Raw genomic sequence first — 72,089 nt, 5'->3', positions numbered from 1 at the left:
GGTCGGTGGAATCTATCACCCGGGATCTCCTACTTAGCCTGGACGTGTTTTCATAGCGACATTTAGAAGACAAACGCAGTACAAAAGGCCACGTTATGATATGTATGTGGGATCAAATAGAATGAATGACGCGACGACACGCAGTTTGTCCAATCAGCCTGTGGGTCTGATGGCTAGCCCGGGGTAGGCCTTAAGTATTCGCGTGGCCCGTGTCTTAACTGTCTTTCGGGATTTGAACAGGCGAGCATTTTCTGCGGGCGATCGCGACCCATCTCCAATTTATCATGACTCCTTTCCATAATGACTTCCGCCGATCGTGAACTTCGCTTGAACCCGGTTGCAGCCCGGCCGTAGAGAGATGGGATGCACGGGTCGCTGATTAAATTGCGTTTTGTGCCAATCGCAGCACGACGTTTATTTTAGAGTCTTTGCGAAAGAAAGGCGGCGCGCGATCCAAGCCTGGAGTAAAGGTTAGAGACACAGTGCCACGGAAGGGAAGAGAAGTTGAGCCGCCAGCAGCACCCTACAACCCGGAGCCAGCTTTTCAACCGAGTCAGGTGCGTTTTTTGTTTGGTGTCAATCTCAACGGGACTCAGACTACTACCTTGCAGTTCCACTTACACGATCTATGTGGCGTTGTGCCCTTTCTCGTAGGAGCAAATATCAAGGGGGGACCTGCCTTATCCCATCTCGTGTTATCACTCCTGTCAAATTTGAACAAATTAACTTGGTGGGATCAGACTAGTCTTGGGAGCGTTTTTCTTTCCTTTGCCCTCGCCCCGGGGTAACATTTACCGAACAGAAGTGTGTGTGTCTCCTCGCGGGGTTTCGATAATAGGTATTTCAAATTTATTTTCTATAGAATAACACTGGAGGCAAGACTTAATAGCGCTGTAGTCTAGGCTCCATGGAGATGCTTTTGTAGCGTACAACAGAAGGTGAGAATGCCCATCCTCGGGGTTAAAACGACCAATCGTCGCCATGTATCATACCGACTCATCCCCACCATTTGGAGCGTGTGACAGGGTCGCGACAAATCCCCCATTGGTTTAAACAAATGAGGATACCCTCGCTGTTCCATAAACATGACGCTACGCCGTCAGTCGACTATTTAAAAACCGCCTCCGTCGCCTTTTCGTCGCAGGTGGTATAGACCTCCGTGTTCAACTTGCTTGGACCAGACCGAAGCAGGACTCCGACCCTAGGAGACCCTTGTCACCACCCGCCGACCTCTCCTGCTCCACCCCGGCGGCACCCAGACCACCCTGTCCCCCACCCGTACTATAGGTATGCTACTTTTCTTTTTTTTCTACTACTAGAAAGCTTTTTACGGTGTGTTTCTCTGCTCTTTTGGCCTTTCGCCTTACTGCCGATTTTACGCCAGGTTGCGGTTTTGGTGACTTTGCGTTTATAGTTACTTAACGGCCTGGCCTACATCGCAAACCTGTTACACTAGACTATACAGGGACGTAAAAGATTCTCCAGCTGGGTTTTATATTGATGTGCCGTTGTGCTTGTTCAAGTCTAGTAAGTACAATGTTCAACGCTTTATGGCATAATTACCCATAAAATGCCACTTTATTCCGGGTCTTTGTTTTAAACAGCGTTCGGGGAGGTACCCGGGTAAACGGTAGATTTCACTATAAAATATCATAATGCCATCACTTTCGGTAATTATGAGGCTCCGTGACCCACAAAGGTTGATAAAACACAAATAAATTTCTGTCGCTTTTTTCCTAGATCGGAGCGGGTCTGCGGTTGGTGGGAGAGGCGAGTCACGTGGGGGATTTGAATGCCATAATTGGAAGTGTGGATCACCCCAAGTTGCTGTAACTATTCATCACTACCTCTGGGGACAAGACGACCACAAATCACCCGATGAGTTCGTACTTTGTAAATTCTCTGCTTACTAAATACCAGCCCGGAGAAAGCCTCTCGAGTTCGAACGGGTTTGCGGGAGTGCCGTCCTGTAGCTACGGGGAGCTGGCGTCCACGGCGCGAGGGGGGTACCATGCCGGGGCGTACGGCCCGTACCCTGCTACTAACTCCGGTCCTAGGGACTTCTACAACGGCGGGGCGGCTGGAGGCTACGGGAGTCCCAACGCACACTACCAGGAGAGTCCCCCCGTGTCCAGCTACTGCCGAGGCTCGGCGGAATCGGCGTCGCCTCCCCAGTCTATGAGCGCCATGCACGGGGCAGCCTGCTCCTACCAGCAGGCAGAAGTTCGGAAAGATATGGCTGGAGTCGGCGGACACCCGGGCCACCCCGTACAGCAAGCCAACCCCGCTCTCAACACCGCTCAGATGACGACCCCTATCTATCCATGGATGAGAAGCACAGGTACACACCACTTTCCTATCCGCGCACTGCAAACTCACGCCACACCAACACGTACTCCCCCACAACTTCCCACCGTGGTAGCCTTGCCCCCAAGTTTACACGCACCCCCGTTAGTCCAGACCCTAATGACGGGTTTCCCCGACCGATCCAACTGTTCGTTTTATGTGTTCTTTTATGCCAGTTGTCGTGATATATATGAGGTCACCGGGAGTCAGTGTGCCGGCAGGTTTACCACCTCCCTTAGGCGTGCTGCCCCAACAAAAACGACTATAAAAAACCAACCCAACACCGATAACGTCTCTCACTCATAGCCTTTTCATACAAAACGTTTACGTTAAATCATATATTTTACACGGCGGTTGAAACAAAACTAACATTTTAGAACCGCGATCGTCAAATTATATCGTCTGGATCAAACTTATTCGTTCTGCCGTTTTCACGTCGTAAAAACCTACCATAGAAAACCTCGGAAAGTCTGCTATCGCTTCCCCTGCAGCATTTCAATGGAATCTTGCGATGTTGGTGATAGTAAAGTGTTGTTCGTGACGGTCTCAGTGTTATAACGTCTCCTGTCCACGTTGTTCAACCCACCACGGCTACGACATGTTCTACCGACGTGACACTAGGTTTATCCAGCTTACAGCACATCAGCTACTGTTCTTATACCGTTTTTTCATTATTATTTGATTATTTGTTCTAACAGTTTGTGATGTCTGTTGTTACTGAATAGGTTCTATAAAAGGTGCTAGTCGTCAATGTCGGGTACCAGACAGCCATTTTGTGTACGTCTTTTCAAAAGAAAACAAAAGCCACGCCCCAAGTTTGTACCCTTTTTCGTGACGTCTCTCACACACCCCAGTCTGTACTCTGTCTCGCTTTGTGTCCACAGGAGTCAATATCACTAACCGTCAGTTAGGGAGAACCGTTTGAAAAATAACGTTTTTTAAAGGCAACGTCGTCAAACAACTTAAAAGAACATCTTGCCTTTAGTTTGTTACGATGGTTTCTTACCCGTTTCTTTTATTTCTATCGCTGCATGTACAATGTTAACATTGTATGTTTTTAAAAAAGTATGCATAATTAGTTTTTAATGGGTTAATAACGTTTTGGAATGTAGCGTCGTCAAGCAACTTGTCTTTTGCATGTTCGTTTAAATCTACGATGGTTGCTTATCTGTTTCTTTTATTTCTATCGCTGTATCTTCAATGTTACATTGTATGTATGTTTTAGAAAGTATGCATAATCTGTTTTTAATGATTAACGTTTTAAAGGGGCAACGTCGTCAAACAACTTAAAAGAACATCTTGTCTTAAGTTTATTCGTTTAAATCCACCATGGTTCTTTAACCGTTTCTTTTATTTCTATCGCTGTATCTTCAATATTACATTGTATGCATGTTTTAGAAAGATTCTATGGATTAATAATGCTTGCGAAGGGCAACTTAAAGAACAATTTGTCTTTTGTTTGTTTGTTTGTTTGTTTGTTTGTTTGTTTGTTTGTTGTTCAAATTTTCGATGGTTCCTTACCCATTTCTTTAGCTTCTGTCGCTGTGTTTTTAATGTTATGTGGTATGTGTGTTTTAGAAAGTACTTACCACAGTTTTAATGGCTTGAAGTGTTATATTTAATGTGATTATCTTCATTTTTTACGTCTATAGCACCAGAACGGAAGCGTGGACGACAGACGTATACCCGCTACCAGACCCTGGAGTTGGAGAAGGAATTCCACTTTAACAAGTACCTGACACGGAGACGACGCATCGAGATCGCGCATGCGCTGTGCTTGACGGAGCGACAGATCAAGATCTGGTTCCAGAACCGCCGGATGAAGTGGAAGAAAGAAAATAAACTGGAGAGTCTCAAACAACAACCGGCAGAGAGCGAAACATCGTCGACAACGTCATAAAAAAAATCCACTGCTCAAATACGGACGTTATTATTCTGTATGTAAATGTCTATGTGCCGTGAGAGAAAAAAACAGGAAAATATTGTACTTCACGGACTAATATACCTCAGTGTTTACGTTCGTTTTGTTTTTCTTCGGGAAGTATTATTATTTCCCTCTAGGTGGAAATATTATCGATGTACAAATGTAGGGATATTATATGTTGCTTGTATTGCCTGTCCTAGGTTTTGGGGGCGTTTGTGACAGAAAGAGGCTGAGTACGTTACGTGCAGTGACATAATCTGTCGACTCCCTGTAGAGGTATAAATAATATACTGGCAGACAGGGGGGCTTTTTTTGTAATGCTAGCGGCCCGTACGTACCGTCAGGCTAGATAACCTGATTCTGATTGTGATAAATGCTTCAACCATTAATCGTGCTTGGCGGTTGTCAATCAGAAATTTGCGGTGGCGCTACTGCTACTACTACTACCGTACGTGAAGATTCGCCCTGCGTTTGACCCCTCCGCTGCTTATTGCCCTGGTCTTATTTCTGTCACGTCTAACGGCAGGGATTTTGTGTTGACTGTGTAGTAGCTTGTCTAGTTAGGCAATCTTCGCTTCCACCGCTTTCCTTTTTGTGCCCAGCGCATTGATTTCTTTCTTCGGACGAAGAGAGCCGGTCGCCCCCATATCCCAGAAAAAGTGACGTGCCAAAACCTTAGTCTATATATCGACGCGCCTGAGAAAAATAAGTCCCTCCTATTTTTTACTTGCCTAGGGTATTACGGAAACGATATTACATGTAGATATGTTGTAAAAGCTAGACCTACACCTACATAACAACAGATTGAATCTTTACGGCAAAACGGTTGGTTTATGGTTGTTTAGTGACCCCTGGGTCTTGCCCTAGTCTCTCCCACAATATCGAGTGAATTATGTCGGAGTAACGTAGCCATGTGTGTGACATTGCGCTAGGTATTAAGTTCTTGACTTCTCTGACCCAAACGGCCAACCTGTGTTTTAACTAGTTTGGCTAGCCGCAATGAGAAGCCTCGCCTAAATGAGACCAAGCCTCTGATTGGTAGTGGATAACCGATAGCGTCTTTAACATCCAATCTATATTCCTCTAACTTCAATTAACGCTGCACGTACATTGCCAATGTCCGCAGTATTCACAAAGGAACAGGACTCTTTCTCATGTTGGCGTAAACACTCTGTTGTAATATTTTTTTTTCAATGGTTACAGCACTACAACACTGTAACCACCTGTTTTACACCATCCGTATCTGTTGTACGGTTAAGCTGTAAACAAAGGAGAGAGGTGTACATGCCAGGCGTCTTTACATCCTTCAAGGCAAATTAACATGGAAAGAACAAGCCCAAAGGCAAGACGCTAATGTCAGCTCTGCTGTATTGGAATGTCACCAAGGCTTTTCGCCGCAAAGATCCTCATCAAGATTGTACTTAAGAGATTTGTATCTCATAGCTTCTCCTTAATTTCGCCTGGAGAAACAGCTTCGAATGACTGGAATGTCTCACGGACTTAAACTTTCCTGCCACACATTTTGCACACTAAACTACATACCCCTAGGATGTAGAGAAAATAAATAATATAGACTTTTTTAATCTTCGTGTTGCCAAATAGAAGTAAAATCTACTATGTGCTTTAATACATTTTCGTTACTATGATAGGAAAGCAATGACTGATGTAAATTTTTTTATCATTGTAAACATATCTGTTCCCATATTGTGGTCTTACATATCTGACTAGACTTCATCGAAAACACTGTTACCCAGTATTGTAGTCTTGTTTCATCTTGCTGGAATTTCCGAAGTGTAAAGTAAGATGTGAAAATTGAAGCATATAGTATGGAGGGACTCTGAATAATGTCATGAATTCCCAGATCCAGTGTCAAAAGTGTATGAAATAAATGAAGTGCGAATGTGCGTCAAATTTGTATTCGTTTGTGGGTTAATTTGACTGTGTTGATTGGTAGATGGAATTGGAAAGAAGTCTCCTAGTAGATTACATTCTAGGGTTTCTGATTCATACCTCAATGTGCAGGAAAAGTCCCTATGGAGCTATAAAGACTTGGTGGATGTAAAATATCTCACCGACATGGAGTGTGGATAGCTACATGTCCAATTCCCATGGTGCCATGCGAGAATAAACATGGCGGTCACACCAAACAAAAACATCTCCGAGCGGCCAAGAATTCCTGTACAATCCACCGTATCGTCTGTTACCACAACACCGTTAACGGTTTCTCATTCAAAACAGTTTGAATTCACTGGTGTGACAAACACCCGTCGCCAGCCATCAAGCTACACTTCATCAACTTTATACTCTTTTACTGCTTTAATTTGACTCTCTCGATTGGTTAAGAATGGGAGCGGAGACCGCATACAAATTGCGGGTATGCCAGAGAGATAATTTATGGTCCAATGTACATCTATGGTCCCGCTACAGCAATAAACAGCTTTGCGAACAAGTAGATCTCCGACATAGGTGCCATTGTAGGGCAAGGTAGCACTATCTTCATCTCCCAGGATGCCATTCGGCAGAAAATATGGCCGCCTGCCCTAAACACCAAATTGTAGGGAAAGAGAATTTTCGTCTGAGGGACTTGTTGTTTTAATTAATAGGTGTCACACACAGTTCACCTGGTGGCTTATAAGTCAAGCTACCGTAGGCTTTTGCAGAGGGCGTCTTTCTATTCTTTATTTTTGGGCATGGACATTTTATACAGGGAAAAAACAGGTGGTCAAAACACACTATTGCAAAACCCTACTTTCATATTAAATTGGCATAGTATAGCCCCAATGAGAGCTTAAACCAGACTGTTTAGAAGTATTTATAAACAATCATAAAGTCAAGTTTAACATGGATAAACAACCCTTATTCTTTGTGAAATGTTTGAAAAGAAATTGAGTTTCATACATAAAGAATAGCAGAGAGTAACTATGAATAAAATAAAAACAGCAACATGTTGATATAAGTTCTTATGTAACTGAGGCGGTTTTGGCACTGTGAGCTCTGTCATATATTCTCCTGTAGTAGAGAAAAAGTCGACATTCTGACCCGAGGAATAGTTTTGGAAGAGAGCCATGAAATGAGTGGAGCTCTGGTTAAACAAATCAACGTTCTACAACAGACGTTCCAAAACAGCCCACCACAGGTGACTGAAAAACAACTCTAGGTACCCATATTGTAGTGTTCACATCTTATTTAACTCTGTGAGTGTAGAACGTACAACTACTACCCTAAAAGACTAATAAAATAGTTTAAGCATACACACAAGGTATAATAACAAGGCTATAAGCAATGAGTCCTTGCTATGAGCTTAGATTAAAGGCACCCAAAGCGATCTCATGGCAAAGTGAATTTTCTGGTCATTCTTTTTTTATTATTCGTTTTCACTATAAACAAACATTCACACAGAGCCTCCCTAATTAGAAATTGAGCATAAGCATTAAATAACTAATAAATGAAGGAATATCTATAAAGTATCTTACTTCAAAATGAAACAAAGACGTTACATAAAGTACAGCATTCTTTTAATGTAGTCCTATCCCATACTGGGCCATAGCATACTGGTATATGTGAGGCCGTAAAAAAGAAATGTCACTGACGGAAAACGGTTGCTTGTTTCGAATCATAAGCCTGTTCCAGCTATTTATTGGTGGTACCAAAAAATAAAGATATTCCTTCACGTCCCGTATGAAAAAATGTGCTGAGAAATGGTAGTAAATGTCAATATCAGACAGATTTCCTCATGTAAAATATTTCTGTATTGCCATTCTGAAGTTGCATCGGATGCCTTTGACAAAAAGCTGTCTCTCTTCTTAGATGCTCCCCAAGCTCTGCATGCATCTCAGGAGCCCGGTAAAAGTTGAAACTCGGAGCGATTGTAGAGTTAGTTCATGTTGCGGTTGTGACCTCAACTTCACCTTTGGGGCTCACGTTGCAAGAATCGTTCAGCGCTCCGTCTGTTATTGAATGCGGGCTCATTTGCTTGCTATCCGACTATTAGGATCTAGTTGCAAATGGCGTGTTCGCCAGACCAATATCTGTTCACCTAACGTTTTAAGATTGCGGTGCGTGCAATGGGGGGGGGGGCGTCATGCCAAGGGATGGTTTAGGATAAGGAGAAATGGCACTTATTTTCACCGATGCTATTTAGCATTTGACCTATAGGTTGGGACCAGGTGTGTTGACCAATTTCTTCACGGAAAAAGATTTCCAAACTGTGCTTACCTCAAAAAAGTTCTAATTTGTTCCAACACTAATACACCTTCACAGAAATGAGCAGAAATCTTGCAGATTATCAGTGTACCAGTTTTAAATCCTACTTGACTACGTTTCTGTAATAAGTCGCATATTTTAGTTTAGATATATTGTTCGGTGCGTGTGCATAGTTAACATTAACACAAGAAGTTTGCCAAATGGGTCGTTATATGTGGAACCTAGACGTTTTGAATTACACCTGTTACCGTAATGCTTCGTGGTCCGTTGACCATTGTTTCGACGCTTGTTCTATGTCGTTCTTTATTGTTCTTAGGGAAAAGCACTATTAGATCTCCAAATCTCTCATCTCGGTGTCCCAGAGAGTGACTCACAACCTTGAAGAGATTGTCTATCATCCGTCTTTTGCCTTACGGTCGTTGGACCCGCTTGAGCGGACACTATATGTTTACATATGGCCTGTGGGGCACGGTAGATGTGCAACTGGCCTTCCTGAATACAAGTCCTGCCCTTGCTCTCAACCCTTGCTATGCACTGTGTCCCCTTAATAACCTCATCATCTCTAATGACCTGACATCAAATCTCCAGACCTTAACCAAGGGTGACAACGTTACGACCCTCTTACCCCAAAACCCACGCATCTTTCCCAAACGTTGTCTACGGTGTCCATTAGTAGGGTAACGTAGCGTGGCCTCCTGGCCGGCACGTTTCTGGCATATCTACGTCCCTTCTATACACCTTTCCCTCTAGATGAACCCGGTTGGACACAGATGGAATTTTCGCTGCGGGGTTATATGTAGTGTGTGTTGAAGAGCAGCGCCAACAAGTGATGTGTGCTCTAACCACATGTGACATGAGAGATACGCTCCCCAACCTTTTACGCATGCGTACTGGCGCACGCCTTGACGGCGGCCATTTTTATTCTGCCGGGGTGAAAAGTACAGTGTTGGACGAAACTATTCCTCAGCGGGGGGGATTTATACCTATAGTAAAGCCTAATTTAGAATTTAAAAACGTGCATTCATGCATAACCTTTTTAAAACTAACGTCCAGACAAATATAAACAAAAATATCTCTAAATATTCATCGGCAAATTAAAAACAAATATATAGAAATGTATAATCCCTATCAAAACGTAATATATGACTGGTATAAAAATAATGTGGACTACATGGTATCCTTGTTAAAATTGATAGATAGTATATCGTTTTCAGTCTCCTAATTAAAGAAGGAATTTTAACAGATGCACACTTAACGTGGGTACACTTTCTAATGATTTACATCTAAAGGCTTTTTAAAATACCAATTGCATCCGTAAAATAGCTATACTAGGTCTAAATGTCTTTGATACTATATTTTTTCCTAAATGCGTGGTAGTTTGTTATATTGTTTCAATAAAACAAAAATCACAAAGATGTACACTATTTCATGGTGAATTTTTTTTTCATCGTCACAAAAATGCGTCTGTTTCATGTCACGCAACAGGTTCACACATAGCGGGTGCCTGGTACAAGCGACATAGGCAGTTACACTTTTAACGAAATCTCTAAAATCTGTACTTATTATACCACTTATTTTTCATTTTTGTGTTCTAAAACATGTCCACGTTAAACCCTTGTGAAGTATGATTATAAAAACGCGACGTATTTTACGAAATCGGCGTGTGTGTGTGCCTGTGTGTGTGCCACATTGTGTAAGACAACTGACAGGTTTTCAACCACTCAGACACTCGTAAATTAAAGCGATTATTACGTGCTTACTGCGAAGTTCAAATCTCCGTTCCACCAATGAGAGCTCTCACATCCGTTGTAAAATCTGTTCCGTTGACATTCATTTCCTAAAAAATATAGCTGAACGGTTGAGAGGCCGCCATTTCTGTCGTCTCTTATCCTGTCGATTTCACGTGAAACCAACATGCTAGGACGGTTCGGAACGTGTCTGTTTCTCCACCAGACATTACGGAAGCCTGCGTGCTTCAAAAAAACTCCTCACCGCCTTACAAATTTGTGAGTATAACGATGCATTTGTAAGGTAGAAGCTACCATAGTTTCAGGTAGTCCTCTCATAAAATAACAATACAGTCGGTCGGGATGTTGTCTAGCGATATTCGTTGAACCAGTCTAGTGAAGCATTTACTTTAGTACCTTCTGACATAGTGTCATCAAATGATTCTTGGGTATACGTCTGGAAATGTGTTTTTATAGAAGGAAATAATATACAGTTACAAAGGAATCCTTGCGCAATGGTGTGTTGACGATTTGAATTACTGTGGGAAGATGGTGGGATATTTGTCACCAAAAAACAGCGCAAATTATACACAAACTTTCAACTTTTTCGGTTTTAGCAACACCATTTCTGATGCTACTGAAATGTCTGTCAGTTGGTGTATATATTGTAGATATATTTCCCAAACCTGTCTCTAGTTTGTCTGCTATATGATATGTACATTACCATATGCGCCAAATCAAAAGTTTCCATACCCGAACTTATTCACATGTGATTTTGACCAAAACTGGGTAGCTATGTGTGTGACGCATGATAAAATAATATTCTACGCGCAATTATTACCAAGATTATGCCACTTTTAAGTGGTTGGTCTAAACTTCATTTATTAATGAATAACATAAAGAGAAAGTCGCAAGAAGCAAGCAAGAATGAAATATAAACTGTTGTTTGTTTACACTATCTATTTATAAGGAATGTGTGATATTTGAAATGCCCATGGCTTTCCTGAAAACATTCTTAATATATCATGCTACGATTTTACCATTCCTGATAAAAAACAATGTGTATTTTAAAGTTATAACGGTTGCGAAGTTTGAACATGGTGAATATCAGATGCGAACATGTAAGAAAAAATCTGCGAACTTTCCATAAATTTACTCACAAGAACTAGTCAATATTCATAGGTATGATATCATATAACATAAATTGCGTTTACTCAAAATATTGTGGCAGTCGTAGTAGATTTGAGGAGAAATATTTAAGCTCGTTTTACTGACTTCACGAAAAAAGCGATACGTTTATACCTCGAAAAATTAGTATACTGCTCAATTTCTGGCGTTTTGTAGGTGTGAGTTGCCACGCATTTGGCGTATAAATCATATTTACTGATCATACGAATTACGGAAAATCCCTGCACTTATAAAGAGCCAGTCTGTAACTATATCGACACTGTTAAATGTCATGAACCACTGAGTAAATTGCAAACGACGGAAAATTACTTTGCCGCAACTGCGAACACGCGCCGAAATAGAATGAAAATCGACCTGAGTCTCAGACGTATGGATTTTGCTGTCGAATATTTGCTGTCGATTACAAGTTTTTACCGTATCAGCCAAAATGTGTATTATGAAGAGTGAGTGAAGAATGTGCCTTACTTAGTCAATTGGAACAAGAAAGTGCCACGTGTTAAGTGTACATTGCATTTTGATACATGTGTTTTTTCAGAAAGGTAAACTAAAGGTGAACACTGAAAAAGCCTATTTTTCTTTCTCCTAAATATTGTCCGGAAATAAACCGTTGTATTCAGCAGTATACAGTATACAGACAGCAAAAAATGAATTTGACTTTTTTCCTCGTGTTTTTGTGATAAATTACACGTACAACACAACTCTTGCTTTTTCACTCCTTTTTAAGTAACATGTATATCGGAAGGAATTCAAAATTCACCATATATGCAATATCAATCTTTGTGTTGTCATACAAAACTCAACAAAACAAATACTATGTAAAAGTAGCAACTTCGTGCAATGACTTCTTTTCACGATTCTGGTTCCCAGTCACCTTCCCAGAAACTTCACAAACAGGTCCTTTGCTTGTACAGGTCAGTCGTCGGTCGTCACTTGACAGTTTCTTAGTCACAACTTGAAAGTTCGCATCCATGTAGTGGCCTTGAAGGGGATAGAAAGTTACTTTGAAGCGAGCTGATCGCTAATGGCTTCCCAGCTTGAGGAAAAAGTCGACTCCATAGACGAATCGCTTCCCTTCAGGTGTTTCCAACACAACTAGCTAGGATTACGGCTTTCTTATCGACAACCGCAACGACGGCCATCAGAATGAACAATGTTACAAGTCTTCTTAGGGGTTTTTATGTTAACGAGTATTTGGTCATTTGTACAACTCTATCGCCGGCCCTAGTGGTCATCTTGAAGATAAAGATCTCACGGAGCAGTGGAGGGTCGCAGAGATAAGACGGACTCGCTTTGTGTTCGAATCCTCCCATTTATTTGTACTCATCTTTCATTCATACCTACCACCCCAGCTTCGGACTTCAAACGAGCTGATTTAGATATAACCCGTGAGGAGAGAGAATTTAGCTGACCAGTCGCTTTACTGATATGGCTACTTTGATTACACTGTGCTAGCATCGATATCGACAACACGGAAAGATCTCGGGAAAAAAAGTTGTGAAATAATAGTTTATTTGCCGCCACACGTTTGAGTTTACGTTTTAGTAGTGTAGATATTTTGTAGATATTGGTTTATATGAGAGATTTTAGGCTTTCGTAACACGCTTGTGGTTTTTGAAGTTGTGAGAGACCATCATTACTCCAGTCGCTGGAAACATAATTGAGAATTCTGTGGTAGGATTTTCGACTCGTTCTACATGACAGGCCTTCTTATTTCTCAGCTTTTAGTACTGTGTCGTAAATTTGTCGTCTCGCACTTTCAAAAAATGACGGCTGATCACGTTCTTTGGATGCATGGCTGAGCGAAATTTGTCAAAATCAGGCCTTATAATGGGTTCCTCTTGCAGGCAAATTGATTCGGAGGGATTGTCGTAATGTAGGTATTGAGCGAGGAGCCTAGGTTCATGGCTAGGTCAGCGGGTCAAATGGAATCGGTCAAACTGTTGCGAATTTGTACAAAAACTCTTCCAAACTTTCATATTTACCCATCCCAAGTCCTACAGTGATCAAACTACTACTTTTCTAAAATCCAGATTTTTTTCTATGTTTTTTTTTTGTTTGTGAAGAAGCTAACACAAGTCAAGAAGAAGCTATGACAAGCGAACGTGCTGTAGAGATTTCGTCTTAGCTCAAAGAAAACATGAACTACCCCTCTTCTTTAGAATTGCAGTGGCGATTCATATTTTTCAAGATTTTGTACTTTCTGCCTATTCTAAAGAACGAAAGCTCGAATTTTACATAATATAAACCGTGACATATGTTGTTCCTTGACACAGAAATCTGGGAACATATCACAAAGATTTTGATTCAGAAGCTTACATCAATTTGAAAGCTGCGAAGTAACCGTAGTTTATTACCCGGATTTTTTTTACTTCTATATATTTTTCTGTCATTTCAAACAAAGGATGAGTATTTCTATACATTTTTTGTGTCCTAAAGCTTTGTATTATTACATACACATGTATGATATCATTTACGTTACTATGAAATATATTGTTGTCTTAGATTTCGAGCCGGGTAACACCACAACACTTTTGTTCATTTATACCAAGCAAGCTGATCAACTAAATCAGTTTCTCAAGCGATGACTGTATACAAAGATGCGCAAACAAAATTTATTTACTTGTGACTAACTAAAGCTTTAAAAGATTACTATTAAGTAGTTATATTTGAGTATTGTGTCTTTTTATGTACAGGTGCTAGACAGGTAGACGCCATCTTGGATTTCTACCATGACGCCACCACATCAGAAATACATGCCACAATTCAAAGTAAGTTACAAACTTATACTTTCTTTGACTAATATGTATAAGTAGTGCTTAATAATGAATATGTCTACTTCTATATTCTAAAACATTTTGGAATAAATCTCCACTTTATTCCGAACACATATTTAGTCAACCTTTACAAGGTAAGACTATTTACTTTATATCATAAAATATAATTCACGTAGTACAGGTAAGAAAGATATGATAACTTGAATCAGAAAGAAAGTATGTTATTGACTAATATCAATACGTGTGTAATAGACTAATATCAATAAATATTTGTGGGAATTTTTCAGGATCGCAAAAGTATCTTCTGTTTGTACTTGTGTACTTGTTTGTGTCTTGAAACACAAAAACACATTCTACACAAATGCATGCATCTTTTTTTCACCAAGGATTCTTGCACTAGAGTATAGGTGTCAAACTTTTAACTTCATCTATAACTGTGTAAGATACATTTATTGTTTTTTTTATTCTTGGGTGTACTTGTATATGTTTGTTACATGTTATATGCTTCGGACACATCGTTTAAAACACAACAACACATTGTACACCAATACATACATGTATGTCTTTTTTTCACCAAAGATTCTTGTACTGGAGTATAGATCTCAAACTTTTAGTTTCATATATAACTGAGTAAAATACATTTACTATTGTCTAAGTACAAAATTCAGAGGGTTTGCTTGGTATAAAAATTTTGTATATAATGTATATGAGAGATGTATTGTCTTGTCCGTTGTAATTTGTAATTTATGTACGCAAACATTCTGCAATTCAAGGAGTTTTTGGTGTAGTAAGGTTTGCTTTTTGCTGTTTTAATACGGAGAAAATAAAGTATAAAGTGAAGCGCATACACTGGACCTATATCATGTCAGTGTCACCCCTGTTGGCTCCGACCTTCACCTCTTGTGGCATCCTGGTTGGTTGTTGTAGTGATTGCATTAAATCGTCCATCCGACATGTTAACCCAGGGTGTTGTCAGTTGAAGGATCTGTGGGCCCTGCATCTCAGCGAGGTCCCCGTGATCAAGTTATAAACAGCCATGTCAACGGCTCGACATGTTCTCCCCTTGTTAACACACGGAATTAGGGGATGCGGGGTCGAAGTACATCCATAATTTTCCCGCCAATCTGACAAACAAAGAAGTTTTATGGTGTTTGGGGATGTCACCTTGAACCCTGACCGTGCTTGGTGTGAGTTGTGAGGTTTAACTACATACAACACAGACGTGCCTGCTGGTCTTGTGGTCTGACTCTCGAGCTCTCGGCTACAGGAAGATTTATATAAACGGTACTTTTCTAAACAATTTCTGTGTTTCTAATCTATAATATCTTTGCCGTCATTCTATTTGCTTATAAACATGTATGTAACTCTAGGCTTTATCCTTATATTGAAGGTCTTTCGTGATTATTTGTCTTTGCCATTGGCTGACCAAACTTCATTGTGTTAGCAAAAGTTGTGTAAGAGCTTTTTACTGCCCAACTGTGTAAAACCAAAAGTATTCATATCTGTTCAGTTAACATGTATTTCATTTTTGTCAGAAAAGGGGATACTGGTTTAAACAGGATTGCTATCAGAAAGCTTGAGTGTGACTTTTTTTACAATACAAACAGTTGTTATCAAAACATAAGTGAATACTGTAATTCTTAATTCTCTGTATATATGGTCTAAAGTATTTCCTTGGCAAGATTTTTTTCAGTCAGAAAATTTTAAGATCAACACAAGCGACGCCTTATAAGATCAAGTATTTGTAGCAAAAGAAGCCAAATAAGAACTGTTATGCTACAGTTGTGTAATAAAATGGATTGGCATGGCGGAAAAGTTACTTAATTATTGTTGATAACCTTTTGCAGTTTTTATTTTTTCCTTGGATTTAGAAATGTCACTTTCATAGGCTTCACATATTCAGTAATCTGTATTCTTAGTTATATTTTCAAATAATACAAAACAGAGGTATACCAGCCAACAAACTTGGACAGACTCTATTCTACTCTACTCTTGCCTATCTGAAATTTTCGAAATACTTTCTGTCGATGCAGATCTATTTTCAAGTATATTATGTTCAAAATCTAAAACTAAACATATAAAAATCTGTTCACCCTATTCTCTACGTATTTTGAATGTGGGCCTGTGAACACGGAAGATATCATGAAAATTGTTAGTGTTCTTTTTTTTACATTCGTGGTAGAGTTAGGGAAAGTGTGTTCACCATATCACAGAGACAGGTTCAACGTCATGTTTGAAGTAAGTGTACTTGTTTCAATTTGTCATTTCTTTCAAAGTATTGGCATCTAAGCTTGTTAGAGCTAAGTAGTAAGAGTTTTCCCTTCTTATGTACCATGTAGAAGTAAAATTTAAGGAACTGATCATAAAATTTCCAGTGATTAGGCGATTGGGATAGAGAATACATGTAGCGCTACATTTGCAGTGCCATCTAAATCTATAAAACGTTCTATTTAGTGTGTAGAGCTAAAATTAAGTGTATGGATCAGTATTACAAAAATTTTACAGTCACGCATTTGCCATTGTGGAGAACTAGGCAATGTTGTAGCGAAAGAAAAAAGAGACCTAATTCTTTGTACTACTGTTGGGCCACACGATAGAATAAACTCAATGTCGACTTTATGTTTGGACCGATTTTTTGCAAAAATAATATACGATTATATTTCAACAGAAGTGCGGGTTATAGGCTCAACATTATATCAGTATGACAGATATTCAAGTTACGAATAACGTTAAAGAAACACCATGATATTACGTGGCAAGGAACCTGTTTTAAACATCACATTGTTGGGTCTGAATTCGATGTTGTAGGCAGGATAGAAGTATCCATGTGTTATATGTTTTTTCAGTGGTAATATTTAGTACACTGTGCCATGCGGTGTAATACATTAGTTTTCATATAAAAATCAAGCCTAGCTATACACTATAATTAACCCTTTTTAAGTTTTGAATGATGCCTAGGTAGAAAAATACATTTGTACTACAACCAAGCCTTGTAGACTACTATATACCAACAGCCTGCTCGCTACATTTGTAGCCCCCATAGCACGCCAAAAACTGGGGGTTTGAGGGGTCTTTAGGGTCTTTGGGAGCTTTTATGTGCTATTTTCTGATTGCATATAGACAACATAGCCGGCCTGATAGAATTACCCCCGTTTTTAGAACTGAGCTGATCAGAAAACAGCCGAAGACCACCAAACCCCCAGTTCTATAAGCCTGCTACGGAGGCTACTAAATTTGACCCTTTCGCCCAAAACATACACAGGAAGGACCGTACGTGTTTTTTAGCTTTCTGTTGGCATACAGATACTGTGTGCTTTTACGTGTTAAACAGATACTGTTGGTGCTTAAACCTAACTTTGGCTTAAAGATGTCTCGGCCGGTGTTTTCAAAACATACGCCTTTCCTCAAACCTAGATGTCATGGGTTGATGTGACTGTGGACCTACGGTTTGCCAACACTAGAAGTTTATCATTCATCGGAAGTGCATTTCAGGCATTATCAGCACTGAAATGTTATCATAACATAGAATTAGGTTCAAGGTTGTTTTGTCCATGTACTCTTGGTCTACAAATGTTAGAAATGAGTCACCAATAGCTTAAGAAGTATCTATCGGTTGTAGTTCTTGTAATGATGCAAATCCAAGAAGCTCTGCGAATTCCTCTTCTTCTTCGGTGCTAAGAAAACAATCTGACAAAATCTGAACCGAGCTACGAATCGCCGTAGACAAATGGTAAATCTTTCGTCGATGCAGCTTTGCTGTCTTACGTCCTATTGCGAGGAACAGTAAAATCTAATACAGCATCTTTTTCATCATCCTAATATTCCACAAATCCGGATATCTTTGATTCAAATAGGGACCAATTTTCTCAGAAAAACAATTCAAACCCGCTGATACTTCTGCTCGGATTTATACGTACATAGTAGACCATTAGAAGTTGAATCCGTACTTCTGCAAATAAGGATAGCTTTTCGTGCTGTAAAAGTTTTTACAATGTTTCTATTAGTTTGTAAAAGTTTGTAGTAAAATTGGGTCTTACGGAGGCGATTTCGGCGAATCAGAAAAGGTATCCTTTTTCCGAAATGGATTTCCGAACATGTTCCAAGTGCGTCAAACAATTCCGGTAACTACATGGTTTCTCCCAGTTGTGCTATCAGCTGGTAAAAGATCTCTCCAATTTGTCTGAAAAATAAAATAATTGCCAAGCTTGTTCAGACATGTAGGGATGTGAGCCTTTAGCGTAAGACGCGAACGCTAGGAATTCGTCTAACTATACTCTGTGTATGCACCATGTTGTTTTATATATCGGTATCACAGATCGTTTTCAAGTCGGAACATTTTCAGTTTATAAGCCTCAATGTTTCGACATATACTTTTTTCCTGTCAACCTATAAGTTGTGGTTTTAATTTTGATCATACACAAAATTTACTCAGACATATTTGCTAAAAAAAATAAAACGTTACCCAAAGCGAATCCAGCAAAAAAAACTGGACAGATGTCCTACCAAACCGAATGACTCTACTCTACTCTTCATAGTTTCACCGCACAAAAACTACATTTTATATTCTATAAGCAGAATTTTATAATATAGACTTCCGTGCAGATATCTTTCTTTGATGAAATGTTTGAGGTTTTTTTTAGAGCCACCAAGCACAAGTCCCTAGCTGTACGTATTCGGCGGTATAATATGATATGTTGCTATTTTGATTCTATCAGTAGATTTCCGCAACTGATCCATGTTGGGGTTTGGTGGTGTTTCTGACCTCCGATGTGTACAGCGTACCTTACTTAGGACTGTACCTGAGCAAACTATACCTTATGCCATCTAACCCATACATATCTCTCACCTATGGAAACGTGTCGCGGAAAATACATCTGTCTTTCTTACCACATGAAGAGGGAATGTCTGAAAAACGAAGGGCAAAAGTAGAAGGTAGAGCAAATGCTATACATAACAGTCGGTGGGCGTAAATGTAGGGTGACATATACACAGTTCTACGAACGCTGTATTTATTTATTAAATTTCTAGCAAAAAAAAACACCGAACAAAATCATAAAAGAGAACATTATGTTTGTATAATTCTCAGAAAGATCCTAGCACTGTACAAAAAATTAAATAAAACTGAAAATATCATTCGTGATCTGTAAAATGAGTGCACATCTCCATGATCGTAGTATTTTTTTTCAAAAGATTAAATCTTATATTTCTATCAAACAAACGAACACGCCCGAAAATTAAACTGCACTAATTCAAAAGGAAATATGAAATTCACAAGGACATTTACGTACTATTCGGCTGGGACCAAAAACATATCGTTTGTAGCGACTAAAAGTTTCATTTTCCGATCTGCCAGATAGTTGTACTACAAACTACAATTGCGAAGACGCGTTCTGCAAATTAGTCACATTTTTTTAAAATCTAAACGTCCTCGTTAGAAACCTTTTTAAGCTCAATTTCTTTTAGTTGAACTTTTCTGGTGGTTTTTGTTTCAACCAAGAGCGGAACAACAATTTGTATCTATTTATTTCTTCTATGTGTGTATCTGTGTAGCATTTTTAAATTCTTTCTTTATCAAGTTGGTCATGGAGGAGTTTTCAAAATATTTTTAGAATGGACATTATTTTCGAAGAAACAGTTAAAAATATTAACTTGAACCGTAAATGTCGAGAAAGTTTTAGTAGTTCGTACTCAAACTCTTTGAGATCGGCTCCAAAATACACGCAAAATTTCACAAAACAAAAGACTTCCTTAAACCATACAATTATACCAAACAAACGAAACGAAACTTCGTTCTAAATCGTTACTGAGAAAACTTTTGCTCCTCACCATTTGCAGATGAACATATTTAGCAGAAAAGCCAATTGGGGTTCCCGACAACCATTCAGTGTTCGGTTTTGTTATATATATCCCCCGTATCGAACCAAATTGCCACCTTACGTTTAAAAACATGACGTTAATTGGTCTGCACTGTTGAGAAATTGTAAAATATCTTCATAGTCCCGTGTATCTAGATCAACGAGATACCGTAACAAAGATTTGTCTGTCTTTCTGGTTTTCTACGGCCATAAACTCATTGTACAAGAGAGCATTCTGCTTTTTTTTTGGTCAGGGCTTGGGATATGTGTCAAGTCGTGTGGATTTTTACACCGAATTCGGAAGGTGGCAAAAACATGCATTTTTATGTGTCACGTTGCCAACAGTATTTCTTTGTTAACGGGTTGTTTTCATCTCACCAACATGCTTGCAAAAGATCAAACTTCGAACTTTTTTTCATAATCATAGTGGAAACTGTAGTTGTTTTAGCTACAAGTTTATTGGTTTCTTCCTAAAAGGAACCAAATTTAACTACAGAACGAAAAACAAGATCGCTTTCGATTACAAATTTTATACAGCATATACAAATCTTCTTTCTTGAGTAAAAAATTCTATTCTCCTATTCATCATTTTCCTCCTTTGTAATTAGATTTCGATCCGACCTGAACTTTCTGACATCTTTACAACCTTTGTTTACAAATCTATCACGGATTTTATCGATTTTGTGCCATAGATGACTAGGTCAGAACGCGATACGTATTATCTGACCATATTGCTATGACCGGAAAGTTGAAAAGAAACTGACAGAAAATTTAGAGTTGATTGGATTTGGGGAAAAATCGACGCGGGGGATTTTCCCAAGTTGCCGGTAGTAATTATCAAAAGTCGTGACCCCTCCGGCCAAAACGTCTGCTGTAGCGAAACTAAAGACCCTGTAAAATTGAGGTCAGACCCCAAAACACCTGAAAGTGTTACTTTCCTCAACCTCTACTATCTAGTGCGACCTTTTCACACCTTTTTCTTACAGCCTAGATTCCATATTACCAACTTAAAAAACTTTCTATACCGACTTTTTTCAATCCAACAGCAAAACAATGTCTAAAAACGCTTCCTTGTAACTTTTCAGTACTTGTTGTTGTGTTTTTGCTGTGTAATGCTTTAGATGACCAAATAACAATGTATTTTTGATATGGTCGGTGTATTATGAAGATTGCTATGACATGATATATTTTAATTCATCCTTTGAGAATACATTGTTGCATTATGAACCATATTACATCTATTTGTGTACTCAATAACCTGTGCACGATCTAAAAAAAACGTTTTCCAACTTTAGTCGAACAAACTTTTCTAAACTTTTACCTACCTTGAAATGGAAGTTAGTTTCACCAACGAGCTTTCTTGGTTTCACAACATCAGAACAACATGACGTAAACAAACTTTCACGGTAGAAAACTGGTTTGTGTCAATTTCACACTTTTCTTGTCAAGTACAAAAGCTGAAGTCAACTTTGCCAACTGTCAACTCTAGTATCTGTAACCCATTGTTGGCATCGCGGATAGAATTTACGATTCTATCACCCCATACACTTAAATTCTGCCTCGTGGGTGTTCTCAACTAGAACTAAGTCCTAGCCATCATTTACTTCAAGTAGAATCTCCTTGGAACATTTAGGCTTTGAAATCCGTGTGGTATATTAGAGACACCCAAACTTTCAGTCTTTTGTAAAGTGCGTATATCTAAAGCCAAGTGTATTTGTGTATGAGACTTGAAATTTATTACGGAATTTTGTAAAGCTGTTTCCATTCTAAATCCCTGATATTCAAGTCGAAACTTTTTCAGTGTGATCTTGAAAAATTGCTTTCGTAATTTGAAAAATATCACCTTATTATAGAGGGTGAGGTAGTCATGACCTCTGTAGGGTTCCTCTTCCGGGTCATGTCCGTGTGACGCTAAATTATAGCTGAACTTCATAGCGTGTATTTCCTCTTATATCCCATGCAAAAACCTCCGGGGGACAAAAAAACACCGGGAGTTGCACAACGGATTGGAAAAGAGCATCGGTTCATCCGGATAGTGACACCAAGATCACTTCCCCGAAGGGAATACCAAGTCAGTTTTCATACACACGGGCAACGGTTTTTGGAAAAACGCCAGCAAAAAAGTGTGTTATCGATCGTAGACTCGTCGACGTCGCTACGGGTAGAAAACACGTTCATTGGTACTCGGTCCTTTACGACTTTGTCCTTCTGTTTGTCAACTTCTCTCCCCTTTTTGTCTGCCGGTACTCTGCGTCACTTGTAGGTAGGATGAAAGATGCTATAATTTGGTAGCTCGGACATATCGTCCCTTCCAGTGGTAAAATTGGCACGTTTGCCCTTGTCTCGGGATGACATGTTCCTTCAAAGACGCCTCTGGACACATAATTTTCTTGAAATATAGGCAATTTCACTTGAGAAGGCTTCTTGAACCCAAGAGACTTAAATGTTAAATTGTTTCTAGCCTGGACTAGGCTGTTTTTAACTTTAAGGGCATGATCAAGTACATATTACCAACCTAACTGCTGTCCTGTGTGTTGATATATGCATAGGGAGGGGTTGTTTTCTATATTTTTTGCACTTCTCCCACAGTTGTGTAATACTTTGTACCAAATCTAACACCTAGGTTAAGGCCTATCCTTTGTTTTGAGTGGTTTTACGTGTATGTGGAACTTGTGAAAGTATTATTATGGTCGAAAATGGCCAAGCGTTAATACATGACACAATTTTCAACATACGCCATTTTTTTTTCAGTTTATTTATGCCATAGTGTGTAAGTATGATTTTAGTTTTATAGAAATGAACACGGTTATTTTGCCTGGTATTTGTCTTTTGATTATATTGTTGCATGTACTTCTCTGAAATTTAATTCTAACAGCATTTTGGAAATGTATCCACAACGCCATATTTTGTTTTTACCTGTCAAAACATTTTCACCACCATCCAGAAATTGAAGCAAATCTGCTCTTTTCCAAACACAGTGAAATTTAGAAATTAGAACCAATAAATTATTTGCTTTCTTCTGTAAAACGTAAACGTTTTATACACCTACTTTATTGTGCTTATAGGTGCTTTTTCGTTACATTCGCAAAAACAACCCACGTCGCCATTTTGAATTCTAGCCAAAATTAGCATACCGAAAAACCCTATCTGAAAAAAAACATCCATATGATCCATAAACCGAACCAAACTTCGATTTTCATTTGATTTTGTCCTCTGTGAATTATACAGTGTATCTTATATAGATCTCTAGGTCGAATAAAAAACTGTCACGCTAAATAAAGTATCCAGTAGTCGTATAAAAAACCACGCCACAAAAAAAGCTGCACAAAGCAGTTCATGTGATGATGCATTTTACATTTGTACTAATGTCGGTAGAAATTCTAATTGATTTGGTTATTGTACTCCCCTAGGAGTACGGAGGTAGGCAGTCTTTTGTGACGCAATTTTAGTACCGTTTCTTTTGCTATAAATTTGATAGTTGATACTTGTGTGCTTCCCATTTCTTCTGAGTAGCTGGCGAGGTCTGTTCATGGTAGGACTATTATTATACTCCATTTTTCCTTTATAATATAGTCAGAATCACGATATTCTATACGCCATCATAGTAATGCGCTTATGTTGTCAACATTGTTCGGGACGATAAGTACTTAAGCTATGTTAAAATGGAGAGCAGTTCAAAGGTTGACAATGTTTTGACACACTCTTGCATCTAGGGATTTCATCCCTTTGTTGGTAGGACACCCCCATCCCTTTCCGAGTGAATGTTGGAACCAACCCGTGACTAGATGTTCATGTCTCGAATTCTCTCTCTTGTACAAAGAAAAGACGGAATGTGGAAGTTTTCGGCGAAGGCCATGTGGGTGGGGAATTCAATGCGAACATTTTTTTGTCGCTTAGTCGCTTTTACAAACTATGGCACGCACATGTTCGTGTGTGTTACGCCGAAAGGCGGTTATACCGGCTATACAGATACAGATACAGATTAAGAGTTGTTTATTTTTAGCTTCTTGGCTTTATATAGTGTGAAACAACTTAAATTTTCAACTAGAAGAGTGAACCAAATACTATTACAGTGGTTGCAATATTTGTGTTGGTATATATCCACTCTTTATGATCCGTATTTTAGAGTCGTATTCTTTTTTTCATTTTACCGAGTTTAGCTTGCAATGCAACATTTAAAATGTTTGTTATGGACTTGAGAGGACAAATTTATTATGTTGTTTTCGTCCTGAAACTATGGAAAACATAAACAACGAAGCCTCGCATATTTTAACACCTGAATTTGTTGTTGTAACCTTTACAGTTCGTGACTAAGGTTACAGTGTATACATGTCTGGATTTCACCCCTTCTATGTATATATTTCGCATGTTTGTTTTCAAAAAGTGTACCCCTAAATTTCCGTAAGATTCCAACCTTTTACCAGATTACAAATCTAATTCAAAATCAGGAAAGTGAAAAAAAGACACACCGTTTATAGCATAATGTTACATCATTATTCTACGCTGTTTGTTGAAACCACACTTTTCCTAATGTCTTTTAAGTTTAAAGAAAACTCTAATTATTATGTCAGTTTGGTACGATACTATCATAGCTGTCAAACAGTATTGTAAGTGGACAAGGTAAGTGTAGTGGTTGTCTACAATTTTGTGTAATCAAAGGTGTTAGGGTCAGGACCCTATAATGCGCTCTGTTGGACATTAGAACAGTCTACTGATAGTCAGACAAGTAAGAGATCTACCTGCACAGACTCACATCTTCATTTCTGATCATACTAGAACCTTTTTTTTCTACAACGTTGGCTACAGGAGTTTCGAATAAACCGGCATTCGCTTATAGCGAAAAAAAAACAGTGGTTACTATGTAAAATCAAACCTTACCAAAATGACAGTGTGTCAAAATGTGCGTGTTTTGTAATGAAACATTTTGAAACATGGAGTTTGATTTTCATAGTTTCTTTTAATATTATTAAGGATGGAGGTGTATTGTCATCATAAAGTATAATTCTGAAAATGGTGTCACAGAAAAAATACGCCTTTTAAGATAAGTCGGACGTTTCTTTCAATCTTTTTGAGAAAATAACGTCAATTTTTGTTGTCTCAGCCCCATATGTTCTTAAAAAATAGTGTGTTGTTTAATATTTTAGCTACAACAAAACATTTCTGTCTAGTTTGTACTGATGAGAAGCCACTATGGTGTTATGTAGGATAAACTAAAAACAACGCAAGGTGCTTACACGGAATCAGATGGCAGAAAAGCGCCGTCTAGTCCGTGGATTTAACACTGCACCCGGGAAAGCCCTTTACAATGCCGGATTATAAATTTTGCCGCAATCTGATAAAGGAAAAGACTGCTTGAAAATTTACTGATTACAGTCGGTGGTAACGCAGTTACAGGAAGTTATTCCTTCCATCATAAGACTGTTATGATGGACGATTTTGGCGCAGGGATTTTATAGACTTCCACATGTGCGAACCGTGTGTGAAAAACACGTGGCGCAGAGGGTACAACTTTCTCCACATTTTACCTTCTATTTTTTCACTTTTGGAATATCCTTACACACTAAAATGTTAGTGAAAGTGCTTTAGATGCATAACCTCTAAGCTAGCGTCAAAAAATGTAACACATATTTCATGATTTTATAAATCAGCGGCAAAACTAACTGGCAAAGATAAGCTTTACTTTTGACCAAAGTGAAACAAGTCCGTGCGTTTTCTATATCCCATTTTGTTGTCTTTTGTACAATCTTCATACTACAGTATGTTTATAAAATATCTGATTTTATATTTTGAGCTCGTGATTGAAATTAAGTCCCCTTTTCGGCATCATTGTTATATTTCTACTGGTACCTTTTTTCCAATTTTGCGGCTTTCTTATACATGTTCAGATCACTTTTTTTGGTAAAATTGAACGATATGGGTTTCATAAAATATACAAACATTGTAGTACGATTTTTTATGTGGGACTTGGCCTTTTTTATAGGTATAATATTGTCATAATAAAAAAAAGCTGCACGAGTTTTCATCTAGGTGTTATATTGAACAGTATACATGTCTTTTGCCCACCGGCAACATACAATTTTCAAAAGAATCATTTGGTCAAATTCTCGAAGAAATACCCTTATTATATTGTCTTTAGTAGTTGCCCAAGTTTATCTTGTACAATTTTATCCAAAAATTCTGAAATCTATATGTTTATATATTACAGAATCCATGTATTAAAAGTGCGTATCTAGTGCTGTAGCGTATACATTGAATCTATGTTCATATTGTAACATAGATTTAAGTTTATACGCTGTACGTTACCTCTATAACATCGTATAGATTTGTAGTATACCTAAAACCTTGTTAATATAGCATAAATGTAAACTTTTTCTTACTTTCAATGTGTAGAAATGAAAACCGAGGGTTGCATTGGCAAAGTTTAGTGTTACCGAATCCAAGCATGTGGGAAGATTGTAGTTTTTTTTATTCCAAACTATGAATTCTTAACATATAGTCATGAATTCCTCTAAAGAATTTCAAAATATTCCCAATTTATGAAATACCTTTGTTTTAATTACAAGCTTCTGGATTGTTTCGTTCGCTCTGTGAGCTTGGGTTCCAAGCTTGGCCGCCATCTTGATTCTACCAGCGATGGTCTTTTGCATTATACGTCGTCAGATTTTTAAAACACGTTATCTTTTTATCCTGCTTAGTGTACGTACTTCTATTCGTCAAATTTTCACAAATACGTGTTTCCCAATACACAGGAATAGTTATCAAGATACTACGGGCTTCAATGGTGGGTAAAAATCGAGAGAAACCGCCTTGACATCTGGTAGACCAAGATTATATTGTGGTGGCGCCATGAAGGCAGAATGGCGAACTCCCAGCGATACCCAGATATCCAGAGGCGCCAAAAACACAGCGATTTTCCCTCCAAATATATTTCTCGGTGTATCCCGCTAATTTTCCACTTAAGCCCGTGAAAAATGAGCGAGGTTGTGCGTTGAAAACCGTGCGATGTAACGCGTCGTTCGTACTCAGCGAGGGGGAGAAAACTGTGTTACACAGGGAAAATTTTAGCGTGTGGTGTTTTGATACAGACCAGGCCGACATTTTACGGCTTCTTTCATTCCGAATTTCACACCAACTGTACTTTATCTTTTTCAAGGTTTTCTGCAAAGTCAGTATGACCCTTAATGTTTACAAACCTTTATATCCGACCTTGCGTTTGACAAGTCTTCTTAGTTGACTTGTGTTGCCTAACATTGCATATAACTCAATCGTCATTCAAATATATACACATTTACAGCACTTGCTTGCTACACATTAGCGTGTTCTATACTTCTATTTTCGTTTCATTCAATGATGAATATGTTAAAAAAAAACGAAATTCCGCAAGTTTTAAAAAATTACAAGCAAACTGTGTTCCGTTTTCGTACTCATGGTTACCTATGGTTACATCTTTCCAATAGCATAATCATGATTTTTACAAAATGTAAACTAAACTGCATACTTTTATAAATGTAACAAACATACTTCTTTGTGCCTGTGCGCACAGAATGTGGTTCTCTACGTGTTTATATAATAACATCGAGAAAGAAGCTTGTTTCAATTCCGCGCACATGTTTTCTCTACAATGTGTCTGAGAGATAAAACAAAATTCTTATCCTTTCCGTGCATTGATATACATCACAGGTGAGGGTAATGTTATCTTAGCTTTTATGTGACTACACTGAAGGATCTAAATCCTATGTTAAGGAAAGCTCTGGAGAGTCTTTCTAATAACATTGCTAGCCTAGGCGTTACAACTTAACAGTAATATCTGTTCTGTGGATTTTCTCTCAATCCAGTTTCCTTGCTGTAAAAACCTGAATTTTTCCCCTAGATTCACTCACTTGTATATCAGCACAGTTCTCTACCAAGATAACAGAATGTCAGAAATGCAAACTTAAAAGAAACGTATAACGAAAGATACGTTAATATCTTTAATAAAAATATGTATGAATCTCACACAGTGTAAAGGATACGTTTAAAAACAACATTTTTCATTTTGTTTATCTATAGATGATCTATATGTGCAGATGTGACACTAGGAATTTCGGCACATGAGTGTTTGTTTCAGGCAAGATTTTAGATCAAGAAATAGTTTATTCTTTTCGAGAAAAAGTGCAGCTAGAAAAGTGCTAACATAATATATATGACGAAGGGTGTATTATACCGAAAGAAATATGATTGACAAACTTATAATCATAACCTATTAAAAGTAAAGAGCGCTACTGTATTGGACTTGTGGTGAAGTGTATTGTATTATATATTTCTTGTGACAGTTGCGTTATAGCACGAATACTTTCTAATCTGACTTCTCATTATTTTGCTACGGATTTTCCTTCCGAAATACTTAATATAGCAAAAATACAATCTGAAATAAACTAAAATAGAACAATAAATAGAAATATACATTGTCAATTTTTTCTGTGCTCCAGTGTTTTTGCCTCTTATAAATGTTGAGGTCTATATTCGGTGCTTTTGTATACTAGTCAGGAAGAAAAAAATACTATATGATTTTACTATTCATAACAGGACATATTGTTTCTAAAATCTTTATTTATCATGTATCAAAACATAAATTCCACTCAAACCGCACACAGGAAATGTTAAAAATAAAAAGTAACTTTGCTTTAAGAGTTGTTGGTAAAAACGCACGAAAACAACAATAATACATAACCAACCATAAAATAAATCATTGTGTTACGCATTGCAGAAATTGTTCTAAAAATGCTCCATATTATAAAGATTTCAAATATTCTTCATTTAAAAAGATACGAGACCGCTTGAAGAGATAGATACACAAATTACAAATACTGATATGTCCCCAAAACTTGTATCTCCAATTTTTCGTATAGTTACCACTCAATTTTCTTAGAAATAGTACATTTTGTATTTTGTATACACATATCATAGGAACTTCTGACATATCTATTACCTACGTGGATCAGAAATACTAAATTCGTGTTTGTGCTCCACTTTTTCCAATCACCAAAAGTGTAGGAAAAAAAACATTTTTCAGATCCTTTTTAATCTACAACCCACCTTCACACGTACCAATTTCCCATGCAGCAATATTGTCGTCCTTGGCTGAGTACCACGAATAATATTTGCGAAATTTTTCCCGGAAATATAAGTTAGATTGAAACGTGTGAGTTAGTAGTTTGGAATAGCGTGTATGATCTACGATTCTTGGCGAGAGACGTTATAAAGAACTCCTGTTAAAATTGCGGTGTTCGTCGTAGGTATCAATCAAACGAGTTGCCTTCCCTTTTCCTCCAAAGTTCATTCGCAAAAGTTCACGTATCCAAGTTGGAAACTATATTACCAGAGCCTACTACACACTATTACGTACAAGTTGTCACCAATGGTATACTCTACTCTACTCTACTCTAAAGCTTTAAAAAGAGTTTTGTCGAAAACATTTGTCCTAAACTACAGTAAGTTGAAATAACTTCTCTAAGAATTATCAGCAAGTTTCTATGAAACATTTATGTTGATCCTGATTTTTTCAAAATGACATGAGCCATTTTCCAGTCAGACATCTTTCCATGATTTTTTGTGGTCCTTTGGCAAAATCCACTCCCTGAAAAATAAGAAAATACAACATTTTTTCAGCTTATACATAAAATAAATCTATAGCTATTACTTTCCGAATGCGACTATGGCACACCATACATTAAGACCTTTTTGTTAGACCTGTCTTTTCCAATCTTCCTTAGAAAAATCCCTACAATTCTTCTAATTCCCAAGCAATCTTCTTCCAATTTTCCCGGCTTGTACGGGGCCCTCCTACCCTTCCACCACACTAATCCTAACATAATAACGACTTGATCCTTCTCATAATTCACTCGCAAAATCCTTCTACAACGACTTGGACGGAGAAAGAAAAAAAACAAGCCTTTCTAAATTGAAATCGCCGCAGTTGGGTCGGAAAAACGCTATGTGTTTGTAGTTATACGTACCTCTTGTTCCCTTGGCCAGTGTGTACGAAATCTACCCTGGTCTCTGACAGAAGGGAGACCTCTCTCTTTCTTTTCTTGGATCGATTTCTGCTGAAACAAGCAAGATGGCATCGGGTCAAGTACTATCACATTCGTCCTTTTGCATTATTTATCTGCGGTCTCTTAGCAAATGCCTTTATAACTGCTGTATTTGATTATGCTTTCAAAGTTCATTCGCTTGTCAACTTGCTGTCACTTTGGTGCACTAAAGCGATCATGTATGAAGTCCACCTGCAGTTTTTTTAATGGGAATGTCCTTTCCTTTTTTATTGAATTGGGAATTTCTCTAACCCAGAGTAATATACCAGCAAAGGTTCTAAACAGTAGGACAGAGGGCTCTACCTTATTGGTATTAACGGGGAGCCAATTTGCTTCTATAAATCGATGTAATATTTCAAAATTTCATATCCATTTTTACATTAACAACGCAAGAGTCGCTTATCTGAAAAAAAAGATTTTTTCACTAATAAAATAACCTACGGTATCATATCACAACTGCGTACTGAACTTTTGAACTTTGGCGATCTTTTTCGGAGAGACTGTTTATAAAGTCTGACAAGTTGGGGTTAGGAGAAGTCAAATATCTTTCCAAGCGGGCAGCATGGCTGATGGCCTCTTTGATGAAATCTCCCTGACTTTTGCACAGGGCAGGGTCGAAATCGACAACTGACGACCCAATACATTTCGCCCAAGGAAATTGACATCCGTAACAATCGCGCTCTTCGCACGTCTTCTCAGGAAATAACCACCCAAATTGACGCTCGGAATATTTTTCTTTTCAAAACGACACCGTTAAACGATTCTAAATCTATCTCTTTTTTGCTGTTTCGACTTTTTTTTTGTTCTCTTCGTACGTGAAACTGTGGCGGGTCAGTGAAAGGATAAGAAGTTGTTTGGAGTGATATATAGACAAATTTGTGCGGGTTTAGGAACTGGATCAAATAATAAAAGTGTGCGAAGCGCAACAAATACAAAAGTAATGATAGCTGGTGTCGCCCTGTACCCATTTTCATCTGTCATAGCGAGCGCGGCGTCCGTCCTACTCTCAACACAGGATTTGGCGGCCATCTAAAATTGCCCGGCATGATTTTAGCACCCTGATATTGACCATCGTAGCTCATGCCACCAGAGGCAATCTTTCTTCAGCTACTTCAGTGCTGTTTCCCTTCTCTGATCTAAGAGTTTCGAGCCTCTGCGCTCCTCCAATTGATTGCATTTAAATTCCTTACTTTCAAGTCAAGCTCTCCTGTCGCTGCGGCGGGGTGAAAAATCAATTTTTACACGTCGGGCCACCACAATTTCGACTTAATTGTTCATTTACGTCCGAGCTTCGCGCGAAAGTTCTCTCGCAGCCCATATTTCGATTTCTACTATTCCCTTCTACGCGGCATTAATTAGACTGACCTTTGTGTGAACTCTCTCCATCCTAAACACTGTCTAGGGCGAGTCATTATTTTCAATCTCGCCCCAATCCCTACGGAACGGATTGTGGCTATACCTTAACAACCTCTATCGATAAACGGAAAAAATCAGCCCAGGACACGCATAAATATCCAGCTGCCGACAAAGTAGTTGGAATGGACATCTTTTCGATTTTCTCATTATCTCTCCTTTCCTTAAACCTTTCCTCTTCGCGGGGTGAATCTATAAAACAACCCCGCATTGCCCATGCGCGCAGGTGGGTTCATAAGGTTACTTCACCTGTATACTCCTCACCCCCACCTCGAGATGAAATTAATTGTAGGAAACGAAATCGATACAAAATTTATATGTGGGTCTTCGCTCAGGGTCGACCCTAATTTGCACTTTATTATGAGTTGATGTGAGCGGAGCTCCATCTATCACAGAGACGTGTCCCGGCGATGGTTAGATCTGTCCACGAGCGCTGCGCTGAACTCCGAGAGAAAATGTCAGTGTTCAAAGGTCCTTGGCTGGTGGCGGGGGCAGGAGAAGATTGATGCCGCTTGTGGCTGGCTCCCTGACCCCGGAACAGATAAACAGCGATACCGCTCCCAGTCAGGAGCCTAGCGCTGACTACCCACTACACAAGCCAAAAACGAACCATCTCACAACAGCGTAACCCTTCTCACAACCGTCACTTCTTTGTTTTTCACAAATTTTATGTATGTACATCTCCATATTACTACTCTACGCAAATAAATACACACATTACATTTCTTCTATTGCTTTAATGTAATTTTCCCCAATATCTTCTCAAAAATTGTGATAATAACTTGTTTAAAAGCTTTGTATTGACATCCTAGGTTCGTTGGTAAAAGTCTTGCCAAGTAGTTCGTTGGGTTAGAAAAGTTGTTTTGGGTCACATGTTACAACGGCCTTCGGAAATACTATATATGACGATTGTACCCAACTAGGTGAAAGGTCAGCTAGATCACATTACGTTTTACAGTTAGTGGAACGATTGGTTCACTCGTAAAACTTCTTAATTGAATCTCTTCATCCTTGAACGCCATTTGATGACAAGTTTTGGTGCAGAACACTTGAGTAGAGGTCCTTGTCTCGTCCGAACATGGTTAACTTGCCTAAACTCGTTGTTTTTGTAACCAACTACTAACTGTCGAGGTGTTTGAATCCGTAGTCGTCTCTTCACCACTTCGTTGTGTTGTATAAGGTTTGTGTGGATTTTTCACTTTTTGTGTGAGTTTTAGCACTTAAATTTAACACATATAGTACAAGAAAAGCTGTGTGGTGCTTGCTTTTAACCTTGTTGTTGTTGTTCTTTTTCTATGGTGTTATTTGGTGCCAGGCTAGTACCTATGACTTATATACTACCGCCCCAAATTGTGTTTTTCCTAATTTTCAAAGACAACGAAAACTTCACTTACTTGTAGTATTTAACCGAGCTAAACTATAATTCCTTGATATTGTACTTATCATGTTTCGTTGTAAAACATCGTGTTTTTGTTTGTGTCTAATTTTTGGTTGAATTGAAGTGTTGTTTCGATCTAGCGAGTGTTGAAGTCAACACTCTTGTTTACGAGTGAATTTTGTTCGCTTCAATATGGTAGACAGCGCCATATTTCTTCATGAAAATGCTTCTCTATCGCTAGCTGTTTTTAAAGCTTGAATTTTCATGTCGATTCTAGTGTTACTTTCGTTGGAGTTTGTTCGGCTATACTACTAGTATGAACTTATTTCTTTGATTTGATGAAATCTTTGTTACAGACACATCCTATAAACTAAACATCATTTTGTCACCACACTACAATGTATTGGATTCAAAAATTGAAAAAGAAAAGTAAAACTCTGAACTAAACAAAGCTAACTTTTGTATCCTACAACCTCGAAGCAGTACACCCTAAAATTGCGCTGTACGTAAATTTCCACTGTACATTTTTGCACGTTCTATCAACTTTTTCTTGCCTTCAACGGTCACTCACACTATGTGTACATCTTGTTTCTTACAACACAAGTCTCTGTTTTGCAGTTGGAGTTGTATGTGTAAACTCAAAGTGTGAAAGAACTTGTCAAATTTCACAGTATTTTATACATTTCTTCTGAAACGTAAATTTCGCAGTTATTCGACTAAAGCTTTGAAAACACCCAACAAAAATGTATGCCTGACACCAAAGTACGACTAAAAAGACCCTCTGCAAAACAACAGCAACAAAACAAAAATACCTTAAACTTACTTGTCTAAAAAAATGAATGCCCTGCTATTTGTTAGTGTTACAACAAGAAGATTTGTTAAAAACCCCATACAGTTTACTAGATACTTGTCTAAAACATGTGGGTGATTCTAGTAAGAATTTCAGCTATAAAAATAGCATTTTCTTTGACATTAACTCTTTCTCAATCTTTCTCACTTAGATGTAAGACAACCTATATTGCTTGACACACTTTGTATAGTAGGTTCACATTGTAAATATAAATTCCATTTAACGGGCGAATAAAAAACAGACTAACGCACTCTTACAACATACTTACAAGTGATTGATTTTGTCCATTGACCACATTTAGCCTCACCAACACATCAAGGGCATGTCAGCAAGTTTGTGTCACTGAAACATGGCAAAAAAACGTTTTGAAATTCACCATCTTTTTACTTTTTTTTTTAGTTGGGGCAGAAAAATGTTTTAAAGAGTTGTACGTGTTATTTTGAGAAAAGTTGCATGCTCGAAAACGTGAAACCTGTTCTGTGTATGTGATAATGTTTGGTTGGTGTGACAGTTTTGCAAGAGTTATGTTCAAAGTCACTCACGACCAAGAACTAATTTGTGTGTACATTTGATAACCTTTCACCACCTCTTGTGCATATTACTATCAACAACCTGTGTATCAAAACTTGTGTCTTATAATACCAACGACAAGTAAGTTTCTATTTTTGTTGTTTTCTTGTATGCAGTTACCAAAATACCCAGTGTAATTTTTGTCACTTCAGTTGGGTGTCAAAACTACATTTTTGTGGAGTGACAGTCTTGAAAGTAAACTCGTTCTTATCAAATACTTTGTCTAGAAATGTCAATTGAAAATATTCTTTTTAAATCCAGTTTTAAAAATTGCCAGGATATCTATGTCCTTGCTATAAATGTTGTCAACAAATTTTCAGTTTTCTGTGATATAATAATAATAACCTTGATCTATGACGACAAGGTTATTTTTCTAACTTTGGTCCCCCTCGACTGCTAGTCTTAAATCATTATGTAGTTAATGAAGCTAGAGTAAGATATTTTTCAACATTAGTAGATAATGACGAAGTGCTTAATTGTTGACTTCCGTCAAGCTAATTTCTTAACATAATTACACCGTTTAGGTGATGTTGTCAGTGATATTTTTCTTTTTAATCGTGACCTTTGCTGGCGATGACTTTGACACATTTTAATCGTTCTCTTGAGAGAGTGCCGCTGTGCTACTATAGCTACCATGTTACATGTAATAACTTTTTTCCACATGCCGTGGCGTTACAATAAATTCCAAATTTCTCTTCATCAACTAGTTTTATAAAACAAAACTATTAACATTTATTTCTTAATGACAAGACAAGAATTTGGTAATCAGAGACATTTTCTCTCAGTGTGTGTGTGTAGAAACCAAACGCGATGTTTTATTTTGAAAGGTTGCGTTCTTGTGCGCTCGGCCGCCATTTTCTTTTCTGTAGAAAAAAACACACTAACTCAATCGTTATTTTGTGGCGAACACAATGCTGTATAGATTATTATATAGCCCCAAACACACGATTACAAAGCTATAGAATAAACCTTGAGTAAAAAACAGAGAAGCTCGAAGGCAAACATGTTTTATACTACTTGTAAAAATAGAAATTATACTGTAGCCAGGCGACATGTTTTGAACTAGACAACCGCCCAATCTACCTATCTTCTAGACATAACTTAGAAAATATATCAAATATTCTTAACGCAAAAGAAATAATGTATATTATGAGTCAGTAAAGCGTCAATTCAGAAACTTTTTTAACATTTTAAATGCTAAACTTGTTCATACATAAACAGATTATATATATTATTATGTTCTTGTTCTGTTTAACGCAGCCTTCATTGTTCTTCTGCTGTGTGTTGTTCGTTGTGTTAGGTTGTCTCAGTTAACGTCTGGTGTGTTTTCCTTTAATTTTCTCCCTGACAGAGAGTGTCAAAAGTCGTCTGGTCCCTGCTACCCGCTGTATAGAAAAACTGAAAGGGACCGCCTGACTCCGACTGAGTCCGAGCTTGGATCGTTTCCAAAGTCCCCTGTAAGCCCAAATTAACCCGTCTGGGCACCGGATTTTACTCGTAAACATCGCTCTACGTTCCCTGCCTGGGTTCAAAACCGTTTTATGTACTTTTACAGAGGGGATGAAACGTATAAATCTACAAGAATCCGTGTAAATTTCTCGCCATGCTTTGAGTCTTTTTAAAACCGAGTCTGTGACATGGTTTATTGTTGTATCTCTGCTAAAACCACCGAACATGAAATCCTTCTAAAAAAAACTTCACACAAGAACAAAATAATCCTCCCAGCTATATTCGCACTGGGTACTGAAAAAACATTTTTGAAAGAGACAGCGACTAGTCTGTGAGAGGAAAATGACACATAATTGTCCCAGCTATCATTTTTAATAGGCGGTCAGAGTGGTGAAAATTGCAGGTGCAATATAGCAACTAGTCCATTTCTTCTTCTCGGGAACAAAAGATTTTGCCTCAAGGTTTTACCGAATTTTCACACCTTGAAGAATTCTTGTTGGAACACCTGGCCTAAGTGTAAAGATCTCCCACGGCAAGAGTTTTGGCAGATTTATAACTTATTGCCAAGGAACGCTGTGTGTTTGGGATGGCTTTTCTAACGTCTTTTGTTTCACCCAGAACGAACTTTACTTCTAGAGCGTAGCCCCTGAGCTAATGAAAACTATACATGTATCAAGTGAACACAGATGTTGGCACCAAGTACACATTTTCTCAACTAAACTTATACTCTCTGATAAAAAAGCCCAAACGCACAACCAAAAAGTGGCCGAAAAGAATAGAAAGCAATCTTTCATTTCAGCACATATTATGGCAAAACACACAGAATATTATGATAAAAATTCACAGATATGGGCAAGAACTACAGATTTTCTCAACTAAACTCAAATTGATAACATATACCCTCACATAGATAGAAAGGCCCAAACGCACAACAACAAAGTGGCCGAAAAGAATAGAAAGCAATCTTTCATTTCAGCACGTATTATAGCAAAACACACAGAATATTATGATAAAAATTCACAGATATGGGCAAGAACTACAGATTTTCTCAACTAAACTCAAACTCATGGATACGATTTACTCTCACATAGAAAGGCCCAGACGCACAACAAAAAAGTGGACGAAAAGAACAGAAAGCAATCTTTCATTTCAGCACATATTATTGCAAAGCACGCAGAATATTCTCATAAACATTCATCTTTTAAAAACATAACAAATCATGTAGTAGTGCTTTTTTAAAACACACTATTTCAAATCTAGCAATAGTAGTATTGACAAACATGATAACCGACAAACATATGCTACATGTGATGCTCCTATTTGTTGTAAACGCCTAGTATACATTACAATTCTACCTCTTTGTCAATAGAAATCAGATATGTGTACTTCCGTAAGGTGTAAGGTTCAATATTGTGTCAATATTAACTATATGTAAAAGTTAAAAGCCACCGCAGTTACAAAAACAATGGTATTCTATAGAAACAAACAAAAAAACATTAGGTAATTTTTTAAAAGTTTTATTCAAAACAATGTAGCTTGCTACGAGTATACACGACATAAAGATACAAATACAAAACCTTTGACTATAGAATCTACAATGTATTGTCAGCTATTCTATGAAGCACATTAATACATGTAGCGATGCTGATGTACACATAACACAAAACACGTTTACACATACCACAATTTAAGTGATTTTACGTCCACCTAAAATTTTTCGAGCCTTTTTTTAAACAACTAGAATGTTGAAAACAACAGTACAATTCAAAACGCACAATAAAAAAGTCAAAAGGCTAAAACAACTGTTAGACGCACGGCCGTTCAACTATATACAGTATAATATTATATATTTATGTCAAGAAGGTCAAATGACAACCTATTATAGTGTAGAAACGTATTGTGAACGTGTAATATCAATATAGTGCAAGTTACAAATTACACATTTTTATATAAAACATATTCTATCTGGAAACTTAGGTGCGTATACTTAGTATATGGACACAAAAACACGATAGAATATACCATTTCTATTCCCACATATATTAAATAAATAATGATGAGGATGATTTCAACATAACTGCCTTAGTAAGTGTAAATCGATATACAAAATGCAGTTATGTTTTTACAGCGTATATTTCTTTATCTGTCTATCTTTCATACCAACACAGTAGGGGCATGTAGCGAGATAGGGCAGATAATACTAAATTCTGACTATGTTGACACAACAAATCTTGCAATCAATTACTGAAATACCACTGTCTGAAGTAAACAAGTTAAATATTGTCTCTAGACGATAAAAATCATTGAGGTTCGTTCCTGGCCAAACGTGTTCATAAAAGCATAATGTTTTATTGAAATTTATAGATACAAGTTACTGTTTTTTATTCATGTTAGTGCCTTGCACATGGCGAATATAAACTAACACATCATACTGTGCCTGCGTAGTACGCTACATACCATGCTTTCTACTGCAGTTTTGCTGAATTCCATTTAAATTACTCAATTGCAACTCTGCAAAATATGACAACATTCATGGACAGTTCCAATTGTCTGAAAAATTATAATTGAAGGATATATTTCGCCCCATGGCGTGAGATAAATTCTCAACATCCTCATATAGGAACAGAAATTTTCTGATATCGTTATAACATTATCTGACATTGGATACCAACCCGTATTTTTTGTACAATGTATATGTACGAGATCTGTGTGTGTATATATATGGAGCCATGAGAAAGAGTAAAATCGCAAGTATGATGAGGGTTATTTTATGAATAGTTGTCCCGAAATTGTTGCATGACGCGGAAATATTGAACGATTGTTCAATGATTTTTCGAAAGGTGAAAAAAAGGTCACGCAATCCTACTTCGTGATCGTGCTCACGCTCCTAGACAAAGTGTGAATTCTCCTAAACAAAATCTAGTCAGTTGACTTCTCTCTAGGTGCGTAATGCGATCGGCTTTCTGACGTGAGAGTTGAAATTTCAAAGGATGTAATTGACACAACCCGTGCCTGCGTGCGTTTTCCTCTATTCACCCGTCTGTCGTTTTGAAATGCCAGCCTGTGTCAGTCGGGGGCTCTCGCACGGCGGGCTTTTGCTGGCGCCAAATCGAACGGAAAAATAGCGAGAATAACAGTTTTGTGATGATGAATGTCAGGAGAAATTCTGTCACTCAATTGTGCGGCCTGTCACTGTCTAAAAGGGCACGACAGTGTCTGTCTTGTACTCTGAGGCTTGCACGAGAGGAACGCGTCAGTTTTTCTGAGCGCGGCTCTAAAAACGGGGTATAGCTTTCATTCTGTAGACTTCTCTCACAAGCTAAAATAACATGGCAAAACTTCATCATACCATCGAATTTTACCACGGAAAACGCTCTATAAATGATCTACCGTGTCCTGAAAACTAGTTAGAACAGATGCTATGTTTACATGATTTTTAATATTTCTCATATCGTTAAAATTGCGGGCCCGTGACCCAAAGGGTAGCTCCCAGGCGCCTCTGGGTGAATGGTGTCAGTTTCAGAGTTCTAACTTGTCAGTTACCTTAACGGAATCCTTTCCTTATGCGGCACGCACAGGCTTGTTTCACAAACAAACCCGAGAACCTGTAAAAGTCTTGGCTATCTTTGTCTGTAACGTTTGTTCCAACCGGATGTGTTGTCTTATTCTCACAGACCCAAAACACTCCTGAAAACAAACCCTTACAAATATTCCATCCCCACTCTCCCTCTCTCCCACTGACTGTTGAAAAGAGGCCAGCTTCTTTTAACATTTCAAAGAGCACGATAAAGCTAAGGGTGGTTGCGAGTGTAGTTTTAACGAGCTCATTTATTGCATCGCAAACTAAATGTAGGTCAGAACCATTAATTTTCTAGAAATACGGTTGTCATGTGAGACAGGAATGGCGCTGCCAATGTTTTTCCCAGCGGACCCTGAAACCTCGCCCCTGCCTTATCTCAAAAATCCGCCCGGCATTCGCCGCTGACCACGTAGCCATGTCCAATTTTCCGCGGAGAAAAATTAGGGGTGAACCTTGTTAAAAATCATGGTCATTTATGGCGCGAAGCGAAGGTAGATAGCTATCGTACCGACGCGCGTGTTCACCGGGAAAGACATCATAGTTTATAGGGGTGCCTGCGGCGACTCACTCCTACAATATCAGCCAGTGTTACAGAAAGGTTAGTTTCCTCAGAATATGCGCATCGTTTTCACACACGCCGTACTATATAGGGTTCAGTCAGAACGTTGTAGCTTTGATGTAAACAGAGAGATAATAAACAAGCAGAGTGCGCGGCAGCCTGTAGGGGGCGCTACGCGGTAGTACGGACCGCCAGATGCCGTGCCGTGACCTCCCCGCGACTCCAGCACCGCGACGTCCAAAACTCTCCCGCACACCATTTTTCCTTCCCGCTCGTTTACGAACTCCATTCATTACCTCCACGGCGCCCTTACCTTCCGCATAAACACAACACGACATACGGTGTACACGCGTTCTTTTTTACCGTGTAGAAAAAAAACACGTTCTTACTACGAAAACATACGTGTTCTCGACTTATTTTACTCCTACTACACACAGTCTTGTTTCTTGCGGTGTGAGAGAGGTTTTCGCTGCAGTGTGGGACCTGTCTCGGTGTTGGAGAAAGAACAGAAAGAAGTCTGACACCTGTGAAATTGATTTCTACATGAAATTGAATATCGTAGCTTTAATTTTCGCTGGGGTGAAAGGGACAGGGTCAATGGTGTGTGTTGTGTGTGTGTCGATAGCTGACGCGTCGTGGAGCGTGAGGGAAAACGGCCGTGTTTTGGTAAGTCGGCCGTGGCGGGGTGCTGGGAGGGGTGAGGACGAGGGCAGGCGGCGGACGGGCGCGCGCAGGCCGTGTTGTTTACCTGGACATGACCCATCGTAAAATATTTCATCTTCATGAGAATGAGGGAGGGTAGTGAGGCGTGAATATTACTCTGTGGCTATTGTCGGGGGATGTTTTATGGGCATTGCACGGACTGCCATTGGTGGACGCCGGTCATCTGATCGCGTCATTTCTCTTGTCATTTACAGATAAGTGGTTGGAGGCATATCAGATTCACTCCCAAATCGTCAACAAATCGAGCTCGGACGTAAGCACGTCTAACTACACTACTACTACTACCACTACTACTACTACCACTACTACACCATCGTCGGACCACGCCGCCGCCATATCCAATGAGCTCGTATTTTGTGAACTCCTTTGCCGGTAACTTACAAAACGGGGGCGACTCGTACCCGGCAGGTCAGGGCTACCCTGTCCGGTACGACCCCATGCGGCAGTATCCGACCCCGTACGGCCCGCCCGAGAGGTTCCCTGTGTACTCGACCGGGGACGGGACCCTGTACGGGGCGCAGCAAGGTGCCTATACGGACCCCATCAAGCACGAGGCCGCCCTAGCCAGCCACCATCTACCTCAATACAGCAGCTGTAAGCTCCAGGCGAATAGCCCGTCGCCGCTGTCCTCGGCACAGGGCAGTCCTGGGTCTACAGTCGGCGCCCAGCTGCCCCAGCCCACACCGCCAGTCTTTCCATGGATGCGGAAGGGCAGTTCTCAATCTGGTAAGTACCCTCTCTCTCTATCCTCCCTCGGACAATGGCCTCTGGTCCCGTAGGCTATACTCTAATGACCTGCCCCTTCTGTGAACCACGAAAAAACAAAACGACCCGCTTGCAGAAAAAAAAACTACTACCACCACGGCAGGACCTAGTGAGGTTACGGCGAGGTCGGGTCACAATGTCAAATGTTTTTATCGACGTCGTAGTGTGCTCGCTGTTAGTTCTAACAATGCAGGCTACCGTTTTGTGGCACTAAACGGACCATAATGGCCCCTACACGAGCAAGCCCAACTTCTGACAGATTTATAATACTCGGCATGAAATGTGAACTCTAGGGTTGAGTATAACAGGATGTAATTCGGTGGCTGAGCGTTCAATTTTTAGGGTCAGGACAACAATAGATAGTGTAGTCCACATGGTACCATGCGTGTGTCAGTAGTGGGTTTTTTAAAGAATTATCTCGCAGAAAATCTACGTTCAGTGTACAATTCTGATCAGATGAATGAATGAGGTTTTAATGTGTATATTTTTTCCTGTATTTTTATAAACAGCGATGGGGGAAGAGAAGAAGAGGGGACGACAGACGTATACCCGCTACCAGACCCTGGAGTTGGAGAAGGAATTCCACTTTAACAAGTACCTGACACGAAAGCGACGCATCGAGATCGCGCATTTGCTGGGCTTGACGGAGCGACAGATCAAGATCTGGTTCCAGAACCGCCGGATGAAATGGAAGAAGGAAAACAAGATCCCTTCCCTCAACGCAACTACCATCAACCAACTAACCAACATGAACAGCCACAACAATGGAGTAAACTCGGACTCTGACAAAGAGAGGGACATAAAATAGTACAAAGCCGCTTGCGTGTTCTCTCTCACTCGACCAATGACAACAGAATTTTCCGCACAAGTGCAAAGTGCAAAAAATGTATACCTCACCTTCATCAAAGAAATATTAGGGCTGTTTTAAGAGAATTTTTGTCAAACGTACCGTCCGAAAATATGCAACTTGTCCGAATAATATGTTTTATGTGTGTATAATTTGCACTGAGATTTTGCACTGTGACCAAAAACTAATATTAATTTCTCTATACAATTTTTAATACTATTTATTAGCGATCAGGATGTTTTCTTTATTATACGGGTATTAATATATATGTATTATGGTATTGTTTGAAAACTTAACACTGATTATCTTTGTTTTTATCGGCAGGGAGTTTGTATGTTAATGATGTAATATTAATTTTACGTTTAATGACATGTCACCAATATGAGGATACATGTGAGAATGAATTATATTTATGATCCGAATGAAAAATCTCACATTTACAATCACGTTACTACAATAATGATATAAGTGGAATAACTAGGCAAAGAAATTTGTACTGTGTTAGGAACGTATTTTGAGTAGTTGACCAAAAATTTTTTGTACTGAATTTATAGATAGCAGCATTTAGCTCGACTATTTAAGCAGATTACAAATTATGGAGGCTTAAAAAGTACAAGTTATGCCAAAATGTGAACGTTTGTATGTATATATCTATTATAAATCATGTACTTCTCAACTATCCAAAGAGCTTGGAGGTGTAAAAACCTCACTGTTCGCCAAATCTGGACACTCAGGAATATGTATTGTACTCGTTTTTGACCTATTATGTCTAGAACAACTTGAATGTGCGTCTCTTATAGAGAACTTTGACTATAGAGACAGAGAAAGGAGTCGTGAATTGGTCGGTAATTGATTGTAGCGTTGTTGACAGAATGTTTTGTGGGAGCGGTATTAAAAGTTGACAAAGGTAACCGCAAACGAAGCTGACTCTAGTGTTCTATATCTTGTCTTTTCATTGCACCTGTTACCAGTAGAGTCATCTAGTTCTGAGTGTAGTTTTTTTTATCTCTCTAGGAATTGTTCTAACATACCACTACTTGTTCAACAACCAGGATAAAATCTTGCTCCAGGAAAGACGGAATAGAGGGGCTGGGAGTGATAATTTGCTCGTGCTGTGAGATTTCGCCTTTAGGAAGAATTCTTCCCGTTTCTCTCTGCCCCTAAGACATTTTCACCCCCTATATGTGGTGTCCAGACGTTTTTTTTTCCTCTCCAGTAATGCGTATTGTAGGGTCAAGACAAAGACATAGACTTCTCAGCCCAAGATTTCACCATCTAAGGAGACTGGAAGCCAGTGGAAAAGTTTTGTAGCGGCTACAGTTATAACAAACCAGGTAGTGTGTGATTTCTCATGTTCACCCTCGATAGGGATTGGTGGTCACGTGGGGGAGGGGGGTGGACCTAAATTGTGCTGAAAGAACCGCAAAGCAGCAAATTACTACGTGATGTAAGGTCATAAGGTCAGATGGTGTTAGATCCAGCTCTTATCCTCTGCACGTGCGTTTCCAATAATGTTTCTGAGTCGTTTACGCGAGCGGGATTAGGTCCGGATTCACACTAGTTAGAATCCAGGAGAATCTGCCAGCCGTGATACCATAAAATTAGATAATCAGACCTTAATGATCATCCCTGGCTAGGCCGGTTTCTCATATGTTCTGGTTTTCAGAATCAGACTGGCTAGCTTGGTACCTGCACACATAAACACATACACGTTGTATATTTTTGTTTTGCCGCAATACGTTTCTCTTACTGCTTAAGGCCTGATAATGAGTTGGCTTGAGGAAATTTGCTATCATCTTCCTGCTTTGCCTTTTTTCTTTTTTTTTTGCCTCTAGGATCACAATATTTAGCACGGTTTAAGCCTAACCGGTGGATGGTAAGTCCAGTGCAAGTGCTTTTTTGGCATGATACGTTTTAGTGGTCTATATAAACCCTGTGGATCCGATCTTGTGTCGCTATAAAAACCGCAAGGTGGGATTGACAGGTTCATATAGAACACGATAAGCATCCCGCACGCTCGCCTGTTTCATCCACCCTCTACATTTCCACTGTCCATTTCACCGCCAAATATGGGCACCGAAAAGCCCTGAAAATGACTGCTTGGGGAGAGGAGAAGCCGTTAGGGGGTCAGGGTATGGGAAACCTCGCTAGGCGATTCACCATTTCGTTGTGTTGTTTCCTGGAGCCGAATCTGGACCTTCCCTGGAATACAAAAATACGTGAGAACACATGTGAACCCCGACAGGGTTGTGGGGAAAAAAACAACTTTTTTTCTGCAGGTGAAAAATACTCTCACCTGGATGACCCTGTGTTCACCTACCTAGGCACTTAACGGTACAGAAAGTCCCCTGGCACAACCCCCATCTACACTACATCTCAGTAAATGAAGTTGATCTCGTAAGGTCACTCTAGATTTTATGACCTTTCGCGATGGTAAGTTATAAATCACCCTACTAGCTTTTTTTTTCACCGGTCACAAGACTTGTGTGTAGCCAAACTTTCTGCAGAACTTTACCACTTTTTTTCGCGTCAAGTGTCCAAAGCGAGGGCTATCTATCGACGTTTTTAGCAGGAAGCGAGGAGTGAAGTATGGGTGCGCTTTTACCTACCACATACCATGGTGGCCTGCGGTCAAGTGGCGACAAGACGAACACACCGGCGGAGCAGTGGTAAGCCTTTCTCGTCTATTCTACACACAACTGAGAAAAGCTACAATCCTCTTCCTCCACATAAGGCCGGATTGTAGCCGACACTCCGGCTTAGGGCGTGAGTGAAAGGATATAGAAAGTACGGGAGCTGGGGATAAAATTCTTGTAGAAAACAGACTTAGAGGGTCTGCCGCCATTGATTCTAAAAGAACGAGGCTGTGATTGGTTGCTGGGGCGGGTCAGTACGCATGCACCTCGCTCATGTAAGTCCTAACCCGCTAAAAAGTCTGGATAAAGGATGCACAGGCCAATCTCATTCTCTTACACATTCTCATGCAGACTCCGTGCACCGGTACCGTCTCCCCTCGGCCTCTCCAGCCTTCTCAGCCCCGACTAGGTCGGGAGAGCGGCGGCAGCGTAGGTAGGTATGCGGCGGTACAGCGCGTGAGCTCCCGAGCACTTGAACTGCCCGCGCGCCGGTTTTTATTACCCGCCCGTAAATTGAAGCACCGTTTTACGGCCGGGAGCCGTCGGCAGTTTGGACTTGAGTTATCATGTCGTGTGGCCGGCGGTGAAGGTATTTATGCAGTAAAGTTAGGTTAGATACACGTCTAGCAATTATACGTCGTGTTGCAGGGGAGTTCTAGTGTGGGAAGTGTCTATTACGATATGTGCCAAGAATGGCTAATGGCGGCAGGTCAACATGTGTGCGCCAGCATACATCAGTCAGAGACGAGTCCGTACCCACACAGTGTCTCATGGTAATAGCTTCTCATACTCTCCCTTGTGTTGCTTACTGCCATCCGAAACCCATTGGAAACTCATCATAACCCGAGCTCCCCCGGGAAAAATCCCAGCCCTCCCCGCCACCCAACCAAAAAACCAGGCCGAAATGATAGGTTATTGAGCATAATGAGTTTCAGTTCGATCTCTGATACAGGGGAGATATATGCTCATTGGTCAGGCCGGTCACGAAGATCGTCAACAAATTCATTCCATTTTCTCGGCCGATAGGCCTGGCCCTCATAGCTGACGCGATAGGACCTTCCCCCAACCACTGCGCCTAGCCACTCCGTACGGCACACACATCTTGAGAACATCAAGACTCCTTCTCCTTTACTTCTCTTCCTCTCTCTCTGCTCCTCAGGTCTACTTCTTCACCTCCCTCCAACGTCTTGAGAGACGGAATCTGGTCCAACTCCTTCATCTGGCTTCTTCATCTTCACCAAATCTTCAAGAAAGCAGGTTCCTGAGATTTGGGTACGGTTTGTCTTCTTATCCTATCCTCTTTTTTTCCCCTTCTCCACTTTCTTTTTTTTCGTCTTTCTTGTCCCTGACGATGAAATATTTGCGTACATGTTTGTAGTCGTGTTGATTTCATGGTAGGCATGATCTTTTCTCCTTTTGGAAATTTACGCGGGAAACGATATCGACATGAATCTGTAGGTGAAAGGAGGAGTTAAACGGCGTCGTAAATTCACTTTTTATTACACCTGGCGTACATTTGTCTCATTAATAGGTAACCTGGGCACACGAATCGATGAATTCGCCACTTCATAAAAAAATCTCAGCTTCAAGAATTCTCTCTCGGTCACCGGGTATGTGTTTTTGGGTAGGTCTTAAAAACGCTAAACGGTTCATATTTAGTTCAGCGTCGCCCCCCAAGAAGAATTGATGACAAGCCTTATTGGAGTGATGCATTGAACAATTTTATCTCCCGTCTAATACCTCTGCAATCAGTTTAACTCCAAATTGGGAATTTGTGGCTGTTAATTCGCAAGAGAAGAATTTAACTTATTGGGAAATGAATTTGTAGCGCTGTGAACAGGATCATGCATAGAAGAGTGTTGGCGCCGGGGAGAATTTTCTACCTTATGTAGCATTGAGTTTCTTATTATATCTGTCAAGCTAACACCTGCGAACCGACGAAACGTCTACCTATTCCGTCCCAAGGCTTTTCTCACTGTATTTTGGCCGCTACTCCACGCTACCTCGTGAGGCTAGCCCGACCACGTTGTGAAAACGTGTAGTAAGGATAGTAAAACGCAGAAATACGAGCAGCGTTTATGGAGCCATTTTGAGTTTATTGTCACTAAAATTATAGTGTCTGCCCTCCGTCTAATATCGCCTCTCTGGTGCATCGTAAAATCCGTCTGAGTGAGCACGAGATAGTACGTACGCGCTTGTCGTAACTGATTCGCTCCCGTGCGGGCACGTAGTCAGGCCCTGGCCTCTCGCGATCGTTTCTGAAGCCCCAACGACACAAAGACTGGCAAATATAAAACGGCTGGTGCACTGGCGAACTCGATCACAACGATAAGACAGGGAGTTCTTGATAAGGTGCGATATGGTACGCTGTTTTGAAAAACGTGCTACGAGCCTTCACTATACTGAATCGAAGTGTGGGAAGGTTTCGTCAGGAAAGTTTAGTGAAGCGTTACAGGTCCCTCACGTCGAGATTGGGCTCGGGACAGGCTCTCATATGGTAGGGGGGAGAGTCCACAGACCACGAGCATGTGGTTTTGTTGTGAAAGATCGTGATAAATGGTGGCTGGTGACTGGGGCCACTTTCGACACAATACGTCCACTGGTAGTGCAGCTAAAGATTGCTGTCCTCGCCCCAGCTAGCGTTCTCGACACGTCACTCTACATTACATTGTCAAGTTCCTACTTCGACTCCCTTACCAAAAACTATCCTTTATCCTACGCTTTGGGAAGAAAAATCACATCGTAGAACAGTGATGGCTTCCGACATTCCTGTCACTAAACTTGCCCCAGGCTTTCGCTTCCAAACAGATCTCTGTTCGCTTGTATCCAACTAGACTGGTGGGAAAATGAACTTTTTTATCGTAGCTACCTCTGGAAGCAATAGAACGAAGGCAGATTTTGGTACAGGGTGTTTCATAACCAGTTAAAAAGACCGTGTCATTGTGATGTTTTAGAGCGGCGGTTTTGCTTCTGTGCTAGAGGACGGGGTAACGTGATAGCCAAAACACCAGGGCGCGGCATTTCCAGACAAACTGAGACAAAAACAGAGAGAGAAGGCGAAACGCACTGGAGTAGCGTTGGTTGTAGAGTTAGGCTGAATCGTAGTTTTACTGGTAGAGCGGCGTTTGGCTCAGATATCGATTCTGACACATCTCTCTGAGCCCGCTACCTGTAACATAGAGAGGGAGTGGTAAGGTGTTGTTTTCTGGGGGCTACAGGTGAAAGGTAGGCAGCATAACGCAGGTTGGGGCTCGAGGAAAGCCAGCCTAAACCCTTTTGTTTATTCACGTGCTGATTGTTTACCTGTGTTGTTGATTACCCTAGCTGGTCGTACGCACGAAAGTTAGTACCTGCAAGGTGTAACAAGAGCATGTGAAGCCATGTGGCGTACCGGAGTCGTAAAAAAAGACACGAGTTTACAATCATGTCTCCTGCACGCTCTTACAAGAGGGGTTACTCCCAAATTGGTTGTAAAATATAAAATACGCGCCCCGGAATCATAGCATCGGTGTTTTAATGAAGGTTCAGGCGTTCGCACTTTGTTACCAAACCGCAGAATTGCGTGGAGGGTTGTGAAGAGGCACTACGACAAGTATGATTGTGGCGGACAGGTCGCTAATTGCTTTCAAACGGTGCCGTATTTTTTATGACCGGTTTACGATGTCGTGAAATACCGCAGGCTGAGTTATGGACGCGGAAGGGGAGGCGTGCCAACCCTGACTGTACCCGAACTGCAACCGTGGACTTTCCAACAACAAACTCCGTGCCACGGCCGACCTCTCCTCTAGCACAGTAGCACCGCAGATCTATCATAGCCTGAGAAGGAAAGTCGAGTTAGGAAGGATGCATGGCAGTTTTACCTCCGTTGATTGACTTGACCGTACATTGTCGAAGAGACAGTTCCAACATGTGATTATTCTATTTAAAATGAATTTATCATCCACCGTTCCTTACTGTTTTGTCCCTGTGGGTCAGAAAAAAGCCGTACGATTGGCTGCTTTTCTCACGTGATGTCCCATTTCTTCCTTATTTGGCAGGTGTCCCGTGAAGGTGGGTGTGTGCAAGGCAAGAGCGAGACATTTGTCCAATTCATCAAACCCACTCGCAGGAAAGCGACACACGGCAAAGGCCACAAATCAACCAAAACAAATGAGCTCGTATTTTGTAAACTCGTATCCCGCACGTTATCAAAATGGCCAAGACTTCCAGGTTGGGAGCTTTTCCTCGGCTCGAAGTTCTGGGTCGGCCGGGCCGTACGGCGGGGGCTCGGCGGGGATGGAGCCGGCGGCGGCGGCGTACGACTACAGCTACAGTCGGCAGCAGCAGCAGCAGCAGGCACCACAGCAGCAGGCACAGCCGCAACAGTCCCAGCCACACCACCAGACCCAGTCCGACTGTACCCTGACACGAGGCGACACTCCGCACCAACAGCAGTCGGCATGTGCACAGTCCAGTCTAGCAGGGGGGCAGACCCAGCGCCTCACACACCTGCCCATGAGCACCCCTGCCATGAGCCCGGCTACCTGCACTTCGACCCCGAGTAGTACAGGCATGGCGGCCCATCCTGCCTCCCAGAACACGCCGAGTCCTCCCGACGTCGATCTAGAGAGCGTCGGCAGTCCTAACGCCACGGCCACGGCCACGGGCTCCGTCCAAGCCAACAACAACAATACCGCCAACAACACAGCGTCCACATCCCCCAGTAACATCCCCATGTATCCGTGGATGAGGAAAATCCACCTGAATCACTGTGAGTATGAGTCCTTTACTTCCGCGTTTCCCCCTACCACTAGCTACCACGGCACACAGACGGTCCTCACTCTCCCAGCCTCACACACTCGTGTGCGAGCAGTCTGAACTTGATAGCGTAGTTATGTCACTGTAACTTGGTTTTACGACCCTTTATTGAGCTATTAATAGAGTTATCTGCGCGAAAATGGGCCGTAGCGAGCTGTAGTTGGTCTTCGCTCTGTGATATATCCGCTTTTACGACGCCTTCCATTGGCCAATTGTTGTACAGCCTCGCCGTACTTAACCCTCGTTTGTTGGTTTGAGTGCCCCAAAAGAGCTATCTCCGACCGGCTTTATTTATCGGCCCGCTACCTTGGGGTGACGAACAGTGCAAATAATTCAAGAGTCAATGTTCCTTTCTATCCCCGGACAGGCACGCGATTTTTATCGGTAATTAAAAAGCTCGACACTCCATGACAGGCTATTTAGTGTCTCCCCACAGGCCCTCAAGGGTCTCCTTTCCAAACAGGGTCCACTGCCCTGGTCAAGCCATTCAAGCCTATACCAGTAATGTACGTCCCATACCTTCCACCACACAAACCCTAGCTCCACAACAAGAACGATCACAACTCTAACACCTTCAGACGCTGTATCTTGAGTTCTTGGTAGATCCAAGGCCGGGGGCTGCCAGACGACCAAATCTTAAACTGTCACCGTTAATTTTAATCCCTTTATTCACAGCATTTGTAACGCAGATCGTGTTCAACGAGGTGTGATAGTGGTAGGAGTATATCATTCTCTACACACACACACGTGTGTACCAAGTCCTGTCTCTTATATCACTGATATCTTTCCACTTGGCCTGTATGTCAACCTTCTTTTGAGGAGGAAAAAAATTGTCGTTCTTGCCCTTGTGTCAAAAGGTGGCCCGGTTTGACACCCCCCAGTTGATTAAAGGCATGAACAAGCCTCTAGAGTTCACAATCCTCGTAGTTTATTCCACTGAGTCAATGTCAGCGTGCGAAATGCACTCCCTAAAGTCTTCTCTCAATGTCTAGACTTGCCCAAAATGTGGTGTTGTGCATTCTTTGTCGACCTTCTTTCAGAGAACACAGACAAAACATGTCAGAGGAACCCTAACCGTACAAACTTGGAATGCTGTGTGAAACCAGACGAAAAACTTCAGACATAAACCCGTTAGGCTGGATCAAACACTCAAACACTCTTTTCTATTCCACATTTCCTCTGTGAAACCCAAGTAAGGTTCGAGATACGTGTACTACACAGTATCCAAGATAGGTGGACATTCTCTCCCCCTTTCTAAATACCCCTGAGCCCTCCTTTATATACCAAATTTTATATCCACTGATAAAATGTGAAATCAACTAAACTAAGAGTCAACAAGAAGACACCAAACTACATAAGACATTTCTTTAATATTTCGTGTATCCATAGCTATAGGATACATGATAGGACATCTGTAGGGCATCTTTTACGTGATATACTGTAACTCAAACCCTGGCTATTACAACTTTAGAATACAGCACTAGACCAGAACTGTGCCATCTTTGAGGGTGGCTTGTTGCTGCATATTTTCGTGTGTACAATAAGATAATATACTATCATATGTACCAAGAATCAGCCCTAAGCCACAGTTCCAGTCTTCTATTCCCGTTCTTACGTCCGCATATTAAAGATTATAAATGAATTTTCATATTGAGACCCAGCATGGGGTCTTAATGATTAGACATAGCTGTAGACCTATATTTTGACCCAACCCTTAGATTACTAAACCTTGAAATTATATCCCAGCCTTACTCTGAATTCTCATAATATTGAGAGCTAGCATCACTTCGTCATAGTGATCAGACACACATATGTATCAGAGAACCACGACGACCCTTAAATTACTACACCTGAGTTCAAGAGGCTGTATTAGTGATTGTATGTGAGAAGGTTTGAGAGCAAAACAAGGACACTACGTAGGGATGTAGAAAGAATAGAAATCTACAAAATACTGAGAATAATACAAGACATTTATTGTACGTTAGGCTATGTTCTTACAAGCCAAGTACAGGTGTATTGGCGAAGTAAAATTATAGTGATATTTTACTACAACTATACAGATTGAAGTGAACTACTAAGAACAGTTTTAACTCCTTCTCGCTTCTTAAGGCAGTTGTAGATGTATGAATATAGGGAGATAATAATACATAATGGTTGCTTGATTATTGCCTTTTTCTGTTGTTGTTGAACTTATACAGCCGCTGGTACGGGAGACAACAAGCGCACGCGCACAGCGTATACCCGCTACCAGACCCTGGAGTTGGAGAAGGAATTTCACTTCAACCGATATCTGACGCGGCGACGACGCATCGAGATCGCGCATGCGCTGTGCTTGACGGAGCGGCAGATCAAGATCTGGTTCCAGAACCGCCGGATGAAGTGGAAGAAAGAAAATAAACTGAAGAGTCTCTCTCAGTGTCAGCAAACTCAGGGACTGAACCCAGAACACTGAGCACTAGAACAAAAAAAGGACTAAGGTGGCGATCAGGAGGAGCAATATCGTACATCCACAGGAGTTGTTTATGTTTGTGATCCGTCTTATATCAATGTCCAGTCATTTCCTGTATTGTATATGTCCAAATGTGACCAAACGTAAACACAAAACGTGGAGAACCCGATTCTGACTATTTAAAGACTGTGTAGATATTGTAGTATATTGTGTTTTGTGTTGTTTCTGGCTGCAAAAAGAGACTATATACCTCGAGATATTTGTTTTGGCAGGGAAGAGACCCGTATACTTGTACAGTGTTTGCGTCTGGAAGAAAAAAAGTCACATACTGTTTAAAGGAGACAAAATGTGTATAGATGTTTTACGGAGAATGTGTTCCATTCTAGTAGGTGGTAAATGATAATTTCTCTCAAAAATACAAAAAAGACGACGTAGGTGGTTCACACGCGTAAATGGGACGTAAAGATTCGGTAGCTGTGCCATTTGGAGTCCGTATAGAAGACGTTATAAGTAGACGTAGTGTCTAAAGTTCTACACCTCTTGTAGGCTGGGGTCCGTTACAGGGTTAGCATCGATTCCGCTTGACAATCTGTGTCGCTTTGTACCTGTATTTGTCACGTAAAATTTAGCCGTGAGCGTGGGTTTAAAAAATGAGTGTGACGCCTTCCTTTTTTCCTGTATATTTATTATTTTTTGTACTTCAGTCCGAAGAAAAGAAAGGATTAAATGATAATATAGCCGAGAAATATTGAAATGATTCGTGCCAAGCTAAATGTGATTCCTGAAAAAAAAATCGATGCACCTCATCGTGGCTTGTAAAATTGACGGCAATAAAGAGTATTATTCTGTGAGCAAAAAAAGAAAGAAACCGAGAAATTTCTGCTTCTGCTTTCTCCTAGCTCGAGGTTTTAGCTTACTTAGAGCGGCGTGAGGTAGAATTGATGGTTGTTCCCGCCTGAGTTGATGTCCCTGATGTAAACGCACTAGCCCAGAACTGGAGACGAGCGGGGTCGTCCGTCACTCCCGTTTTCCAATACGCAAGGTCACGTCACCAGGCGGGTTCATCTAGAGTTCAGTACCACGTGACCAAACCAAGATGGCGGCTCAGGGCAACACTGGAGTGATGAATGACGGGACGGCTCGCCCCGGGAAAAACTCTCCATGTATAACACGCTAAAACTGTTGCTTCTTCTTCTTATACAGTTACATAACAGAAAATCAGTAGAATATCTTATGTGAGGAGGAATTTCAAGGAACAAAAATACGTATCATTTGCTGTATCCGTACCAAAAAGACCGTCGGATACAACTCAACCGAGGGGATACAACTTGGGTGTTGCCGTAACATTGTTATGACTAGATTGTGGGACTCTATAGCGATATAGTCCACAGTGATTTCAGGTTTTAAGTATTAAAATCTCACTAATGATGAAATGTAATAAACACAGCTTTTATGGCTCGATTATTATACTCTTTTGGCCATATTAGAAGCCCGCAGCCCTGTATCCAAGAAATACTTCTTGCCATCCAAGATATGTTTAAGCAAAATCGTAAGAAAACGACCACTTCTTCTAAAACTCTTGTCACCCACATATGAACTTAAACTTGTTTCATAACCATTTTCCTTATCTCATAGTTTCCACGTTTAAACTATTATGTGAGAATATTTCAGTGATAACATACGTTATCTGCACAACAATGCCAAGAGACATCGATATTTCCACCATCACCCGAAGCAAAAGTCAGTGAAACGCACGCATCTTCCATAAAATCTAACACATGCCTGGAGGGAAGGATTTCTTATTACCACTCTATCTACACGCACGAATTATTGTACCCAGATATGAGTCCGAGTTTGTTTTTTTTTCTATATGGCTAGAGAGGTCTCTTTCGGGTTTTGCAAAAGAAGAAAGTCTTTTCAACAGTCCGTCCCTTCAAACTTTTTAATCAAGTCTGAAGTAAAAGGAATTTACTTCATATTTAAATCCATATAACTTTTTGTCAATAATTATTGCAAAATTTGAGAATAATACACAGCTACCCATCGGACAAGAAAAAAAAGATGATACACACAATATATAGAGAGAGCGAGTTTCTGAAAGAGAATTTTCTTAGATATTTTCTTGTTCAAGTTTTAAGTTGTCTGGTAAACATTACCAATGGGCATCAGGGTCAAGGGTCAAAGAAAAGGACAATAAGAGATCTGGGTTTAAAATTTGATGTTTTAATATCATGCTCACCCGCTCAGAACTGGAATAATCTATGGATAGATCATAAGGCGTGAACTTCGCCATGTAAGCATGCGATATGACGCGTGATATTAATAAAAACGCAGGAGTGTGGCACCCTGAGGGCCGACCCAGCCCGGCCCAACTGTCGCCCATTTGACACTCGGAACATCCCCTAAAAGCGGTCATACTTACGGTCAGGGGCAAACTGTGGTCCACGTGTGTTCCTACATGTTCTCTGACGACACCTGTCCCTAAAATCCAGTCAGAACCCGACACAACGCGACATTGACACGAGAAATCGACCGACGCTGTCGCTTATCAAGCCGAATCTATCACCGTGACGACGGCATAAAGACGAAAGTTAAAACAAAATTTATAGTAGTCACTAAGTTTCTACATCTGTGGAGTCGTGCACTTGATTGGTTACATGACGTCACGTGACCAAGTTTACGATCTCGCTAACGATTTATTTGCGGGGAATAATGGCAATTATGAGACCCTCCGACGCGAAAAAATGGTTTAAAATCATAATTTATAGCGTCTGCGGACGTGAAAGTATTTTTATGACGTAAATTAGCCCAAGTCGCTTGTTTTTCGTTAGAAGGCAGTACAGGCGTGTAGTGAGGTGTGTTGTGGGGACTTCGCGGCAACTTTTCAGTCTCTGTCCGCCGGATTTTCCCAACTTGAACTCCGAGAGTTGGTGGAGAAGTTGTCGGTAAGCCTCGGCATTTTCCCATTTTCACAGAACGTGCCTCTCGGAATGAATTTCCAATGTAATATCTATTTGACACTGACAGCCGCCATTTTTGTTGGGCGTGCGACTGGCTTGGTTCTGCAGTTTTCCTCTTTTCCGTGACGACAACTAACTTCGTCCCCGCCGAAAGTGAGCAGCACAATTTCTACTTGTCCTTATTACCCGGTCGTCCAAAATCTCACGTCTCTACTTCATTACATCCTAGACCGGCTCTGCCTTTTTTTCTCCTTCCTTATGAATTTCAAATCATATCGATTTTTTTTCCGGCGAGTTCCAACCCTTTTGCAGACGGTGAGGATTTCCGAAAGGGCTGTTTTACGAGGTACGGGTATTACGCCAGCCCGCCACAGCACTAATACAGTTTGGACACGTTTTCCAAGCCAACATCGGAAAACGAATTCTTCATATCTCCTGAAATTAGGTTGGGATACCAACCGTGCTAAGCCTGCTTGGGCGAGGATAGATGACTTCATGCACCTTCGATAAGCACGACTTGTGAAATTTACGAGCTCAATCCGTTCGGCTAAATCCTTTAGCCAATTTCGGCTTTTCACGTCAACCTAGTTGATCTCTGCCGAGATTTTCTTTTTCTCTCCAATCTTTTCTTCTGGGATGGCATGACCTAATCTACTTACTTACTTTCTGGAACTAGAGCAAGAAACACTAAATCGAAGAAAAACCAGACTAGAAATAAAGAATAGGAGTCATACAAACAAGATGGTCATTTTCTAGATCTTCGCTCGGTTTTCCGTATTTTTGTTGTTATTTTTTTTCTTGAATGCATTTTCTTGTATTTTTCTGCATTTTGTAGATTATCAACTATTGGAACAGCTAACTGATGAAACAACTACATCTACAAAGCATGTAAAAGAAAGGGGGGAAACATTACAATAAATATGTTACCACAAGTTGTATCTGTAATCAACTCGTTTTGCTACATTGTAGCTGCAGAATAGAAACTACAACTTCAAAAACTAGTCACTGCTAGTACTTACTTGTTCGGTTTTTGTTTACCTCTGCAAATTAAAAGATAAAAATTCACGCAACTTCTGCTACCGTAACTATGTACGTCTTTGAAAAAAATTCAGAAAAACAACGATACAAAAAGCGACCCGACCAATTTCTCTGCTATCGTTTTTACGAAACTTACATCTTTGTCAAACTCTTAACTTGTTGACGGATATTTTTCGGAAAATGAGTTGATTTTGATTTTTCAGTGGCCGAAACAGAAGTTATGATCAGAAAACTGGGGATTTTTCCAGTGCCCGAGTTTCTTTCGCCTCCCGTAGAGCCTATTCAAATCTACATCCAAATTTACGCCAACGTTTTGACCTCTACGGTTCCTCACAAATTTAACGAAATTTAACCGCCGTTTTCTCCTCAAATTTAAAAATGTGCATAATTCGAAAGCAAAATATACGTTGGTTAGATGGGTGCAATTTTGTTGTTCGGTTTGATTCCGAATATTTTGGAAGGGAATTGCTAAACATTACACGGCTCTCAAAAGTCAGAAAATTGTATTTAGTTCTGTCGCTCCTTTTCCGTTTAGTGGTTATATATCGTGGATTGAAAAAAGGATATGATTTTAAAATCCAAACCCTCATACGAAGTCATATCTGTAAAAGATTGTTTAACATAGCAGCAATCGGTTGTCAGTGTATATGGCGAAACCTGCTTTGTAGAGAGGTCAAAAAGTTACAGAGACCAACCGCACTGAAGTTTGAAAAAACACTTTCAAGATTTTGTTGTATGTTTTTCTTACTTCAAATTCTAGCTTTTCTTTCCAAACACACACAAATTTAACACAACAAGTTTGTTTTTTACACTGCTTTGGTGGCAATTCTGACAAATACTGGATGGAAGCTGAGTTAACTTTTTGTCCCGGGTGTCGAAACGGATACGTCTAGTCTAATTTTTCGCTTTTTCCATCAGTGTAAAATACCTGGGCGTCGCAATCGCCACCGAGGACCTTTAATTGGTGGAACAATTGTTTTCTAACCGTCAATTTCCACTGCTTGTCGTTTCCACTTAGGACCTTGTCTGTGAAGAGTGGACGGTACAAGATGAGGTGGTGGTTGGTGGACAGATGTGACCAGGACTGTGACCTTACCCAGTCGTGAGTACTCGCTCTTTCCCCTTCTCTCATCCAACTCACATATTTCATCAACACTTCTTGAAAAGAGCGTGCAATTTTCGACATTTTCTTTCAGAATTTGTAATCCGAGAGGGAAAGCATCTGGGAATGAAAAAAAACACACACAAACGCTCCTTCAAAAACTCAAAAGAAATTCTTGCTGTCGAATTTTAAAAATTGTTCCGTACTGAATCGCTGTTTTGTTTACTTCGGTCAGTAACAAACGGGAATTCAACACCTAGCCAAACACTCTGCTCTACTCTACAATGAAAACACCATTCAAAAGCAAGGAAATATAATTTAAAAAACATTAAACAGTACATAACATAACACAACTGGCCGTAGGAACTACAACATTTCGGGGCAAACTTAATACATGTGAAAAATAAATGTCTACGCAGTAAACTACAAGGAGCGGCTCAAAGTGGAAGAGAACTTCCTACCGAGACGAAAGATCTACTCTACTCTACTCTACTCTAAATAAACGGATTTGTGCTGTACCCAAAAGTTTCCACTAAGATCCAAATGTTTCTAGTTATTGTTTACATTTGAAAGAAAAAAAAAACTTTGGCCTTAGCGAATCGAAATTTGGATTCTAAACACTGACTATTGTTTCCTATATGCTCCTTCCATGCTCCTATATTTCTCCTATTGTATATCTCTACTAAAACGTGGATACTGCGAGTGTAAACAACTCTACGACACCACAGGTTTGACCTCGTTCTTTACAACAAGTCTCTAGTGTGTACTCAACAGTGTTTCCCCCCCAACACGTTTAGACTCTGTTTTTATTCTCTCTTCACACTGCCCTTCACACATGACATCCCCCACCTGTAGTCCTCATCCCAAGAATTGCTCTTGACCTTCAAAGAGTCAAAGTTCACACAAACACACATGTGAACACGTGCTTAGCTTGGAAAAAAAGTAACGACGGTCTAGGAGATTACCTTGAGCTGCAAATTGCTGATTTAGATTGGATTTTTTCCAATTTTCTGAGCCAAGATTGTTGTCGGGGTTCTCATTAACACTTGTGAGTGTGTTCCTAACGACTTGATCTAATTGATGCGTTTCTTAATATTGTGGGATGTCTTCTAGAAGGTTTTGCTTTTAGCATTGTAGAACTAGGATCTGTGTGATTGCTTACTATATAGTATTTTTTTTTCTATTGGCGTATGACACTAGTTCCCCGCATTTTAAATATAATTCCAGTTTTGGGTTGTTTATAAATGCCACACTTTATTTAGAAAAGTGTCGAAAGAGTTGTGTTTTGGTTTGTGTTTTCTATTTGTAACTTTTCTGTTTATAAACAATATGTTTCTGTTGGTGGCATATTTAGTGGTCATTCGCCATTTGAGGTAATGTTGAGGTGTGTTTGTTTATTAATCAAAAACGTTGATTTGGTTGTAGTTTAGAAAAACGGTAACAACATTTAACTATACTGTGTATTGCTTGTCTTCTTATTGAACTTCTATGAGAGTACAAATAGGATGGTTGGATAGAAATGTGTAAACTCTAACACATAACTATAGTAGTAGTTCGTTCAAAAGCACATTGTAACTAACTAGCCTTCTGTCATATATATGACGTCTTTTCCAAAAGTCCTTTCTTTGAATTTTCTTTCTTTCGGTCAAATGGCTTTCTGTCAATAGCTAACAGCGATTCGTTTTGCGCGTATAGGTAGAAAACTTTCTTCATATCTCTTTTTGAGAAAAAATATTTAGAATATGACAAAAATTTTTGAAATGCACATATATTGTGTTACTTGTAATTACTAGTAAGGTCCGTAAATAGGACGATAACATTAGGGTTAAGTCACCATATTACATAGTTTATAGAATTGAACTACATATTATGCTCTTAAGTATAAAATTCTTGTAATATATACCCTCACTCAAGTTGCCAATGGCTTATACATACTTATTATTTTCAGAGTTTAAATTTCAAACTTATTTAGTACTTGACTATCCGAACTATATGTCCTTACGTATTTCCCAAATTTGTGCTCATTTCTGTAATTTGTTTTAAATAAGAGTTTGGTGTACCCTTCCGTAAGATAGCCACTCGACACTTTGCAGACGACGTGTTAGCAAGCTGGGTTTTATTATTTTATTTTTCAGCGGGGTTAGTTCCCCTGTGAACAAAGATACCCTTGTAATCTTTCCCTCTTACTCACAAGTAGAGAATGCCTGTACCATTTTGCTGTATCTCCAAGGTTGATCTCTGTAGAAAAGAAGCCAGTGTTTTCTTCCCAAGCCCGCGAGTTAAAACAAATGATCCAAGATGTTACGACGATATCTTCTCCTCAGGTTCACCTAGTATAATTTCACAGTTCATAAGAGCGTCGATAAGCATCAGAGCTCGGTAGCGGTGGGACAAAATTCTCAATCAAGCTTCAAGAGTTTTCTCGGCGAATCTAGATCCCTTTTTACCCCCGAGGAAAGACTGAAGCTATGAAGTCAAGACCTTATCTTTTACACATTTGCTATCTCACTTCGGTTATTTCCGTTAACTTTTTGAACTTTTGAACTGGTGAAACACTTGACCAGACGCTGTGAGCATCCCTGAATATACTCCTATTCTATACCAACAGTGAAGTTAATTCTAAAAAGAAATTGCAGCTAGAAAGCACTGGTCACTATTACATGTTACTAGACGCTAACAATTGTTGACAATACACATGATGCACACAATACACGTGTATGGATAATCTTTACAGCAATCAAACATGATATACAGGAAATTTATTATATTTGCGATAACTATGAGCAGATTGAATAAAAGGTGGATTTATTGGAAGGAATACAAGCCATGTCTTCGCGTGACGGAGAAGACATATGTCTTACCATTCCCGTGAGCACAGGAGGGAAAAAATTCCGATCTTTCTTCAACGTAGGGAGGGGACATGTCTACGCCAATGGGAGGTATGTATGCTCCCTGTATAAATACACCCTCATATCTTTTAGATTTGATATAGCCTCCTACGTATCCAATTTATCTTTACATAACAAGATACTTTAAGTATTTGCCCAAGTTGTCAACAAATACACGCCATATTCTGCTATCTCTATACGATTTGCGTTGTGGTACCATCATTTTTTGGAGTATTAATATTTTTCCTCTCTTTGTATGTTTCTGTATCTTTTTAAATTACAAAATGATTCAAACTTCGTCCTGTGGATTTTTAGGTTTTTGTTTTGGTTACGATTGTTGGAACGTTTGACGTTAAATAAACGCGTACGTTGATCGTTGCGTTTGGTCGCGGTGTTAGATGTAGATGTGAATATAGAATGTTTCCACCTATTCTCGGTAGGTCATGTTTTGTGTGTTTTTCCTTCTAATAACCCCTTATAATCAATGTTTGACACATCAAAACTACTATATATTAAAGGATGAGGGTTTCGGAGGTATGAAAATGATATAACGTGGCATTTGTTCGATGAATATTGCTGGGTATCTTGCATTTAAAATCGCTGTGGTTGGCACGAACTCAAATTCATCCAGTATTTTCTTCGTCGCTAAAACTGAGTGGGTTTTTTTGGTCTTCATCTATAGCTTGCTTTGAAATAATTTAACTCTTTCTTCTGTATTACTTACAAGAGTGTTATCTATGTGTTAGAATGGTTTATTCCATCTAAAACTACCATCTTAGACTAACAATACAATGGTAAAATGTGCTTGTTATCTGTATACGATTGTGTGAATTTATGTGTGTGATATAGATACCCTTTTCCTACCGTTTTCTATTAAATATATCCTTCAAATTCCTATTAAAAAGCTGCATTGAATGAATCTTTCCCTATCTCCTTGCTTTAAGCGATCTTCTTTTTACCAAGAAAAGATAACATGTATGAATATACCCATTCAAATCTTTTACACTGGAATTCATGTCTGTTATTTTGTGTCCAAAAAAGCTTTCACATCACTGTTTACATGTAGAAATCTACCTTCTCCTTTCGCCTTTGTATTAAATGCCTGTCATGGAAACATTAACTGTGAAAACATTTTCAGTTCCCCCACAATTTGCGAGCAAAAATCATTGCCAACACCCCAGTCGTAGTAGCCTATATACAACTTCTTACTAACTATATTTTGTTGTACAAAATGGAATAATCGTCCTTACGAGTCTATTCCTACAAAGAAATATCACACTCGACTCTAAGAAGAAATCAAAAGTACTGCAGGATATATCCTTTTTCTTTTTAATGATTTACACAATTAACACTAGTTTAAAAAGAACAAATTGTAGACGAAGATTGTTCAGTTTTGCCTGTATCTTCTGAAATGAACGTGTCTCCTTACTTCATTTAGTTCCCTACCTTTGAGAAAATGTTAACTTTCTTTTTCCTGGTTTCTATAATTTTTTTTTCTGAAAATATATCTAAGCCAGTCTTAATCCAGACATGGTTTGAAATATCCTCTGCCACGACTGCTTTCACACGTTATGTATTTAACAGAGGTTGAGTAGAGTTTCCAGTAATATTATCCTTTCGAATTGTTGTTCGGCAGTCTTGCAGTGAAATAGTTGTTCGGGTTCAGCCAGGGTTCACCAGTGACGAATGTTCTACTATTCTCAGCCCTGTATGAGGATGTAGTCTTATGGGTACCCTGCGAGGTCTAACTGTACTTCAGAAATGAATAAAAATGAGTTTTTCTGCACAGTTTCTAATATTACCTCAACTTGTTCCCTAAGTGGAGATGAATTATCATATAGTATTGTTAAGAAGCTGCTTGCTTGTTTTATACTTTATGTTCGGTTGCTCTAATTGTGAAAACGTTTTCGTATTCTCTAGCGAGGAAAAAAATCCAGCTTTGATTACTGGAAGTTTTACATTCAAATATGTATCCTTTTGAAAATGAAGGCGAAAAAAAATGTACAAAACCGCTGTTGGCATAAATAGTGTTTCCGTTTATTACTTGAAGTGGTAGAATCTTTTACAGTTATACATTTTGCTTGCTTTGCTGTCTTCTCGGAGACATTTTAGCCAATTAGACAACTTAAGCTCGTTGTTCGTGCGCCTTTTTCACATCTGTCTTCCCCCAACTAGCTTGTTTTGTCACATTTCAGCCTGGATATGTGAATAAAGACAGAAAACCTCCGTTGTCTTTCCCAAAAACTCACAACAATTTGTGTCGGTAACACGCAGTTTTACCTACAATTGATTAGTACTGTGTTGTTTTCAATGTCGTGTTTCTTGGTGTAGCTCGCAGTAAACATATCGGAGAAGTAAATAGTCAATATGAAAATACTCCACACACATTTGAAATTATTGGCGCAATTTTAATTTCATTCCAAGACGAACGATATTGGTACATAAATACTGATAGAAACAGCAGTTCCCTTTAAAGTACACAGCATGAATATATGTTTCAGAAATTTCACGAAATGCAATGGAAACTAGCTAAACCGTACACAACTCTACTCCTATCAATGACTACAATATATATCTACTAGAGTTGACAGTATGCGTTCCACAATTCTAAAGATAAAATGTAACAAGAAACTTAGAATGTGATAATATAGACCTAAACATCTCTCATCTTCTTAAAAATACACAAATTCTGTGCATCAAATGACTAATAATTTGTCTGATCCAGAATAAGAAGAAAAGCTCAAATAATTTCTTTCTTTACAATGAAACGCACAGCAAAAGAAAACAAATTTAGCCCAGTGATTTGATATTTTTAAAAGAACACTTACTAAATCAGGTACAAAAATCAATCGTGAAATACGAAAAAATTGGTGTATTTCTACTTCACTTCTGTACATTTAGCTCCAAACTGTAAATAAAAAATATTATAACAAAACTGGGAAATATAGCAACTATAACATTGGAGACAAGAAGCATTCAGTCGTCAGCTAAGTAAAACATATATACAAAAAAAACGTACGGTTGGGTCAAATTGGCCAACCTTAGCCTAAACTTCAAAAGACGTTTACTTTCCTATTTCAATCACCATCTTGTATCCTTCCTGCAAGGAAAAATACAAGCAAAATTTTCCTTGGAGTGAAAAAAAGGACATGTCAAGCAAAAAAAGAACATCTCAAAGTAAGAAAGACGAAAAGCATCACAAAATCATATTTACGTTTTCTGTGAAAGTTTCCATATTATATTGGTTCAAAAGTTATAATTTGTTCATTTAGAATGTTGTCTCCAGAGACTTCTCATCTGTAAAACCTTACATTAAAATATCAGAATCTACAAGCAAATATTGTTGTAAAATCGTGAAAATGTGTCTTCTTCATAGCAGTTCTGGTACCTTTTCCCAAGTCGAAATTTATATGGATTTTCCTTGCATTTGTAGAAATGAGTATCGGAGAAACAATGGATTTTGACCAGTTAGGCGACACAGCTTGTCCACTGTACCACTACTACATTTCATCTGTATGTCGTGTGTTGGAAAGATGTAAAATCAAAACCTGTGCGATACAAGATCTTAATACAAAACTCCAACACGTGCACCGTATTAGCAATTCTGTCCTCAAATTAACAAATGGTTAGGTAGCAACGTCGGTGTACTTATTTCTATTCCTGTCTTTTTAATTAAACATTAAACTTGCCGTTAGCGAAATTCTTTCCTGCTCAGATGCTGTGCTGGCAAAATCTTTATAGATTATCACTCGATTGCTGGTGCAAAACCTTTCGCGATCGTTTTCTCTATTATTGAAATGTACATTATTGTAACATTATGTTTGTCTTGGTCTGGTAGCCATTTTTAAGCCCTGCTTCCGGCAAAAAGCTCTTGGTCCAAAAACTAGTACACTTTGCTTTTTCTTATAACAGAAGCTGAAAAATCATTCCTGAAGACTAATAAATCGTTCATTTGTAAGTAAATTTGAAGATTAAACTTGACTTAATTTTCTGAGACTTGCGTTCATCAGTCAGTGATATTTAGTTGAAGAAACTTGTCGTGTAGAACTCGAGTCGTCTGTTCATCTCATGACCTAACCTTTCCCTGCCCTTCTCCGTCCTCCCTAACAAATTTATCTTTTCATTTATCGGTTCGATGGCTCGATTATAAATATGCATTAGACGAAACGATTTCCGATAGTCCCGTAGGCCGACCCGGCATAGCAAGCAGTCAGGTCAACTTTGGGTCAGACTCGCAAAGTTCAGTCGTAGTCTTCAACTTTTCTTCAACTTTTGCGTATTTCACTTGCTCAAGTTGTTTTTTGTGTACGCTGTATGCAAAGGTATGGTAGCCTGATACTTTCCCGTTACAGTTTTCCTTTCTATCTTTTCAATATTCAATATTTCCTTTAAAGTATTATGAAGTTATGCAGAAAATAGAAAACGTATTCAACTTATGAGTAAAAATTTTGCACGATGAGACGAAAAATGAAAATTAAATCTGATGTGATTTTCCCATAAGTTTTTTCTTTCAAACTAACTATTTATAAATTTCCTCCAAGATTTTCTACGTCCTCGTCAAATATTTGAAAACGTAGTGTTTTTTTTTATTTTTCTAATATTTGTTTTGCTACAACAGTTGTCTGATTTAACGCCCAGGTTTTAGGTGAAGATTTCGTCACCCAAAAACTTTTCCCTCACACTTGGCAAAATTTATAACTTTTCCATCTGAGACAAAGCAGATGGCTCTTCTCGCTTCTCGCAAGTATTCACTCTTCTTCTTTTTCAACACTTAACATGTCCTCTGCTTTTCCATGCTGTACATGTGCTCTCTTCGTCAAAAATGTTTTTAAGAAATTATGATCTTAACGTTGTCTTTTCTACCGTTTAAAAGAACACATCCTCCTTTGCTTGTCACTTTCTTACTATAAACTGTCCATTGATTTAAAAAATCTACCTTTCCTTCTCCAATTTGCTCGCAAAATGTTTACAAACATTCTTTACTAAAAGTTGCCTTTCTTATCGTAAAAAAACAAGACATCCTCATTTTCCTGTCACTCACTTTCTTACCGTAAACTTTCCATTGATCAGAAAAATCTACCTTGCCTTCTCCAACGTGCTAGCGAAATGTTTTTTTTTAATTCTTTACTAAACGTTGCCTTTTCTGCCGTAAAAAAACAACACATCCTCCTTAGCTTGTCACTTTCTTACTATAAACTTTCCACTGATCACAAAAATCTACCTTGCCTGCCTTCTCCAACTTGCTAGCGAAATGTTTTTTTTTTTAATTCTTCACTAAACGTTGCCTTTTCTGCCGTAAAAAAACAACACATCCTCCTTAGCTTGTCACTTTCTTACCATAAACTTTCCACTGATCACAAAAATCTACCTTGTCTTCTCCAACGTGATAGCGAAATGTTTTTAAAAAAACTTATACTTAACGTTGCCTTTTCTACCGTACAACAAAAAACAACACATCCTTGTCTTGTCTTGTAACTTTCTTACTATAAACTTTCCAAAGCCTTTTCCAATTTGCTAGCGAAATGTTTTTAAATTCTTTACAAACGTTGCCTTTTCCACCGTAAAAAACAACAACACATTTCTTTTCTTGTCACTTTCTTACCATAAACTTTCCTTTCCTTTTTTTACTGTATAAAACAACCCATCCTCCTTAGCTTGTCACTTTCTTACCGTAAACTCTCCATTGATCACAAAAATCCACCTTGCCTTCTCCAATTTGCTAGCGCTATCTCCCTTAAGACACTTTCTCAGTAGACTCCAATTTTCTTCAAGTTTCCTCCGTACAAAACCTCCCCTAGGCCAGCCAACCTTCGGTAGGTGAATTTGTAATGAATCGACGGCGTTTTTATCTCCAACCTACAGAGGCTACGACGGTGTTCCAACCTTCCAGTCAACTGGGGATTTGGTCCAATCTTATAAACGTGGTAGGGCTTTTCTGTGGCGACGATATGTCTGCACGTAAAGTCGACGCAATTCAATAATAATACCCTCGGTTTTCTCTGACTTCCGCCTCTGTGCACTGAACTTCAGCGGAAAGGACTCCCTCCCAAATCCATCTACATATTTCAAAACTTATTTTTCTTTCTAATATACTCCGCTGGATAGATAGTGTACAAATTAATGAATTCTAGCTTGCAAATCAGCCGATTAGGGTTACTAATATTACCGATTTTCCGTATGGATTTATTCTGTTATTACCATATTTTTTATGTGTGTAAGATAAATTTCAGTTACTTAAAAGCTACGTTCTGTGGGTGTTAGACTGGCTTGCTGGGTTCAAGGTGTGAGAGTTTGATTTGAAAGTGTCAATTTCTGGTACTGAAGGTGGCGCTTCCAGGGTAGGGTTATTGATGTGAACTCTATTTGTAGTTTTTGAAGTGGCGAGTCGGTGGGTATTCATTCGGCTTAACCCCTCTTTGCTTCTCGGCGGCGAACTTTTCTGTAGAACGTAAGAGCCCGCGTCTCATCTGCAGAAGGTGACATATCTTCCAGCGCATCAATTTCCAGGCTCGGCGTAATCCCCTCGGAATTATGGTGTTACGATTGAACTTTCGTCGCCCCCTATGTGCTAGCACCGCGTCCGTCACATGATGATACAACCCGTACTTTCTAATCCATTTACACACCAAAAAAAAAAAAATCGCGGAGAAAAGAAGATACGTGTTAAGATTGCAATCAGGTAACCATCTCACTTTCCTCGATAATGTTGTAATTGTAATTCCGGGGCTCATCGCTCGCACCCAGCGTACCCGTTCTCATATCGTCGGGGAAATTTTGATGAGTTGGAGACGTGACATCCCACCGATGATTTTCGCTCTCTCTCCTGACCTGGAAACGATTTTGCCGCAACGTTCCATCCATCAAGGCGTGCGCTAGCAGGGTTCATCCCCGGTGCACGCAGACGTAGTTTTCCCGGCAACAAAACTTTCTGAAGGTCAGGGAAAGGTAAAGGGAGCGCGCGGGACAATCCGTCTTGTCGGGAGCGAAGCGGCCGGGAGATAGGGGTGCATCCATGTGTCAAATGTCAAGCTCATCCTATTCCGTACCGTGGTATTGGTTTTTACCGCGACGCCTCTTCCCAGCCAACGAGTTCAAAATGGGGGCTAATAGCACCAGACGACATTTTTACAAAATTAGCCCGGCGGCGGACTGATAGTCAAGTCTAAATGGGAAGCAATTGGGCAGAATTTCTTACGCCAACACATCATCACCGAGTTCGATACATGTAAATTCCCCAGCATAAGTGCTTTTGCGGTACAAGCACATTTAACACTAGTACTACGCACTGGTTAATAGATTTATACAAATTCATCAAAATGTGTGTGTTAAAAAATCTGGTTATAACAAGTTTAGTTAGTGTAAATCACGAAGAGTTTATCTTTCAGAAAAGAAAGTCCACGGTCTGTCCGTGTCAAGTTAATTCTCACGAAAGTTTAGCTTCACCTCTACTTGCCCCCGCCTACTTAAGGTTGATGTATTCGTGGTCAGTCTATCTGTGTCAGCCAGGAAAAACTTGGGGCCATTTTTGAGAGATAAGGCGATGAGAAAATGACCTTTCGGCGACGGTGATCCAAAGCCCGCGAAAACCAACTGATTGGTATTCTCTCACCTGGTCAGGCACCGCCGAATGTGCGGAATACGAATGAGCTGCTCTCCAAAGTTGAACAAAAACTCCATGTTCCAAAACGCTGCACGTGCTAAACAAGATTAGATAACCAGGATTTCTTTTTAATTACGACAGAGAAATTTCGGCTTGGTAAATAGAGCGGTAGTGCGGGGAGAGAATTCGCAAGGTTGCGGCTAGATGCTCCAAAACATCTGGGTGATATATTCGTCGGTTTGTATCAAGCAACGACACCCGTTCAATATCATATACATCGTGCTTCCCTTAGTCCAATTGTCTAGACACATGGACCTTTTTCCACCTTTCGTCTACAGCATTCTTTTGGTCTTCTCTTCAACGGCGGCACATTCAAAAACATGGAAGCTGAGAAAAGGGCTCAAATCGTTCTGAACTGTGTTGCTCCCAAAAATAACTCAGGCACTTTAGATTGGAGCGATATATTGTCCTCTCATATGGAATTACGATAACTGACTAGAACGTCACTGTATTTTGAAAAAGGACATTTCCCAGAGTCTATAAAAGATATGGACATGTCCCAGAAAACCGAGATGACCAGAGAGATTTTTTTAAGACTAGTTGAGGCGCAATTTTTTTAGTCGGGAAAAAAGACAGCCTCTTTTCTCCAATGCTTGTGAACTTTTGCCAAGAAATTATATTATTCTAGCTCACATCTGTAGGAAACAGTGGCAATGAATGTGTTCTGATAGTAAACCCTACAACACAATACGATGTTCCGTATGATCCCTTGAAAACTACTTTTTCATTTCTTTTTCATTCTCTTTACTTTCATGTAATCTATCTTGTGTCTACTACAGTTCTATCTTTACCGTTGTATCTTCTTTTCTAGTCCTCTTTTTTTTCTATTCTTACAAATTTTATTTCTTGTGGGCCCCGTACAAGTTTAGGCATACGGAACTCTACTCATACGGAAGTTCTTCTTAGGTGCAAAATACCTTTGCTGAACATTTCTCTAGACTTGCGAACGTACTATATTCTTCTCTACCCTACTCTACAAAATGCACACTAAAGCTGGGAACATACTATAAACTATAACATAAACTAATGCAGGTAGCTAGAAGGCACCAAAACTGACACGTTGCTGATCGTATACAGTCTTCCATAAACCACCGATAGTCGTATACAATCGTTTCAAGTTTTATCTCATTTTATTTAAAAATAAAAGCTCGTAATGTGTAAGGTATAAACTGGCCCATTGGTTCAAACGTTCTACACCCGATTTTTCTGAATTGTAGGACTAACTGACGGCACTAAAACTGTTTTACAGCGTACTTTGCCCTCCTTGGTCCATAACTATGCGACAACACTTGCGAGAAAGAATGTGTCAAAAATTCCTTGACGTGCGTTTGCAAAGTACATTGCCATCCGCTCTTAGGTTAACATTTCTTCAGGCAGAATATTGACATTGCTGTTTTTTCAGCGCGTTTTTACACACACGAACTCTCTTCGGTCGTTGGGGAAAACTCTTCTGCAATGATCCTCTATTCTGTAGTGCTCCAAAGTACATGTACTATGTTCTCTCGCTTTAAGCGTCTTGCTTACTTCGCGCCACAACAATGCTCAATTAATCAACGGCCGAGCACTTACCTATCATCTTACAATCCCCTCAACTTGTTGCATTCTCCGGTAACCCAAGACAAGACCCGGCAAAACAGCGCGACGGAGCAGTTTTCAACTCGGTATGTTTACATTTACTTACGAGTATATAGTTATACCTCTATATGTACATTTAATCCAGGACGGTGTACAGACACAAAAAGCGGGGATCGGGTGTGTGTTTGACTGACTTGTTCCTCCGCTGAATTGAAGTTCAACAACAAATTGTCGAGTTTGTCAAGTGGGTCTAGACTGTGTGTGGGTGAAAAGTTCAGGGGAGACGTGACCAGACAAACCGCCGGGCCAGTTTCCGATCCTGTCCGCCGACACTCCGGCTTTCACATGACGTAAAACAAAAGACGGTATAAAAACGGTTGAAACTTGAAGGAAACTAACACAACCGTTAAGACTTCGCGGCCGCTTGGAATATACACTCTTTCGCGCGTCGACTTCGACCTCCCTACTACAGCATCGTGTTAACAGTCTTGTACAGAAGGTAAACATAATAGTGTAGTGTATCTTTACAACAAATAAGTCGCTTACAACGTGTCGAAATATTGCAAACCGACTGTTTTTGGTACAAACACGTTAACTACATAATTGCATGTAGTATAAAACTGCTTACGATTTTTAATAATATGGTTGTATTATTGTTGAGTGGCATGTTTTTCTGTACTATTCTCTTTGCATCCGAGATTTTATTTGTATTTATGTTACCCTTCTGATTCCGGCTATTGTAGTATCCATGCATTGTTTCCCTTCTTGTACAATGTCTAGAAACACACAAGATTCACGTACAGTTTGAGAATGCTGGATGCAGCTGTGGCGAGCTTGCAAACACCATCGCTTCTGTTGCTTATTTGGAACGTTTGTATGAGAAATTGTAGCTCTTTTCTTCGAGCATACAAACACTACACATTTTATTTCTTCTGTACTTGTACAATTCTGATTTAATGCAATGTTTTAGGAACATTTGGTCTAAAACATATATATTCCAGGAGTAGAGGTGAACATACCGTAGGACGTCGCATCTTGGCGAATTTTCAAGTCGCGTTTAGCCTCTACTGAATTTCCAACAGTTATACCCAACAATCTCGCTAGCCAATAAAACAAAAATCATGCTCAAAATGGTCAGCAAATAATGATTTAAATAGTCAAACAGATCATCATATTTGTTAAGCTTTTCTGGCGTTTTTGTGATAATCATAACAACACATACGTTTTCATTCCCAAGCTTGTAGTACACATATATCGTAGTCAACGACATAGCATGTTACCAGTGTGCACAGGCTATATAGACAGAAGACATTTTTAAATGTAAGATGTGAGAACAGTTCTTAGTAAATAGTACAAACGATAGCTAGCAACTTTCCCTCATTGCATCGCTATTTCACAATTCAAACACATAACAGTTATTCACAAAACTGATGTCTCCAAGAAAGAGGCATCTCAGTCCTTGGTGTCTTCGGTTGGAGAAATTCTTACATCTTCTCATCCTCCTTGTATCTATATCTACCACTGTTTACCCACGTAATATCACATCTACTTTCAGTTGTATTTCTAGCTTCTTGACAACATAGTGTAGCAACCTATGGCATATCCTTACTGTAAACAATGATCATAACTATACGATAAGGCTGGAAAATGTTCATTTCTTACTCAGAAATGCCCATTTCTGTTGTTTAACAATACCTCCAGAAGCCAGTTTTTCTCATTTTCATAGTTTTTCACTCACACCAAGTAACAGTAGTTATTTCGTGTCTAGGGTCTAAATCTAAAAGATCTATCAAAATTTCAAAAAATGATTTTTTCGAAAGTTTCTTCGCAACCCTTCTTTCCAATTTATTGTGTAAAAACCAAGTTCCCCCATCTCCCATTTCTCAATATCTTCTACTTTCTTTACCATTTTTAAATAGCGTAAGCAAGTCTTGCAATGCTAACACTGAGGATGTTAAAGAGATTTCAAATACAGTAGATTTCTAAAAACTTCTTGTTTTAGAAGAAACAGGAGGGTTGTCCTCTGTCTGGGGTTTTTCTGTAGAATCTGTACGAGTACCACACCCGGAGCAAGCTCTATACTATTTCCCCTACAACAACCCAACTGATTTATTTCTTGATCTTTGGCACCTAGACTCTCCGATTTCATAGTCTGATAAGTTGTAACATTCCCTGCTAAAGAATGACGGAAATACGTGCGTTTTTACGAGTATTCTGTGATATCGCCCCATCTGTGATAACCTTATCAAGTATAGCCTTACTCCCAATGATAACGATAAGATGCACAACAAGAAAAGCAAGGGAAAGTAGCGGAGTCTTGTTCTTAATGTTTGCTATAAATCTACTAAGGTTGACAATCCTTCGACCCCGTCTCAGTGGTGGCTTCCTCCAAGCAATGGGACCTTTGACCGTCTGCGGTACCACAACAAAAATATTTCTCAATAAAAATGGTGATTTATGGTTGATTCACTGTCGTTGAACACAGGGGAGTGCTCGACACACAAGTTAGCGTGCACCAGTAGTCGTTCGCCATTTCGCCCCGTACATTCGCTTAGAACGGGCGGGTAAAAATGTTAGTGTGTTACGTTAACGTTAGGGAGAGAGTGTAAAGAGAGGATGTGTGTTTCGTGGATTGTATTCTGTGCACCGGATTTCGTTCCATCCGTTCACGGTCGAAAAGGCGAGACAGAACTTCGGTAAGTTCATCCAGAGTTCACCAAACTTTCTGGTATATTTTAAAAACTTACACTCAGCATTTCA

General features: G+C 39.6%; 3 protein-coding genes and 1 long non-coding RNA gene across 5 annotated transcripts; 3 read left to right on the top strand and 1 right to left on the bottom strand.

Moving 5' to 3' along the window:
* The first annotated feature begins 1,188 nt into the window (after window positions 1-1,188).
* LOC109475860 (homeobox protein Hox-A7-like) lies at window positions 1,189-6,142 on the top strand. The gene is made up of 3 exons (XM_019776666.1): window positions 1,189-1,287; window positions 1,741-2,341; window positions 3,999-6,142. Exons 2-3 carry the CDS (start codon window positions 1,879-1,881, stop codon window positions 4,244-4,246), a joined length of 711 nt encoding a protein of 236 aa, XP_019632225.1. The 5' UTR covers window positions 1,189-1,287; window positions 1,741-1,878; the 3' UTR covers window positions 4,247-6,142.
* A 22,539-nt stretch (window positions 6,143-28,681) lies between these two features.
* On the bottom strand, window positions 28,682-54,675 carry LOC109475862. Its single transcript, XR_002140576.1, has 4 exons — window positions 54,529-54,675; window positions 34,000-34,073; window positions 30,013-30,099; window positions 28,682-29,633 (listed from the first exon to the last, which is right to left on the bottom strand). It is a non-coding gene; the product is annotated as an uncharacterized LOC109475862 (long non-coding RNA).
* LOC109475861 (homeobox protein Hox-B6-like) lies at window positions 32,465-43,135 on the top strand. Of its 2 annotated transcripts, none has more exons than XM_019776667.1 (3): window positions 32,465-32,584; window positions 40,807-41,338; window positions 41,887-43,135. In XM_019776667.1, the coding sequence occupies exons 2-3, from the start codon at window positions 40,954-40,956 to the stop codon at window positions 42,183-42,185; spliced, it is 684 nt and encodes a 227-aa protein (XP_019632226.1). In that variant the 5' UTR covers window positions 32,465-32,584; window positions 40,807-40,953; the 3' UTR covers window positions 42,186-43,135. The 2 variants fall into 2 exon arrangements, with proteins under 2 accessions (XP_019632226.1, XP_019632227.1); XM_019776668.1 differs by lacking the exon at window positions 32,465-32,584 and adding an exon at window positions 32,639-32,683.
* Window positions 43,947-52,955, top strand: LOC109475859 (homeobox protein Hox-B5-like). Its single transcript, XM_019776665.1, has 3 exons — window positions 43,947-45,293; window positions 48,898-49,610; window positions 51,856-52,955. The coding sequence occupies exons 1-3, from the start codon at window positions 45,121-45,123 to the stop codon at window positions 52,107-52,109; spliced, it is 1,140 nt and encodes a 379-aa protein (XP_019632224.1). The 5' UTR covers window positions 43,947-45,120; the 3' UTR covers window positions 52,110-52,955.
* Window positions 54,676-72,089: the final 17,414 nt, after the last annotated feature.

Source organism: Branchiostoma belcheri, unplaced genomic scaffold (genome assembly GCF_001625305.1).
Source record: "Branchiostoma belcheri isolate BF01 breed outbred unplaced genomic scaffold, Haploidv18h27 scaffold35, whole genome shotgun sequence".
Taxonomy (NCBI): domain Eukaryota; kingdom Metazoa; phylum Chordata; class Leptocardii; order Amphioxiformes; family Branchiostomatidae; genus Branchiostoma; species Branchiostoma belcheri.
Note: the sequence above shows the minus strand (reverse complement) of the source record. Positions and strands in the feature narration are given on the sequence as shown.

Coding starts and splice junctions, on each gene's coding strand:
- LOC109475860 (XM_019776666.1), top strand. CDS start 1,879: ATGAGTTCGTACTTTGTAAATTCTCTGCTTACTAAATACCAGCCCGGA. Junction 2,342..3,998: donor TCCATGGATGAGAAGCACAG/GTACACACCACT, acceptor TTACGTCTATAG/CACCAGAACGGAAGCGTGGA.
- LOC109475859 (XM_019776665.1), top strand. CDS start 45,121: ATGCACCTCGCTCATGTAAGTCCTAACCCGCTAAAAAGTCTGGATAAA. Junction 45,294..48,897: donor GGAGAGCGGCGGCAGCGTAG/GTAGGTATGCGG, acceptor CTTATTTGGCAG/GTGTCCCGTGAAGGTGGGTG. Junction 49,611..51,855: donor GAAAATCCACCTGAATCACT/GTGAGTATGAGT, acceptor GAACTTATACAG/CCGCTGGTACGGGAGACAAC.
- LOC109475861 (XM_019776667.1), top strand. CDS start 40,954: ATGAGCTCGTATTTTGTGAACTCCTTTGCCGGTAACTTACAAAACGGG. Junction 41,339..41,886: donor GAAGGGCAGTTCTCAATCTG/GTAAGTACCCTC, acceptor TTTTATAAACAG/CGATGGGGGAAGAGAAGAAG.